Source organism: Puma concolor, chromosome B4 (assembly GCF_028749965.1).
Source record: "Puma concolor isolate L17-30 chromosome B4, mPumCon1.1.hap2, whole genome shotgun sequence".
Taxonomy (NCBI): Eukaryota; Metazoa; Chordata; class Mammalia; order Carnivora; family Felidae; genus Puma; species Puma concolor.
Window position 1 is genome coordinate 119,354,029 of NC_141673.1, and position 72,089 is coordinate 119,426,117.

Genomic DNA, 72,089 nt, shown 5'->3' on the forward strand with positions numbered 1-72,089 from the left:
AAGAAAACCCAAAGAATTCCCCAAGGAGGCTGGGGGCGAGGGAGGCACAGGAGTTTTAGGACCTCCCGGTTTAAATAGGGTCTAGTTCCAACACAATTAGGGTCCCACCCTGTCATAAGTAGAGCAGGCACTGAAAGGACTGGGCGCTCCTGAAAAGGGAAAGAGGCCAGGTCCCAAACCCAGCCTCCCCTCCATTTTACGACTCCCTCAGAACTCGAAAGACTTTCAGAAACCACTGGGTGAAGAGGAAGGGCTGGCCCTGTTACCTCCTCCCACAGAAAAAGCTCCCGTACCACCTGCACATATTAATTTACGAATTTCAGGTTCACTTGGCAATCTAAATTGTCGGTTCCCTCCTCCCCTCACACGCTGAGGCAACAGCTGAAGGCCCTCACTGCTCACTTGTATGCCAGACTTTGAGAGACCTATGCAGCGTGACCCTGTTTCTACGTTATTCCTTCCTGCTCTGCTGTTCTGAGCTCATCAGGAGCCAGACCCTTTCAGGGGCTATTGTACACAGATAATGCTAGCTCATCTTCATTTTCGGCTTCAATTTTCATTGCCTTAATAATAAGAGTGTTTTCTTCCTCTCTATCCTTCCCCACCATGCCCTGCACAGTCACTTCCAACAAATTAGGTGAAGGATGGAAGATACAGACAAGAACTATGAGGGAATACAGCTATATGAAAGGAAAAAGAACTCCATGGACTAAAAAGTCAATGCTTTGTAGCTACACACAATTTTCTTCTCTCACCATCCATCCACAGAGAAGGAAAAGAGGGCAACACGAAAGCTTCGTAATTTCACTAAAAGGTTATTTATTCTATAATGTGTCAAACCCGGGGGAGCAAAAAGAATGTGTTGGCCAAGCCATTTCCCGTTGACTGCAATTCCCCCCTCTGTTATTCTAGTGCTAAAGATGAGTTTATACGACAACCTTTTCCTCCTAACCACAGTACTGAAATTGGAAAACCCCCGTAAGATCCAATTCGATTTTCTGACATTGAATTCTCTAGCGATGAGACCTGATGCTTGTCTTTGTGATGATGCAAAAAAGGAAAAAAAATCAACAAAACTCTCAACCCAGACTTTGTTTCTGTTTCCTTGAGGGAGCAGATTTTGCTGCTGTGAGCTAGGTGTTTCTGGGGAGTAAATTCTTGAGATGAATGTGAGTCAGAAGCAGGAGGTGAGGCAAAAGCTATTAATTCCGAGTGATAGGAAATTAGGATTCATGCTGAGATTGGTCTATCTCCATAACATTTTTCACTAGTGTTAAAATCAAGCGAAGTAATAAATCTTTTTGTGGGAATTTTGCTCAGTGAATAATGTTGAATTGAGAGCTTTAAATGATAAGCATAGGTAATATCCAGTCATTATTTAGCTCTGCTCCCTCTACCAACAGTTAAAATATGTTCCAAGAGCAAAAGCTAAGATTTAAAACAGACTATAACCTGGGCACCTCGATGGCTCAGTCAGTTAAGCATCTGACTTCAGCTCAGGTCATGATCTCACGGTTAGTGATTTGAGCCCCATGTCGGGCTCTGCACTAACAGCTCAGAGCCTGGAGTTGGCTTCGGATTCTGCGTCTCCCCCCGCCCTCTCTCTCTCTGCCCCTCCCCTGCTTGTGCGCGCACTCTCTCTCTCTCAAATAAATAAACTTAAAAAAAAAAACACAGACTATAATAAAGCCACTAGGATATCATGGAATATCTTTCCAAATTGTAGAATTGATACTTCCTTTCTGTTGGATTTAGTTTTTTCTCCCCATTGGTGATGGAGTATGAGAAACAGAATAGAGGGCCATGAGGTAGGATTTGTCCTTCATCCTTTCCTATGAGGGCTGGAAGTCAGACATCTGGAAGCCAGAAATAATTATGGGTCTGGCCATGGGTCTTGTCTGGGGAACAGAGCAGGATTTTAGGGTCAGAAACCTAGGTGGACATTTCTCATTCATTCATTCATTCATTCATTCATTCATTCAACAATGACAGTCTGAGTGGCTCCTGTATAGCAGGTGCCTTTCCAGACAGTCGGGCATGTCAGTGGCATAGAGAAAGACCCTTGTCATTGGGGAGTATACGTTCTAGTGGTGGGACACAAGCGGTGCACAATAATCACAGTAACTGAGTAAGTGCTAGAGTGTGTTGGAAGCTGAGAAATGCTAATGGGAAAAACTAAAAGGAGACAAGCAGGATCAGAAGTGCGTGGATACATGTGGGGTGTGGGTTTCATGTTTTAAATAGGGGAGTCAGGGGAGCTCTCGTTAGGAAGGTGGCACTTGAATAAAAGACTAGGAGAGCTTGAAGATCTGAGTCAGGTGGGTGAGGTCATGTGGCTGAGGCCAAGTAAGGGTGCACCTACCTCCTGTTATCCCCAATAGCATTGCATTATGTAAGTAAAATCACCCTCAGGTATTCCAAGGCGGTTTGGGCATTTTTATAAAGCATCATGATCGTTACTATCATCATAGCTATTTATTCATCATCTAATGTCATTCTCACTGCAGTCCTGAAAACAAGATGCTATTTTCACCTCTTTTTTTGTATATGAGGAAACCAAACTATAAAATCGGAGAAACTGGAGTGCCTGGGTGCCTCAGTCAGTTGAGTATCTGACTCTTGGTTTCAGCTCAGGTCATGATCTCATGGTTTAGCGAGTTTGAGTCCCACATCGGGCTGTGAGCTGGCAGCTCGTAGCCTGCTCAGATTCTCTCTCTCTCTTTCTGCCTGGCCCCCATTCATGCTGTCTCTGTGTCTCTCAAAATAAATGGATAAACTTAAAAAAAAAAAACCAAGAAAGAAAATCTGAGAAATTTTCCCATTCCAATAACTAGTGCATTGCAGTACTTGGCTTTGAGCCCCACCTTCAGCCCCTGCCCCCGCCCCCCTCCTCCCACCCACCCTGCCCTACTCCATTCCACTGCAAATAAAGGCCAATTCCACAGCTAACACAGCCAATGCTTAACAAACAGAATATGCGCCATGGCCGTTTTTGCTCAATATTTTCTTAAGACAAAATACTCTCAGAATTAACACGTCTATTATTTGCTTTGAAAATGGGTGCAGTCGCCCTGTTCTCCTCTTGGCTCTAAATGACAGAGATGACAGAGAATGTGCTATGACGTCAAGATAAAATGAAATACTCTGCAAACAACACTAGGTAAATTTCATCTTCTCCCTTGCAAACTGCTGTCTACCTCCTCGTTTTGAATTAATTTTATCATTGCCCTCAAACTATGGCAGCCAAAATCCTCTTAGTACTCGGATGAGGAAAAGTCCATTCTCGAAAAGCCTGATTACCCAGATGGAACAGAGAAATCTGTTACCGGCCTCCAAATATCAACAGTGCATAATTAGCAGCTGCTAAAATAATAGAAGTCAATTGAACAAAAATATGGTACGCTCTGCATTCATTTATTAAATACCTTCTGTTTCCAAACACTGCTTTCCACAGTGACTGAAGAGCCTTTGAGGGGCATTTCATCAAGTATCCCTGGGTACCAGACACAAAGAATTGCCAGAGTTTTTTGACAAACTTTTAAAATGAGCTGTTACTACATCTAACGAGCGGGTGTAGACACGACTATTTTAACAAAAAAATATATTTGTCAGATGCAACCTCTAAGTAGGCTGTCATCATCAAAGACGTCAGCAGCCCGTCTCCCTGGGAGACAGCAAAACCCCACATTTATCTAAATTATCTCAGTAATATGACAGAGTGATTGCTCACTAATGGTCAATAACAGTTTTCTTTGTCATTTTCCTAGTCATTACCTCCTCAGAATGAACTCCAGAATACACTGCTTGCAGTCCATGACTAGAATGCTAATTTCCCCCTCGCATTTGTGGCTGCTTTTCTTAAATGCGTGTACTTGGCTATCACATTTATCACACTTTTCATTTTGTGAAAAAGCATACCTGCCTTAGAAAGCCTGATGAACGCAGGGATACCTTACATGCAAACAAAAAGTGCCGTTCCCATTTCCCCCCATTGTGAATTCTGCCTTTCATCTGATAAAGCGTGTAGTGACTGCATGCTCAGAATGGCAGGCAGAGGTTTTTGTGGGTGTGTGGGCTCCATTTCTGTAGCTTTATCAAGTCCTGTCTCAGATTTTCATGTTTCAGGCCATCCTTCTTTGAAGATAACGATGACACAATAAAACCGACTGCACTCGAGAGCCGATTCCGTGAATATTATGCTGCAACAGCGTGAGTGCAGCAACCCAGTCCTTTCTGAGGAGGGGGGTGACCAGCTATTTGTTATATGTGTCTTTCTATGCAGTCAAAGCTAGATCAGACCTCAAAAAATTAAAAGCCAGAGACAAAGGGAGAATGGTGAGAAAGCAGAACATTTTTTCTTCCATATAGAGCTGAGGATTTTTTTTTAATGAAAATTTAAAAATGTAGAACTTGCTCTATCAGGAAAAGGAGGTCATGGTAGTTCAAATGGCCACTGCACTGGGCAACGCAGAAACAGGAGCCAAAACGATTAGCCAGGACCGCAGAAAGGTAGCTAGTGGCCACAACAGGCATGACAGGCTGTGTCTTTCATGTTCCCTCCTGCGCCCATGGCCCCCACTCCATGCAGAACGGCCACCTCGTTAAAATGAAATGAAGTGAATGAGAGCACTATAGAAATAAATATCTAGGAATATTACCACAGTGCATTTACATGCATAGGGAGTGCTGAGCAATTCAATAGTCTCCTTTGCAACCCAGGGCAATCTCTGCCACTGCTTCTCTAGTTGTTTTGACTACTTTTTGTTGACAGAAAAAGCAGCCATACGATCATTATTTTCGACTCAAAACAATTTGTCCATTCTACTTAAAAATACATATATGCTTTTCAGAACAAGCATGCCAATTGGAGCTTGGGAAACTACGGTCACTAAACTTACAGGAGGTCTGTGCCACCTTCAAAGTAGGCTCGCTGCCTGTCATTCATTGTCATCTCTCCCTATCCTCCCTATCCTACCTGGTCCACGTGGCCAGTCACTCCCAAGAGCATGCATATTTCCACCTGTCAATTAAAACTGGCAGCCTATGTGCCCCATGGGCATCTCAAAGGTATCTTATCCAGAGCAATGAACTCAACATTTTCGTTCTCAGACTGGTGTTATAGTCCATTAAGTTTCACAAATCAGAAAACTAGCAGAGTTGATCCTTGAACAACACGGTTTGGATGTGCACGGGGTTACTTTACATGGATTTTTTTTTTTATAGGAAGGTACTATAAATGTATTTTCTCTTCCTTATGATTTTCTTAGTAACATTTTCTTCTCTGTAGCTTCCTTTATTATAACTTTACAGCATAACACACACACACACACACACACACACACACACACACACACCCCTACTAGATATGTTACTAGACTCCTTATGTTATTAGAAGGGTCCCAGTCAGCAGTAGGCTAGTAGTAAGGTTCATGGGGAGTCAAAAGCTATACAAGATTTTCAATTGCATGGGGGTTGGGAGCTCAGAGACCCTAACCCTTGCATTGTCAAGGGTCAGCCATGTTCTAGAATCCATCTTCTCCTTCACATCCAAGGCAAACGCAGCTAATTCTGTTTTGCTCTCTAGAATACATTTCCACCTCTATGCCCAAAACCACTGCAGGCCGGCTACATTCTTTGCACAAACTATTCCAAGAAACTCTTAAGTCTCTTCATTTCTGGTTTCTTCAATTTCAGACCATTTTTCCACACTGCTTTTACTTTTTAAAAAAATTTAAAAACTAAAAATTAGGGGTGCCTGGGTGGCTCAGTCAGTTAAATGTCTTACTTGATTTTGGCTCAGGTCGTGGTCTCATGGTTCCTGAGATTGAGCCCCGAGCTGGGCTTTGAGCCTGCTTGGGATTTTCTCTCTCCCCCTCTCTCTCTGTCCCTCCCTGGCTCTCTCTCTCTCTCTCTCTCTCTCTCTCTCTCTCAAAATAAATAAATAAATAAATAAACATTTATTTATTTATTTTATTTATTTATTTTTTTTAAATTTTTTTTTTCAACATTTATTTATTTTTGGGACAGAGAGAGACAGAGCATGAACGGGGGAGGGGCAGAGAGAGAGGGAGACACAGAATCGGAAACAGGCTCCAGGCTCTGAGCCATCAGCCCAGAGCCTGACGTGGGGCTCGAACTCCGGGACCGCGAGATAGTGACCTGGCTGAAGTCGGACGCCTAACCGACTGCGCCACCCAGGCGCCCCAATAAACATTTATTTAAAAAAAAACACTAAAAATTACCTTGTCATTCTCCTGATTTAAAATACATCATACCTGCCCCCAGGAAATTCTCCAAATTTCTTACCAAAGAATTTGATTATGACCCCAATGCAGTGTCGTCACTCAGTCTCCAAACCCCAACCCCCAAAACCTTATGCCTTCCTCACAGTGTAAAGATGCCATCACATTTTGCTTCTTCTGTGCTTTTGTCAAAATTGTTCTTCCCCCTCTCCTCCACACGCATCATTTAGAAACAACTTTAAGTCCCATCTTTTTTGTTTAAATTCCATTCCATCCCTTAAGTAAGTTCACCCGACTTACCATTTTACCCACTTGCTTTCCTAGCTCAATTTTCATGCCCAGTATAGCACTTAACACACTAAATACTGATTGTTGGCTTCTGAGTGTGGTTCTCTTTCTGGTCTGTCAGCCCCTCAAGGGCAGAAACTATGTCCAGTCATCTCTGTGTCTCAGTTCCTGGCATATCACACACCCTTAATGAATCCATGTTGAATTGAATGGCTATAGATGGTCACATTTGATACTCTAACTTGATCCTGTATATTTATTTTTTTATTTTTATTTTTAATATTTATTTATTTATTTTGAGAGAGAGAGAGAGAGAGAGAGAGAAGGGGGAGGGGTAGAAAGAGAGAATCTCAAGCAGGCTCTGCGCTGTCAGCATGGACCCCAACTTGGGGATCGATTTCAAGAACTGTGAGATCATAACCTGAGCCGAAATCAAGAGCTGGCTGCTTAACCAGCTAAGCCACCCAAGTGCCCCTATTTTTATTTTTTAACAGTGCATAATCTTTTAAAAAACACTTCTTTTCCCATATGATAGCATTTCAACTCTGAAGACATTTTTCATCTTTATGATAACATATCTTTTGTGTAGCAATCAGATGTTGGCCGGTTCACTTTCTGGCAGCAGAAATCCCAAGTGAACATTGTCTTCTGAATAGCAGAAATATGGATAAGAAAAGGAACGTAGCTCTGTGGTTTGCGGGGCTATCCAGCTGACCTGTGGCCTGAGACTCGTGTCTTGGTGGGGAGCACAGGGAAAGCAAGCTAGTCCACAGGCACTGTTCAAACTTCATCTTGTCTTTTCAAAGCATTTTTTCCTACCCAATATTTTCTCCTGAACCTAGAATCCCTCAGTGTTAGTTTGAGTGTGATGTGCAATTTGGGGTGATGTGCTAAGGGTCATTCATATTGTTCCTTTCCTGATTAAGAAGAACTCTTGGTCGTGTCAGCATCCGTGAACCTTGCTCTTCTCAGAGGTTCTACCTCACTTGAAAGGAGGGGCCAGAATATTGTGCATGAAATTACACTGAATCAATAAACTCAAGGTCACAACAAAAAGACCCCTTGTGGACCACAAATCTCAGAGATAACAAAACAGTCTTAACCTCCTCAGTGGCCTTGCCAGCATGGCTGTATTATCACCCAGGACAAGGACTAATGTTCACAGTGTTGACAATGAGTCATCAGTGAAAGGTTAAATTAGGCTCCATCCATCTATTTAAAAATCCAGATGAATATGGAAAGTTTTTAGGAGGAATTTCCCCCAAATGGTATAATTTTAAGAGTCTTATCCTTAAAGGAATGAACTACCATTGCCTGATAACTTGCTTTTTGTCAATTAGCTCATTTCTCTTCCTACCTATGCAAAATCAACCGAAGTATTTATGGTACCATTAGACCAGCTCCATGCCAGTCACATACCTGAAATTCATTTTTAAGTGTTTTGAAAAACATTTTATTTACCCTTGTGAGAGATAAGTGGTGGACATTGACTATCGTATATACTCAAAAACAAACTCTGAAAAAATGCAAAACATCTAAAATAATTACATAGTGTGGCTTTCTATTTTGCCTTATTATAAACATGTACCGTATAGTTCTTTGCCTTCCTCCCAGACTAGATGGTAAGTTATTTGAAACAAGACTATATCTAACATATCTTGTGTCCTGTGCAGCACATAAAGGAAATGCCTAACACTGTTAGTGTTCTCAACATTAGTGGTGACAAGGACCATGAGAATGGAACTGTAGCCTGGTCATCACAATACAGATCCTAAGTTTGAGACCAAATAGGTCTATCGCTATCTGGAGCACCCAGTGGCACAAATGGGTGAGTCTTCATAAAATACAGAAAGAGGAAGTGAATGATGGTTAAGACATGGCCAAATACAGAAGAATCCAAGTTAGCATTTAATAGAATATCCACAAATTCAGTCCAATATAAATTTTATTCTACACCTCTAAATATCTTGAAATACCACCAACTAAAGAAAGTTTTCATTTTGTCAAAAGAGTGTGTCTAGGGAGGTTTGACTGACACTGTGCAGGCATGAGACTAGGCTATCAAGGAGTGTTTATTTAACGAGAAGAAAGTAAATCCAAATGGCATGATATTTGAAGAACTATCTCGCAAAAGAAAGAGGGAAACATGTCTCTCTTTGTGATTTAAGTGCAAGTAAAGTCAGTAAGTGAACTGCGTTACAGGGAGGAAAGAAACGCATGTGTGTATGCGTGTGTGTGTGAGAGAGAGACAGAGAGACAGAGAGAGACAGAAGAAGAAAGAGACTGAGGAGACAGGAAAATAAAAAGAGATAAAAGAGATTGAGGAAGATAGTCTTATTTTCAGATTTTCAATACGGGAAGTACTTTCTCCAATTAGTAAGAGACCACACTAGATGACAGTTAAGGTCCTTCCAACTCCAGATTCCCTGCATTCCATGTCTGGATGCTTACCTTACTCAGAAGGGAGCGGATGATTGGCAGAAATAATGACTCAGCTCCAAATGGAATCTTAACAGCAATTTTTGGTTGTCATGGCAATTCAACCTCCAGCTTCTTAAAAAATCCAATGGAAGCGCACAGACAATAAGTCTCCTTGAATGCCCTTCAATCCGACAGCAGCAATATTCTATGCTACACCACAGACTCATGTCTGCTATTTTCCTTCAGAAGTCACTGCAGAGTATGTTGGTTGACTGTCACGCATTCACACAAACTCACTGAAATACAAATGACGCAAGCTGGGTCTTGCAAACAGACCAGATTCACACGACCTCCTTTGTTGTGTGTCTTTGTTTCGAGATTCCACTGCACCGACATTACATTAAAAAACGAAATGAGATGTACCTAACGCAGTATGTGAAGGTAAATTTATAGTCTTCAATGGCATTTGCTTGAAAAACAATAGAAGAAAATTCGGAAATAGGTTAACCATACAGTCAACTCATGAACTCGGGTTAAGGACATAGTAAACCATAAATTATAAAGAGAACAATAAAGAAAAAAGCAGAAATCCGATAGTAAAAATGAGAACAGAGACAAATAACCAAACCAAACTGATCTCCCACGACTTGTTCTAAGTGAGGTGAAAGATTGTCTGTGAGGAGACCTTATTTCTCTAATCCATCTGGCAAGTGCATTATAATATAGTCAATAGGAGTGTTGTGGGTGGGGTGGGAAATCAACTGCTAGTGAACAGGCAACTGATTTGTAAAAAGTGCTGTTAAATGGCAAATGAACTTTTCAATGATGAGAATATGCTTGTTAATGTCGTTAACAGAAAGATGACACACAGCCCAGACACTGGCCTCTGCAAGTCCGTCTGTGTCTGCCTTTCGTGGGTCAGACCCCTTTTCTAGCTCAGCACAGTTGTCGCTTATGCAAATGTAGAGCGATTGTTCCTCTTTTGTTGTCCCTGCCGGCTGCCAGGTGGCCCAGGTGCCTTAACAGCCACCTTTATTTCCAGAACTGACAAAGAGGAGTGGGTAATTCTCCCACTGGCAGATTGGGGTCAGTGGGACCTGTTGACTAGAAGCTCGCTGGTGACTCTGCACAGCTCTAAGCAACATTTCAGGGAACTGGAGCCCTCTTCTCATTTGGCAGATGTTTCGGCAAATTATTTTTCTGCTGCATATCTGGAGAAAAGTGGCCATAGCGGTTAGTGACTACTGGTATGTTGGGTTTCCTGTAGGGGAGGAACAAATCAAATGCAATTAGAAAATTTTTTTGAAGAGTATGGATCATAGCATGACATAACTATTTCTATCTCTGGCACAATCTATAGATCACATAGGATTCTAATAAATGGCATAATATTACAGTAAAATATATAAGACATTTACTCTTGATAAATATTATCAAGACCAAATATTATGACCAGTTTTTTTGTTTCAAATATGCTTTTTGCTATGAAGCATATTCCAAGATGGAATCTTTATCTTTAAAAATGTTTTTAATGTTTATTTATTTCTGAGACAGAGAGAGACAGAGCATGAGTGGGGAAGGGGCAGAGACAGAGGGAGACACAGAATCAGAAGCAGGCTCCAGGCTCTGAGCTGTCAGCAAAGAGCCCGATGCAGGAGTCAAACTCACAGACCGTGAGATCATGACCTGAGCCGAAGTCAGTCGCTCAACTGACTGAGCCACCCAGGCGCCCCATGAATCTTTATCTTTAGAGGTCACCCTTCATCATAAAGAAAAATTTGAATTTTGAAAAGCTGAATTTAGGGTATTTTATGAATTAATTATTAAGACTAAATCTAGAATGTTATTAGATATAGCATATAACTAAAGACTGAGAAAACCAAGATCCCTTAATCAAATGTAGTCGTGCATTAAATGAGAATTTTGCACCGAAGAGACCCAAACCAAGCTAATTAATAGGTGATAGGTATTAGTATTGACAGTATATCCTTACAGTTTCAAACTATGGATTTTAAATGTTAGACAACACTAACCTATTTTGATATTTTCAGATCTCTCAAGGAGAAACCAACAGTAATAATAACCAATAGGCATAAAAGTCTTTTCCATAGGGGTCTAGAAATCTAACAATCCTCTCAAAAATGGAGGGTTCAAGTTGACAGAGTTCAAGACATACTACCCCAAAATATTTCACCTTGACATATTGAATATTTCAAGCTGAAGAATGTGAGAAATAGTTTTTCTTAGTTTTCCTCAAAGAAGGACTTTCTGATTTTTCCCCAAAGGAGGTCATAAAGCACTCAAGTGACAGGTGCTCTCTCTATATTCAGAGGAAAGATGCATCATTTTCTCTGAAACAGAGAGGAATCTGAACAACAGGCTTTGCTAAGTTTACCATACTTACCTCATACTTTTGTCCTGTAGTATCTTTCCACAACTTTCTACCCTTCACCAAACTCAGCATAAAAAACACTCAGGTTTAGTGGTTTCTTTGGGTCCTATGTCACATAAGACTTATGTTAAATACGTGTGTATTCTCTTCCTTTGCTAATCTTTCATTACAGGGGTCCCAGTCAGGAATTTGAAAGGTGGGCGGAAAACATATTTTTACTTCCCTAAAATGCTTTCTGCTTCCTGTTCTCCTGAAAAAAAATCTATTTATTTTCCCCATTTTCCTACTGCGTTTGAACTTCTTCAGTTATTTTCTCTGGAGGAAAGCATTCTTCTATTTTTCAGGCTCTCTACAAACAAAACACAACACAACAAAACAAAACAAAACAGATTTTCAGAATCACCAAAAGAATTCACATAGAAACTTCCCATAATTATATATGTAACTGATGCTCATGAGATTGTATTTACTCCCAGTGGCCGAAAAACATTTGCTTCAGTGGGTTGGTTAGTCACCCCAATGAGATCATCAATTCTGTGGTTAATAGCAGATCCATGAGACAACTTGTGTTCTTTTTTTTAATTTTTTTTTTTTTGAGAAAGAGAATGCAAGCAGAGGATGTGCAGAGAGAGAGAGGGGGACAGAGGATCCAAAGTGCGCTCCACACTGTCAGCACAGAACCCGACGTGGGGCTCAAACTTGTGAACCACGAGACCGTTATCTGAGCCGATGTATGCTTAACCAACTGAGCTATCCAGGCGCCCCAGAGACAATGTGTGTTTTATTTCACTTAGAACACAGCTAAGTGGATTTCTTTTTGTCCACTCTTGTCACTCTCCACTTTCTCCAGGTGTATCAGGGTTTCTGTTAAAGTTTTTATTAAGTTTATTTATTTTGAGAGAGAAAGCACAAGCAGGGGAGGAGCAGAGGGAGGGAGAGACAGAATTCCAAGCAGGCTCTGCACCATCAGCACAGAGCCCGATGCAGGGCTCGAACTCATGAACTGTTAGGTCATGACCTGGGCTGAGATCAAGAGTCAGAGCTTAACCCACTGTGCCACCCAGGTGCCCTCAGGGGTTCTGTTAAGATGATGAGCCTAGAGCAAGGTAGTTTATCACCCTCTTATAGCCAGAAACCAAGTTGCCCTCCCAGAAGGTTTTTTTCTATCCTTCCAGAAATTTTACATGCATACCCAGTTAGCATATGTGTATAAATATTCCTAATCTTTTTTCGTAGAAAATAAGAAAATAACCACAAAGGTTTCCCCACTGCTCTGGACCTTACTTTTCTTATTTAATAATAAGACTTGGAGTACTTTCCACACGAGTGCTTGTAGAGTTGCTTCATTCTTTCTAGGAATAAAGAAACAATTTTGTAAATTGTGGACAAGTTTTGCATATTCTTTTCGGGTGATGATGCTGTTAAGGTTTTCTGTCTCATATGTGGTCAATATCAATAATTTATAGTTTCCGAAAGAAATTCATGCATTACATCCAGTTTTTCAAATTTATTTACATAGTATTTACAATGTAGTCCTATGTTTTTCTTAATTTCTCCTGTATCTGTAGTTATCTTTTTGTTTTCATTTAATTTGTATGAACTTTGTCACTTTTTTCTTTGCTAGGTAGCTACCATTTATCTATTTAATGATTGTTTCCAATGGAATGGAACAATGAATACATTTTTTCATAGTGCTTAATTTTTGTTGTAATCACCATTTCTTCCTTCCTTCTGCTTTCCTTAAACACACCTTTAAAAATTTTTCTCAAACACTTTGAACCGGAAACAATGGCTGATGTGTATTCATTCCCCCCACTCCCAGGCTTTATTGAGGCATAACTGACAATTAAAATTGATACATTTAAGGTGTACAAGCAGGTGATTTCATATATGATTACCACAGTCAAGTTAGTTAACATATCCATAACCTCACATAGTTACTGTGTGTGTGTGTGTGTGTGTGTGTGTGTGTGTGTGTGTGTGTGTGTTGAGAACATTTAAGATCTGCTCTCTGAGCAAATTTTGAGTAAACAATACAGAATTATTAGGTATAGTCACCATGCTATACTTCAGATCCCCAGAACTTATTCATTTTATAACTGAAAGTTTGTACCCTTTGACCAACATCTCCCTGTTTCCCCCACTTCCCAGATCCTGGCAACCACCATCCTCTCTCTGTTTCTCTGAGTTCAATTTTTTTAGATTCTACATATATGTGAGATATACAGTATTTGACTTATTTTGCTTAGGAGAAAGCCCTGAAGATTCATCCATGTTGTCCCAAATGGCAAGATTTTCTTATTTTTTATGGCTGGTATTTGTTTGCATATATATACACCACAGTTTCATTATCTGTTCATCTGTCAGTGGATACTTAGATTATTTCCATATCTTGGCTACTGTGAATGATGCTGTGATGAACAAGGCGGGGCAAGTATCTGCTTGATATACTGATTTGGTGTCCATAGGCCTAGAAGTGGAACGACTGGATCGTATGGTAGTTTCAGTTTTAATTTTTCGAGGAATGTCCATACTGTTTTCCATAATGGCTGCACCAACTTACACCCCCCTCGAGAGTGCACAAGTGTTCCCCTCTCTCCACACCCTCTCCAACACCTGTCATCTCTTGTTTTTCTGGTAATAGCCATCCTAATAGATCTTAGGTGGTATTTTCCTTTTTTTTTTGGCATGTAAGTATTTAATACTACATATATTCCAAGTATTTAAGATTATATATTTTCTTTTGATATACATTCATATGTATTTTTCTAGAAATCCTGCAACTTCAATGTTCATTTCTGCAGTGTCCCAAGAGTTAAGAAACATTTTACTCCAGGTGGGAGTGGATTTGATATGGTGGTCATTGTTGTTTTTACTACTTTCTATGCTATTTTGCAGTGCGCTGCATTGCAGTGCGCTGAATGTTGTCTATATTATTTCTATGTTTTATAAATTATTTATGATTTGTGGACCATATGTGATCATTTTTGACATCATTTCATGGACAAATAGAAAGAAAGTATTTTTTGTCTTTTCAGAGTATAGAGTTGGATGTATACCAATTAGATACAACTTCTTCTATCTTCTATATTATTGTATCAATTAAATTATCAACATTAATTTTCAGGTTATTTTTACGAGTATTTTCAGTATTTTCAGTCTCACTTTTTCCATGGAATTGCTTCAAGAGAAGTGAAGTTCATACTACTATTGTTTTTCTATCTTTCTCTAGATATTTTGTATTTTGGCTTATGAATATTTATGCCACGATATTTGCTGCTTAATCACAAATATTAAGTGTTGCTGCTGATGGAACCATTTGTCATTATATAGAACATTTTGATTCATTTAATGCCTGTTTACCCTGATTCAACCCTGTTTCTTTCTTTTTTTTTTTTTAATGTTTATTTAGTTTTGAGACAGAGAGAGAGAGAGAGAGAGAGAGAGAGACAGAGACAGAGCACGAGCAGGGGAGAGGCAGAAAGAGAGGGAGACACAGATTCTGAAACAGGCTCCAGGCTCTGAGCTGTCAGCACAGAGCCCAACATGGGGCTTGAACTCACAAGAGTGAGATTGTGACCTGAGCTGAAGCCTGACCCTCAACTGACTGAACCACCCAGGTGCCCCAACCCTGTTTCTTTTGATTGCAACATTTGCTTTCTTTTTATTTGAATTTCTCTGGTACATCTTTGACAAACTTTAGTTTCAAGCATTCTGAATCCATTTTTAATTTTTTAAACGTTTTTATTTATTTTTGAGAGAGAAAGAGAGAGAGAGAGAGAGAGAGAGAGAGAGAGAGAGAATGCGTAGGGAAGGAATAGAGAGAAAGAGGGAGACACAGAATCTGAAGCAGGCTCCAGGCTCTGAGCTGTCAGCACAGAGCCCAACATGGAGCTCGAACTCATGAACCATGAGATCATGACCTGAGCTGAAGTCAGATGCTTAATCAACTGAGCCACCCAGGCGCCCCTGAATTCATTTTTAAAATGATGTGTTTTTATATGTATCATTTTATTAACTGTTTATTTGTTATTCAAACTTAGAATCCTTTTATTTTCTTTTACTGGGAAGTTTATTTGTTTTTTTTGATATAGTAAATATCTACAGGCTCATTCCTAATATCTGAGAGGAGGAGTGCAAGAGTATAAATATAGGTCTTATAGGCCACAGGTCATGAACGTCATTGTTTTCATCTTCTAAGGAGCAAACCAGAGTGACTTTTTGTTGTTTCTGACTTGTGATTTTCATAGAAATAATTCTTTTTCATTCTCATTGTTTTGATCAGTAATTAAATATTCATTTAATAAAGAAGATAAAGTCGCAGAGATTTAATTTGTTCAAATTCTGGATCCAACAAGATCACCTGCTCTTTTTTATTTTTTTTCTTTGTTTTGTTTCTTTTCTTTTTAAAGAAATTCATTCATTCATTCATTCATTCATTAATTCACTTATTTAAATTCCAGCATAGTTAACATGCAGTGTTATATTAGTTTTAGGTGTACAATATAGTGATTCAACAATTCTATACATTACTCAGTGCTTCTCAAGATAAGTGTACTCTTGGGCACCTGGGTGGCTCAGTCGGTTAAGCATCTGACTTCGGCTCAGGTCATGATCTCTTTGTTCGTGGTTGAGCCCCACATTAGGCTCTGTGCTGACAGCTCAGAGCCTGGAGCCTGCTTCAGGTTCTGTGTCTTCCTCTCTCACTGTCCCTCTCCCACTCACACTCTGTCTCTCTTTCTCAAAAATAAAAATAAAACTATTTAAAAAAATTAAAAGGGGAGCCTGTGTGGCTCAGTTGGTTGAGTGTCCAACTTCAGCTTAAGTCATGATCTCGCAGTCCGTGGGTTCAAGCCCCATGTCAGACTGTGCTGACAGCTCAGAGCCTGGAGCCTGCTTCAGATTCTGTGTCTCCCTCTCTCTCTCTGCCTCTCCCCTGCTCATGCTCTGTCTCTGTCTCTCTCTCTCTCTCAAAAAAAAAAAAAAAACATAAATTTTTTTTAAATAATAAAAAAATTTAAAAAATTTTAAAAACCAGTGAGTGTACTCTTAATCCCCTACATCTATTTAACCCATCCTCCATCCACCTCTCCTCTGGTAACTATCAGTTTGTTCGCTACAGTTAAGAGTCTGTTTTTTTATTTGTCTCTTTATTTTTTCTTTGTTGTGTTTTGCTTCTTAAATTCTACATATGAGTGAAATCATATGGTATTTATCTTCCTCTGATTGATTTACTTTACTTAGCATTATACTCTGTAGCTCCATCCATGTTGTTGTAAATGGAAAGATTTTATTCTTTTTTATAGTTGAGCAATATTCCATTATATATATATATATATATATATATATATATATATATATATACACACCACATCTTCCTTATCTATTCATCTCTCAATGGGCACTCGGGCTGCTTCCATAATTTGGCTATTGTAGATAATGCTGCATATATCCTTCCAAATTAGTGTTTTTGTATTCTTTGGGTAAATACCCAAGAGTGGGATTACTGGATCATATGGTGATTCTATTTTTAATTTTTTGAGGAACCTCCATGATCTTTTCCACAGTAGCTGTTTGCATTCCCACCAACAGTGCAGGAGGGTTCCTTTTCTCCACATTCTCACCAACACTTGTTGTTCGTTGTGTTTTTGATTTTAGCTATTCTGACAGGTATCAGGTGATGTCTCACTTATTTTTCATTGTTTTAATCAATAATTGTATCTTCATGGTATACATAATTTATAACATCCTTTTTGAGAGTTTTATGTGGGTTATGCTTAAAAGCATTTTGTTCATCTTCACTGTTTAGAGTTTTCAAAAGTTGAAAAGGAATTTCTTTCTGAAAATTTTGTTTTCTTTTCTTTTCAGCTTTCTTTACTGACCTATACTGTTGTGTTTTCTAATTATATGAAGAATTGTATCCTTTCGGGATGCCTGGATGGCTCAGTCAGTTACACATCTAACTCTTGATTTCGGCTCAGGTCATGATTTCACGGTTTGTGAGATTGAGGCCCATGTTGGGCCCTGCACTGACAGTGTGGAGCCTGCTTGGGATTTTCTCTCTCTCTCTCTCTCTCTGCCCCTCCTCTGTGCTCTTTGTCTCTCAAAATAAATAAATAAATAAATACATAAACTTAAAAAAAATAAAAACAAGAATTTTACCCTTTGTAAGATATTAAAGGGCCACCTGGGTGGCTCAGCTGGTTAAGCATCTGACTCCTGGTTTCGGCTGGGGTCGTGACCTTACAGTTTGTGGGTTCTGACCCCGCATCAGGCTCTGCTCTGGCATTGCAGAGCCTGCTTGGAGTTCTCTCTCCTCTCTCTCTGCCCCTCCCCTTGCTCTTGCTCATGTGTGCACTTTGTCTCTGTCTCAGAATAAACTTAAAATTCAAAAAAAAAGCTATTAAAAAGTAAAATTCAACTGTTTTCAAAGTGTATACAGTTTTAGTATATTTTTGTCAAAAACACAAAATTGAGGTAAACATTGCAAATTGAAAAAGTACCTTACTATCTTTTAGAAAACACATTATCTATTGTCAACTTTTTCCTAGCATTGGACATTGCTAAGGATAAACATAAGCCCAGCTTGTGTGTGTGTGTGTGTGTGTGTGTGTGTGTGTGTGTGTGGATGCATATGTATGTGTGTGTGTGTCTGTTTATCCTATGAATTCTAAGGATTCATCCCAATAATTTTTCTGGGATCTGTCTTATTGTATATATCTCTGGATTGGTTTCATATGGAATGCAATAAGCTGTTTATTATAGACTCAAATCTAATTTTACTTATGAGAAGTTTTCTTAAATTCTATTTTAAAGTGTTTTATCTAACAGTCCTTACAGATATTTGCAAATATTATAGTTTCCATTCTGGGTACATAGGAGCATTGAACTAATTCCCCATTTGGAATTAATTTTGGCTCTCTGACCTGTTAGTGGCCAAAGGAATGTTTGTAGAAGTGGCATTTGGTATTTCTGCTGGAAATTTTTAGAGCCGTTGTATGATATGCCTTTTTTATTTCTGATTATAGAGATTTCAGACATTCCAGGTAACAGTGAATCCTTCAGCTTGGACTCCTTACTAGGGATGACATGGAATAAGGCTCAGTCAACCCAAAAAAGACACATAGCCTGAGTGAGAGATTAAAATTTACTGTTTTAGGGGTGCCTGGGTGGCTCAGTTGGTTAAGCATCTGACTCTTGATTTCGACTCAGGCCATGATCTTACTGTTTGCGAGACTGAGCCCTGTGTCAGGCTCTGAGCTGACAGCATGGAGCCTGCTTGGGATTCTGTCTCTCCCTCTCTCTCTCTTCCCCTCCCCTGGTCTCTCTCTCAAAATAAATAAACTTAAAGAAATTATTGTTTTAAGCCACCAAGATTTGAGAGCATGTTGTCATTGCAGAATTATTCAGTCCATCTTGATTAATAGTTTTGCTTTGTTCTGCTGTCTTTTGTTTTATTTTATTGTTTCTTTGACTTAAGTTTTCTTCTCTTTTCTGACATTTTTCTGGTCAATGTTTTTCATCTTCTATTTCTTTTTCATTTTTTTCTTCAAATCTCATTTTCATAAATAACATCTTATGGATGATTCCTTCAGATTAGTGTGCAACTTTGAATAAGGTTGAGTTTTTCCTGGACAAGACCCTTGCTTTGTTAGGACCATTTTCTAGTCATGCAATTGGGTGTTTTGACCTTTCCTTCTGCCAGGTCAACCAAGATCAGCAAATGCAATCCTACTTGCTGTAGAGTCTCTTATACCCTCTGCATTGCAGATAGATTGCTTATAAAATGTAATTATAGCAAATACTTAAACAGCATGTACTTTGTGCTAGGCATTGTTCTACATGCTTCACCAACATGAATTCATTTAATTGTCATGGAATCCCTATGGAGTAGGTACTACATGGAACCCCATTTTATAGATTGTTAATTAGAGAGATCAGAACATGGTGATTTGTCCTCACGATCAAATGGCTGCATGGTTGGTAAGTGGCAGAGCCAGGATTCAAACCCAGACAAGCAGGCTCCAGAGTCCCCTTTTTTCATTAATATAGCACAGGAGGAGCCGAGATGGCAGAACAGCATGGAAGTTTTCTGTGTGTCTCGCATCCATGAAATACAGCCAGACCAACACTAAACCATCCTGCACACCTAGAAAACTGATTGGAGGATTAACACAACAATCTGCACAACGTGAACCACAGAACTCAGCAGGTATGTGGCATGGAGAGGTGAACGTGGGGAGCGAGAAGCTGTGAAAAGGGAGGTGCTTTTGCGGGCAGAGAGAGGACAGAGACAGGGGGGTGGGGGCGGGGAATACTGGAAAAGCACTCCTCCTCAAAAGCAGCTGGAGAGAAAGTGGAAAATTGGAAACAGCCTCAGGGACTAAACTAAAAATGGAGAAAGGAGAAAGGTGAAAGGAGAGGGTTTAAATTCCATTAAGGCTGTAAACAAGGGGAGCGCAAAGGCTGCAACTCCACAGCTCAATACCTGGCAGTGCTCTGGTGGGAGGGGCGAATTCCCAGGAACAGAGTGGGGTCCAGGAGGTTCGTGGGCCACACGGGGAAAAGCGGTTCCATTGTTGGAGGGACATTTGGTAGAGACTGTTGAAGCCACCTGGCCCCAGCAGACTCCAGAAAACGGCCATATTTGCTAGTGCTGGAACAAGGTCATTAAGGGTGACTCCTGGTGCCAGATGTGTGTTGTGATTTTCCATAATCCCTGAAAAGCTGCTGTTACATTATCTTGCGAAATTTTTCTGGGGTGGGCTGGCACCTGGCTGCAGTCTCGGGGCACCAGCAGCAGCAGGATCCAGCAAGTGTTCCTGGGCGCAGTCGATATTCAGCCATTGTTCATTTGGCCATTGCTCGGTGAGACCCTCCAGCAGAGGGGCAGGACGGGTCAAAGCCACAGTCCTTTGGAAGTAAGGGGCGAGGAAAACAGCTGCATCTGAGATAGGACTTGGGAGAGACGTGCTGCCTGGGGCCTGGTCATGGACAGTGAAGAAGCGGGGAGTGGACGAAAGCTGAAGACAGAGGACGGGTGAGTGATTGTTGATGGGGGAGAACAGAGTTCCGATGCTGGAGACTGGGTAGCTGGGTGGCACCATTTTCACCGCTCCCATGCATGCACAAACAGTATCTGTGAGCGCCACAACAATCCACCCCAGTAGGCTGGCAGCGCCATCTAGTGGAGAACGGAGTCGTTGCACTGAGCTCTACCCAGGTGGGCCAACCTTGCTCTTCAAGAACATAAGTCTCACTGCCTGCTTAGTTTATGGACTATAAAGCACTTTACAGTCTGGCTTCTATGGGAAAACGAAGTAATTTCAGTTCTATTTCAATCTGTTAGCAGGTCCATCTATTCAGTTTTCTTTCTTTTTTTTCTTTTTCACTTCTTTTTTTTTCTTGAATACAGAAAGAGAACAATTTCATTTTTATTTCCAATTTTTGTTAAAAATATTTTTCTTTAATTTTTTACTATATTTTTTACTTTTGTGTAAATTTTTTCAAATTCTATTTTACTTCTATCATTTTATTTTAGTCTACTTCAGTGTGTTCAATTTTTCAAATTTTCAAATGATTTCCTTTTTCTTTTTCTTTTCTCTTTTTCATTTCTTTTCTTTTTCTTGAATGCAGAAAGAGAAAAACTTCATTTTTACTTTCAATTCCTATTAAAAATATTTTTCTTTATTTTTTATTATACTTTTTGCTTTTATGTAAATTTTTTCAAATTCTATTTTACTTCCATCATTTTATTTTAGTCTACTTCAGTGTATTCATTTTTTCAAATTCTCAAAAGATTTCCTTTTTTTTTCTTCCCCCCCCCCTTTTTTTCTCTAATTTGTCAAACCACTTTCAACGTTTTTTTATTTATTTTTGGGACAGAGAGAGACAGAGCATGAACGGGGGAGGGGCAGAGAGAGAGGGAGACACAGAATCGGAAACAGGCTCCAGGCTCCGAGCCATCAGCCCAGAGCCCGACGCGGGGCTTGAACTCACGGACCGCGAGATCGTGACCTGGCTGAAGTCGGACGCTTAACCGACTGCGCCACCCAGGCGCCCCTGTCAAACCACTTTCAACACCCAGACCAAAACACACCTAGGATCTAGCATCATTTACTTGTTTTTGTGTGTGTATGTGTGTGTGTCTTAAATTTTTTAATTTTAATATTTTTTAATTTTAATTTTTTTAAATTTTAACTTTTATACCTCATTAGTTCCTTTTCTCCCTTCAAAATGACAAAACAAAGGAATTCACCCCAAAAGAAAGAGCACGAAGAAACGACAGCCAGGGATTTAACCAACACAGATACAAGCAAGATGTCTGAACCAGAATTTAGAATCACAATAATAAGAATACTAGCTGGAGTCAAAAATAGATTAGAATTCCTTTCTGTAGAGATAAAAGAAGTTAAAACTAGTCACAATGAAATGAAAAATACTATAACTGAGCTGCAATCATAGATGGATGCTGCGACGGCAAGGATGGATGAAGCAAAACAGAATCAACGATATAGAGGACAAACTTATAGAGAATAATGAAGCAGAAAAAAAGAGGGAGATGAAGGCAAAAGAGCACAATTTAAGAATTAGAGAAATCAGTGACTCATTAAAAGGGAACAACATCAGAATCATAGGGGTACCCAGAAGAGGAAGAGAGAGAAATAGGGGTAGAAGGGTTATGTGAGCAAATCGGAGTGGAAAACTTTCCTAACCTGGGGAAAGACACAGGTATCATCAATACAGCACATTTTCCCTCTCAGATATGGTGGCCACAAAGACTCTCTCCTTGACTTAATCTAGCCAGGCTCCTCTGAGCCCTCTCCTCAACTAGAGGAGAGGGCTATAAAACTGGAACAAACACTAGTTTGTAGTTTATAATAGCTCAAGGCTGTATCCCTAGGATGACCCTAGCCATCCTTAAAGTGCCTGCCTGAGAAAACTCAGGGTTGCCAAATGAATTGTTCCAGCCAACACATGAGGAGACAGCCCTGCCACCCAGGATCTGTGGGAGGGTAGGAGCATAACTTGGATAAACACCAGTCAGCAAACCCAGGTAGGTTCCAATAGACCAAACCCTCCCTTCCCGCTTGTCGTAATTTTTCACTTCTCTGACTCTACTGAGCTCCTGCTCGCCCCCTCCTGCCACCCCATTCTCTCTGAAAAATGCCGAGTCACTCTGTACAAATCAAAGTTGAGTTCAGGTCATGCTTGGCTCTTGTCTTTATTACAGTAGTTATTACCAATTAAAATCTGTCCTTCCTGTTTTAACTAGTGCCCCCTTTGCTTATCATTAACAACAGTCTGTATGATTCTTCATTCAGTTTCAATTCCCTTGCTTCTCCTTGGTGTGAAACGAAATCCAGATAAGCCCCCAGCACTAGCATCTATTCCCATTGCTTCCAACAATGGGCGGAGGTCTTGTTTCACCAGCTGTGCCAACATTTTGGAGTTCCTGCACCCTCTGCTCGAGAGACACAGCTGTAGACATTTTTGCCCCATGTTTCCTCAAACCCAAGTTTGACTTTGCCTCATAAAGACCATCTTTCTACATTATGGTTTTGGACTATAACTGTCTCCTAGATGAAATTTGTGTTTTTACTTTAAATTCTCTGTGATTTTTAGAATGATGTTAAAAAGGCAGAAAGGCAACACCATTTCCAGTCTGCCATTTTAAAGTTAAATTTTGGATTCATTTTTAAGATTAAATTCACTAAGAATACAGATCAAATCTAAGACTTAATAACCTTAGATTTATCAAAATCACAATGTTGGCCAGTAGTACCGAAGCTTTTATACATTCATAGGGCTAACATCTCCACCATAGGCAGATGGGGTGGTCCCAAACACAATGGCCTGAATGATTTAAATTTGTTCCATGGAAAATATTATTAAGGTCTGCAGTGGGAGAATCTTTTTCCACTAGCACTACTTGCAGGCTATTACTCTTCCAGTTGTAAGGAGTTTAAAATGACCCATAGCAGAAAATGGATTGAGCTGGAGAAAAAGCAGCCAGTAGCTCCATACATCTCTCCCTGGTGTTAACCTTTCAAGGGAGGAAGACAGAAGTATTCAGAACATCCTGGAAAGAAGTAAGACTCCCTTACTAATCAAGTCCTGGGATCAGTCAAGGGATAAGAGCAGTGGTCTCAGGTGAATATATTTTACTATAAAGGCTGTATGGGACACACAAATAAGGTACAATATTGAGAAAAACCAAGTGGAGTCCAAATTTTGATGCTCAGAGGATGCCCTAGGAAAAACCACAACTATTATCTAATTCAGTCACACCAGGCTTAGTTGCTGCTCTCAATGTGCCAGATTCCACATGTAAAATTTTTCTGCTTAGATTCTCACCAGTTCATTTCTTCACCCATTTATTCACTCATTTATTCATCAGTTTTGGGGATAAGTGTGGTGGATTACCACCGATGAATAGAGCAGAGGAGAATCTTCATCCAAATCAACTTCTTTTTTTTTTTTTTTTTTTAAATTTTTTTTTTTCAACGTTTATTTATTTTTGGGACAGAGAGAGACAGAGCATGAACGGGCGAGGGGCAGAGAGAGAGGGAGACACAGAATCGGAAACAGGCTCCAGGCTCTGAGCCATCAGCCCAGAGCCCGACGCGGGGCTCGAACTCACGGACCGCGAGATCGTGACCTGGCTGAAGTCGGACGCTTACCCGACTGCGCCACCCAGGCGCCCCAATCCAAATCAACTTCTAATGAGTAAGGACTTCCAGACTTGAAAATAACCTTAATTCTCCAAACCAGCCTCTAAGGAACAATACAGTATGCCCATGTTTTAACAGAACATTATAAAATCAATAATCATTCTGGTTTGTTTAAATATTAAGAGTAGGGATGATGACCTGTATCCCATTTCCCCAACCAACACCTAGCGTTATCATGTATGCAGCAGACCCCCAATGAATATTTGTTAAAAGAAAAAAAGTATGTGTTATATATATATGTCATAGGTATATCACAGTATATCATGTCACATATCTACCATGTTAATCGAATAAGGAATTACTAGGTAGGAGGTATTGCTACGATAAATCATAGTTGTACTAGCAAGAAAGCAAATAGTATATCTAAATGGCTAAGAGAGGTAATCATTTATCCATAGAGGTGACAGGGTGACATTATCCATTTATTAGCAAATTAGTTATTTGTCACACTCAAGGAAACCAAATATTTTCTTATTTTCCCAAAGATTGGACAATAAACTTCCTTCCATAAATGCTTTGGATCTGTAAAAATACTCATTAGTTTGAAGTGACAGAATTCTCTGGAAACCAATTCAAATAGCCTTTCCTGTCAGCAAGGTGACACAACACATTTACTTGCTCAAATGCCCTAGATACCAATGTCAACTAGCAATGGCTTTGCTAAAGCCACTGGCACAAACTTCTTAATTAAAAGAGTCCATCTAAAACAAAATTGATGAACATACTGCTTTTTATATTCAGCTTTATTCAAAATTTTGGCTTTTAACTTTAAAATATGCTAGTCTATTGAAAGTTCTTCATTGCAAAAAAAAACAAACAAACAGAAAAGGGTGGAATGAAATACAATAAGAAGAAGAAGGATTATTGAAACAATATAAGGAAGTCTCAAGGAAATGAAATAAAATTGAGTTTCATGAGAACTATACTAGTATCTGGGAAGTCAGGAACCAAATTCCTTCTCTCTCTCTCTCTCTCTCTCTCTCTCTCTCTCCCTCTCACTCCCTTCACTCCTCCTGTGCTCCTTCTTCATCTCTGTGTGTGGGGTTCTCTGGCCACATGATCTCTCCTCTCCCCATTCCCTATGCCTCTACTACAATTTCATCTTTGCATGTTGACTTCCCCAGCTTTCTCTTACTGTGATTCCCTTTTACTGTAAGTAGTTGTGGCTTGCCATGGCAACCTTTAATTTCTGACTGTGGCTTCTGGTCTCTTCGTCCAAACTGTTGATAATCACAGATAATCAGATGGTCTGCACTACTTGGCTCTTTGGAGGTCAGGCACCCATCCCTGGTCCAACTGGTTTAAACTATACAACATAAAATATGAACCCTCTTGCCTGGGCTGGGGCTGGAGGGTGGTGACGGAGCAGGTGGCAGGAGGTGATAGGCACTTTGAGCTCTGCCACCACATGCAGCAGTGGTCAGAGAGATCTTAGAGGTCAGAGGTCTTAGAGGTCAAGCCCCCTTCTCCTACCAAAGTCCATGTGTCTCAGGAAATGGAAAGTGTGTATTGAGTTCAGACTTCCTCTTACCCTTGCCCCACCATTGATTTACTCATTTTCATTAAGTACTTACTGAAGATCTGCTATTAGGCAGACACTGTGCAGTGGGGGAAAAACAAAATTTTTATCTTCTTCATTGCTCAGGAGAAGTGTTTAGATTCTGACATCATCTGTTCATGTCAAATGGAAGACACTGAAGAAATGATTACATTTCAAAAAGGCCTTCCTTCAACCTAAGTATTTGTCACTAGACATAATCTAAGTTGGGGAAGAAAGACACTTGGAATCTAAGGGAATCTGGCCTTGACCCCAGGCTGACCCTTCACGGGTGAAATATATAAATTTAGGCGAGCCAGCTCAACATGCTCCCTCAGTTTTCTCATCTCAAATTGGGACACATGGTATCTGCTGTTCATACCTCTCACAGATGGTTCTTATAAGAGGGTAAAAACTTAGATTTTCTATATGTGAAGTGATAAGACTTATAATTACTTTACAAAAGGTTTCCAAGCAAAGTTTTGGATGTGAGGGAAAATCTGACCATGGCCTGATCCATCCCACCCCTGCCATATTGCTTGCATTTATTTATTTACTTATTTATTTATTTATTTAATATATTTTTTACTCAAGTATAGCTGACACACAATGTTACATTAGTTTCGGGTGTACAACATAGTGATTCAACAACAGTATGTGTTAAGTTGTGCTCACCCCAAGTGTAGGCATCTGTTACCACAGAACGCTATTACAATACCACTGACTATATCCCTTAGGCTGTGCCTTTCATCCCCATGACCTACTCATTCCGCAACCGGAAGTCTGAACCTCTCATTTCCCTGCACCCATTTTGGACATTCCACCCCCCAACCCCTCTGGCAACCATTACTTTGTTCTCTCTATATATGGGTTTGTTTCTGCTTTTAATTTGTTTGTTTACTCATTTGTTTTGTTTTTTAGATTCCACATATGAGTGAAATCAGGGTATTTGTCTTTCTCTAGCTGACTTATTTCATTTATCATTATACCCTCTAGGTCTATCCATGTTGTTTCAAATGGCAAGATTTTGTTCTTTTTCATGCCTGAGTAATATTCCATTATATATATATACCACATCTTCCTTATCCATTCATGTACGGGAGGACACTTGGGTTGATTTCATATCTTGGCTATTGCAAGTAATGCAGCAATAAACATAGGGGTGCATATATCTTTTTAAATTAGTGTTTTCCATTACATTGCTTTTAAAACGTGATTGGACATCAGGGTCTGTTTGGTTTTTTTTTTTTTTTTTTTTTAGTCATGTCATTTTAAGGGTTCTAATGTCCAATATGGTGAAGTATTTCTATATACACTTGATTTTTTTGAAAATCCCTAAAGAAGAAAAAAAAGCACAGGTATTTCTTAAATAGATATAAAATTATCCCAATTTTTCAGTTTCTCCAGAAGTGTGCAGATGAATACAAGCAGAATTGCCTGGGAAAAAAACCTTACAATAATCTCTAGTATCTGTCCAGTCCTTCTGTATAGCTACACTCAGACTTTCAAAATCACATAATCACACAGCTCATGCTATGAGAAAAATCCATTATTGTCCAGTCCAGACAAAAGAAAATGAATTTCAACTGAGGCCAAAGATATTCAGGTGAGACCTATGACAGACTCTCTAAAGGTACTTACTAATATCTAATTCTAGAATTCTTTGGAAACTTCATACTGAGGAGCAGAAGCTGTTCCATGAATTAAGACAGATCGGTTTGTTTTATCTCCTTGTTCTGGTTCTGTCTGTTCTAGAACATTCTCCTTCAACCTCTCTGCCTCTTTTACTCTTGGCTTTCACTGCCTTGGGACAGATGCCTCATCCTGTTAGGGCCAGTCCCCTCCTGTGCCCTCTGATAGCATCATTTTAGAAACTGTAATCATTCTTTGTTAACTGACAGTTGCCCTAGGGCTCTGGCCCCTGGGGAAATGTTCCTTCCATGCGGACACATTCTAGAGCTTAATGTAATGTCCCTATATACTTAAAGCAGTGCCCGTGCATAGCTAGAGCAGTGCCTTGTATGGAAAATGCTTCCCAAGACCTGACTTGAATTTAGAGGAGAAAGAAGGAGGACATGCCAGCCTGGGGGATCGTGCATAGAATATGTTTTATGATTCTCTTCCCTCTGAAAAAGGAAAAGTAAATGCACACCTACTGTGTTTAAGCTTAGATGTTGGGTGTTGGTTTAAAGGACATGATAGATTTGGGGCGCCTGGGTGGCTCAGTCAGTTAAGCATCCGACTTCAGTTCAAGTCATTCATGATCTTGAGGTTCATGAGTTTGAGCCCCAAGTCTGGTTCTGTGCGGACAGCTCAGAGCCTGGAGCCTGCTTCAGATTCTGGGTCTCCCTCTCTCTCTACCACTCCCCTGCTTGTGTTCTGTCTCTTTCTGTCTCAAAAATAAATAAACATTAAAAATTTTTTAAAATAATAAAAAAATAAAGTACACAGTGAATCAGAGACAGCTGGTCAGAAAAAAAAAATTGTTTTAATCTGATGGAAGTTGAGTCTGCTGATTAAGGCAGACTCTAGAGGCAAACTTCTCGAACCTGAATCTTACTAATTTGCTTACTAGCTTTGTGAACTTGGGCACATTCTTGACCTCTGTGTCTCAGCGTCTTCATTTATAAAGTGGAGAAATAATTGCACTCGTCATATCTTCCATTCTGACCAAGGAGTCTTTCTAAATCACAGATCTGCTCCTGTCTCTTCCTTTAAAACAGAAAGAATAAGGCAAAGAACAAGGCAAACTGGGCCTTCTTGAGCTTCCCTTGGCTCCCTTCCAGCCCCGTTTCCTGCCCTTGTGTGTGGATGCCCAATTATCCATTCAGTGTGTATATATGGCATGCCAGCTATGGGACCTGTACTGTTGGGCATTTAGCAGAACCAGCAGGTGGCATGCAGCCATGCCATGTGGTAGGCCCAGTTTGGATTATATAGATGCATAGCATCCTAACTGGTGTAAAAGAGAGACAGAAGTCAAAAAAGAAAGATTCAGTATGTCACACAAAGTGCGGTAGGACAATGAAGTGGGTAAAGAAAGAGAGGCCAGCGAGGTAGCAGGCGTTTGTCCTTTTACAGTGGATGGTCAGTGAAGCTTGCCTGATAAGGTTAAGTAGGAGCAGAGACCTGAATCAGACAGGTGGGGACGTGGGGATCCTACAGAGCCTTCAGGGCAGAGGGAAGAGCAGAGGTTTGCAAGAGAAGTTAGGAGGATGCTTGCTGGGTTTGAAGATCAGGAAGGTTGGGGGGTGGGGAGGCTGGGCTGTGGGGAGCCATGAGAAGAACAGGGGTGATGAGGTCAGTGATGCAAGAAAGGGCCAGATAATTTAGGGCTTCGAGACCATCACGAGGACATTGGATTTTGTTTTGAATGAGATGCAAACCATAGGCAGGTTTTTAAGTGAGGAGCGTCATGATCGGATCCTGGTTTCAGGTAATTCGTGTTGCTGCTGTTGCTGAGAATAGCCCTGAAGGGGGCGGGGACAGAAGCAGAGAGACCAGAGGTGGGTGCCACTGTCTATCCCAGAGATGTTCTTCCGTGGCTCCCGGGCTCCAAGCTTCTCCGTGGTAGGCTCTGTGTCTTTTTGCTGTATTTTCCCCATCTCCTAGCACACAGCTCTGCAGAGAGAAGGTATCCAATAAACATTTGTTAAATAAATAAATGCTTCTATGCCATTGCAAATGTGTTTCTCCAATCCAGCATGCTCTTTCTGCCCCAGTGGGCAGTTCAGCCTTCAAAGCAGCTCAGACAGACATTGTTCTCTTCAGCAACCTAGTTAGACCTTTAAATCGGAGTCTCCGGGGAGACCTGGGGAATTAGTCTGTTCTAAAAGCTTGGCAGGTGATCCTAATGCGTAGCCAGGGTTACACAAGGAATCAAAAGGAGGGAACAGAGAGAACAGTTCTCAGAACGTGTCTGTCTCAGAGCACAGAGAGTTGCAGCATAGATGCACTCAGAGCACTTCCTAGCAGCATAGATGCTGTTCATTATCAGCTCCGACTCCTTTTCCTTGGAGTGGTCAGGGTAACACTTACCTAGCCGGCTTGTTTCAGTCAACTTTGCAAACAGCTGCTTCCTGTTTGCCAAAATGAGAGAATTGGTTAATGTCAGGTGAGTGGTAAAAAGGCCAAGTCCATCGCCACAACTCTTGCTGGGATAAGGTGGTAATTAATTGGGAATAAAAATGTGGGCTGGAGAAAATGGTTTTTGTGAAGCAATGGAAGTGAAACAGGTGAATATATTCCTCCCTTATTTCCATTACCTTAAATCTCTGAGGCCTCTGCCTGGGTCTGGAATGCCACCCATAGAACTTGAATCTTTATCAGTGTTTCGCAAAGCAAGGCTTGAGGACTGCCTGCATTAGTGTCCCCAGGTACTTCATAAAATGGGGTCCTGCGCCTCATCCCAGATAAATGAATAATCACTGGGGTGGCATTTGAGAGTCTGCATTTTAATTAGATATTACTTATTTATGTGGCCTCGGGGTGTTTTTCAAAGAGACAGCCCCTGTTGATAAATTGCCCTGGGTTCTCTGTTGGTTTGTTTTCACAATGCAGGAGGCATCAAAAGATGGTCTATGTTTCTTAAGTCCCAAGAAAAGTGCATGGAAAGAGCAAACCAGATTCTGCAGAATGTGGCACGACAGACAGCAGACTCGTGGCCAACAATATCTGAAATGAGGCTACTTCTGCTCCCCTAATTTGTCATTTTAGTAGTCAATAGCCTTTTGTTCCAGCAGGTAGAGGGGCGCTCCAAAGGGCTACAGAAAAGGAAAGGTTTTTAAAGGTAGAGAGGGAGCGGAAAAAAGGAAATTATTAGCAAAGAATCCATCGTTTTAGGCGAGGTCGCCCTCCTAAAGAGAACCAAAGGGGTCCACCAGTACCCTAGTGCTGACCGGGAAGTTCCCATGTAGACTGGTGAGAGATAACCTGTCTGGGCGGGAGCGGGTGAAACCACAGTCTGGTTAGGTATTAAATCTTGGTTTACTGAGTTGGGGCTTTAACCTAAGTTATGGCATTCTGGGCCTGTGTTTCTTTCATTTATGTATTTATTACAGTGTATTTATTTATTTTGAGAGAACGAGAGAAAGCACAAGCCGGGGAGGGAGAGGAGAGAGCAAGAATCCCAAGCAGGCTCTGCACCGACAGCACAGAGCCAGCCTGTGAGGGGCTCGAACCCACCAATGTGAGATCGTGACCTGAGCTGAAGTCGGATGCTCAACCGGCTGAGCCATCCAGGTGCACCAGGTGGTTTTCTCTCTAACAGGGTGCACTGCCCACCACTTCCTAGCAGAAATCCCAGGACGAAAGGAACCAGCCTTGTCTTTTAGAAAATGAAAAGAGTATTTCTTGTCATACAAACCACATGTGAATCCACATGGTTCAGGTTTATGAAATTAAAAAAAAATTTTAATGTTATTTATTTATTTGGGACACAGAGAGAGAGAGAAACAGAGTGTGAGTGGTGGAGGGGCAGAGAGAGAGGGAGATACAGAATCTGAAGCAGGCTCCTGGCTCTGAGCTGTCACCACAGAACCAGACTTGGGGCTCGAACTCATGAACCTCGAGATCATGAATGACTTGAGCTGAAGTCGCATGCTTAACCAGCTGAGCCCCCAGGTGCCCCAGGTTTATGATATTTTAGAATCAAATCTACAGATTGGATGTTAGCGCTCATTAACAATGGCTTCCTTGTAATGAGTTGAAGCCTGGGATAAAGAACAGCCCATGATCTGCCACTGGTCACCTGAGGCCACCTCCAAAGGTTGGAATGACAGCTCCACCAGCCATGAGATACGTGGCACAGAGTCCTAGGCCAGTTGTACAGGCAAGTATCACATTTTAAATGTTTCAGATTCTATGCTTTGAGTAGGCACTTACTGAATACCTGCTGCCGTGGCTGGTGTAGCAGTTGGCCACGAGACAGAGCTACCTTCCCAGCCAGCCAGCTGCTGTCTGTTTTTCACGGACTGTTTGTTGGGATCTGTTGTGTGATAGACACAGCCTCACAATATGTGGTGCCAAGATTTGATCTGAAACCAAATGGAAAATAACCAAATAGGTGGTAAATATCCAGGTGTTTCTGGAGTTACAGTACTGTCACCCTTGTTATCACCAGAGAGAAGGAAACTTGAGGTGAAACCGTAAATTGTTCATAAAAAGGTCAGAGGCTAGAACAGAGAGAAGGAGGAGTGGCTGGTTAAAAACAATCCAATGTGGGTAATTGAAACAGACCTTAAAAATTGCACACAGAAATTTGACAGAGCATGAGGGGATATACTAGTGTAACTTTTATGGGTAAAGTTGTTTAATTAGTATAAATCTTCCTTTAAGATGAAATGCATCAAAGGGTAAACAGATGGCTGTCAAGTGAGTACGTTCAATAAATTGGCCTACACCTTAATGTTAGCCATGCTAGCATAATGCCTGCTTGCTTAATTCATCCAGTGGTGTTTATCCATTATATAATAAAGATTTATTTATTTTTGAGCGGGGGGGGGGACAGAATATCCAAAGTGGGCTCTGAGCTGACGGGAGACAGCCCGATGCGGGGCTCGAACACATGAACCTTGAGATCATGACCTGAGGAGACGTCAGATGCTCAACTGACTGAGCCATCCAGGTGCCCTAAATCCATTATATAATAAATGACAGTGAGAACTGATTCAGAGTTGATTCTGAAAACACCCAATTCTCTGTGACAGCAAATGTAACCATCCTTTATAATGCTGACCTACAAAACCAGCAATGGCTCCGTTCAGGATATAGTATCAGTATTCATACATCCCAGAGCAAGAATTTCCTGTCCTCTTTTAGGTCCTAGCTGGACTAACAATCAAATTTGACGTGAGACAGGTAAATGGGAGAAAATCACCTTTAATTTTCTATCTACGAGGAATCCCTCACAGACATGGAAATTCAAGGATAGTCAGGCAAAATAAAGTATATACGCCATCCTGAATAATAAGACAGTAGGGGTCTGGGACTTCACAATGGAAGCAATGCAATTCACAGGAAGATGAAAAAGAGTAAATGTTTGGTAAACAAGGGTTTGCTGTGGCCTGAGAAACAATAGGACATAAAGGACTTTGATCAACTAGGTTCCTCCCTGTCCACCACCCCTAGTTCATAGTGTATGCAGTTCTCTGTGATATTAACTCCCTGCCTGGAGCAAGTCCTCTATCTAAATTCTTTTAGGCAGCTCTGGGGGAGGTAAAGATCTTTTCCTGAATCTACTGGATTTTGATTGCTTTTTAACTCCAAATACTCTTCAGGCAAGAGAGGCTCATCCAAGGGTGGCTGGTCCTAGATCTCTGGCACAGAAGCCCAAACTATTAAAAAAATAATAATAATAAAAACAACAAAAACAAATTAAAAAATTAAGAACTTAAAAAAAATTAAAACAACAACAAAACAAACATTTCCATCATGAGTCCAAGGATTCACACAAACAGTTAACTGAAATGAAATTGAAAAAATCTTAAAAATCTGACCTCTCTGGCTCGTCTTTCATGAGCCTAGTCACCTGACCTCCGGTTCTTTTCTCTTGCTCTTGCCTAGACATCGCCAGTCAGAACAGCAGGATTTAGGCTGACCTATTCACCCCCAAAAGCCTGACCCCCAAGTATCATCATACTGGGGATCAGGTTTCAAAATATGTATTTTGGGAGGATATAATCGTTCAGTCCAAGCACTATCAACTGCCCATCTGATCTATGGTCTTAGTGTCATACCTTCTCTAAGACAGTGACTTAAGAGGTTTGCTCGAGGAGTTTCCTCACAATTGAAACTTCTTCAGGAACCCAGAAGCTGCCACTCACATAGGGGCTACAACATGTGGCAACCCATAGTTTCTCTGAGATTCTTTTAGTAGATTGTTGGAAATGCAATTGGACCGACATAGAGAATTCACATACTGAAAAAAAAAAAAGATCCATATACACATGATAAAAATTACTCTATGAGTAATGTAGAAATGCAAATTTTCATTTTTCTTTTACCAAGTCGACAGATGTTTTTTCAGTGATAATTTGGAGTCTTGGTGAGCATGCAATAAAATAGGTCCCTCCAGTTACTACTGGAGGGAGAAAAGAAATATTCCTGACCTGGTGATTCCATTGATATTAAATTGTTCTAAGGAAATAATCATAGATGTGTACTATAATTTATGTACAATGTTGTATACTATAGTTTTATTCATGAGTGAAAAATAGAAATAAAGTAAGTATTTAACAATGGAAGGTTAATTAAGCAAATTATGGTAAATTTATGTAATGCATCAACACTATGCCACCATTTCAAAAAGCGCCTTTATTAATACCTAAGGATGTTAGAAAATACTGTGTGTATAATTTTAGATGAAAAGATTAGGTCACAAAACTGTACATGGCATGAATCTTATTTTGTTTTTTAAAAATACACATACACAACATGCATAGGAAAAACTAGCAAACTGGGCGTAAATATTTCCTGGAAATAATGGTGGCTATTTGTGATTAATAGGATTATAGGTAATTTTGGCATTTCTGATTACTTATAAATACTTTTTCAAAGTTTCCACAAAGATCAGGTATTACTTTTATAATCAGAGACAATAAATATTTTTCTAGTCAGAAAGACAGTAAACATTATTTCCTAAAGGAGCTGAAATAGGGAGCCATCCCCTAGGGGATAACAGAACTATCACTGGAGTTCTTCCCCGAGGGATTCACAGAATGTGGTCACCTACATTAGGGACAGGATGAAAGCAAGAAGAGCCCATCTTTGTAACTTACATTGAATTGGTTGTGAAGTATGCTCTTTGGGTCCTTGGAACAGCAAAGGCCAATGCCATTTAGAGATGGAAATGAGTGAATGTTCATCTCAGGATGGGAATGCTCTATCAAATCTGAGAAATTGAAGTCTGTGGCACCAGGAAACAACAGAGTCCTCTCTTTTGTATGGTCTGCTAGGTGCAGAACCAGCTGATGGGCTTTAAAATAATGTGAATTAAGTAATGAAAAAAATGTTCATTCATCATATACTTATTTATTCTAATTTATCTGACCTGGAATTCATGAAACCTGTCCATAGAAGGCACCATGGAAGGCCTTGGCTTACATCAAAAATTAGTTTGAGAAAGGAAAGAGATAAAAATAAACCTCGAGCACAGCATCAGCTAATCAAAGATCAGGTTGTCCCGCCTTCCCAATTTCATTAAATCCAGAGAATTCTAAGGCTGAATAGGAACAAACTATAAACTATAGCATCATAGAACTGTAAAGACTTCACAGATTGTCTCTCCCAATCAGCATCTTTTACAGATGAAGAAACAGACCCTGCAGAGGTGAAGAGCCTTGCACAAGATCACACACCAATTTAATAGCAATCAACATGAGAATTCGGATCTTCTGACTTTCAGGCTACTCTCATTCTGCTACAACATACTGGTTTTCAGTGAGAAATGTCGCATTTGATCTGTTTCATTTGTGTATGTAGTCATGGAATGTTCCCACCACCATAGCAAGTGAGCCTGGGTGGCAGGTATAGTAAATAACACGTTCTCTAAAAATGCCACCTTTCTGTGCAATGTATTTTTATCCACTCTGATAGGTCATTTTCACATCAAGCATTATATAACACCCTTTAAAGTTAATTCTAAAGACCTCAAAGATCCTCATTTTCCAGCATGACCTATGCCATCAAAGTTCTGATGTACTTTATAGAAGGGTAGTGACTTTTTTTTTAGCTAAAAGCCACAAGCTTTTCGGTATCAAATCTTGTTTAATGGGACTTTTATAGCCTGATGTGAGAGATCACAAATATACTCAGGTACATCCAGGTCTGAATAAATCAACCGGATCTCAAAAAAAAAAAAAAATCTAGAAATATTTATTTATTTAGAAAGAGAGAGTGAGAGAGCACAAGCAAGGGAGGAGCAAAGAGAGAGGGAGAGAGAGAATCCCAAACCGACTCCATGCTCTCAGCATGGAGCCTGATGCAGGGCTCCATTTCATGAACTGAGATCATAACCTGAGTCGAAATCAAGAGTCAGATGCACAACTGACTGAGCCACCCAGGTGCCCCTAGAAATATTTTTAAGGTGGGAGGGCAGTTACAAGAATAAAATGTGTAAAAGGATAGCTAATATTTATTGAGCATATTCACTGTGCTAGCACTTTATAACATCACTACGTTTAACCTTCACAAAAGCCCAGTGAAGTAGGTATAATTAATTATTTTCCAAATTTTACAGATAAGGAAACTGAGGCAGAGGGTGTTTAAGTTAAGTAGACCAAGGCAGATCCAGGATTTTAACCAAGATAGTTTGTTCGCTCTATCATCCATGTTGTTAATAACAATGAGGATAAATATGCCTGACTTATGAAATGAGGGGGAAAAGAAGTAGCTAAGAATTTTAAGAGTAAAGCCCTGAATATAAGCCCTGATCTTTCTTTTTATCTATAAGCCTGAAGGTACGAAAGTCACAGTTAAATGCACCTATAGCAAACAGATTTCTTTTTTTAATATTTTTATTTTTGAGAGAGAGGGAGAGACAGGGATAGAGAGTAACGAAGTATGAGCAGGGGAGGGGCAGTTAGAGAAGGAGACACAGAATCTGAAGTAGGCTCCAGGCTCTGAGCTGTCAGCACAGCCCGACATGGGGCTCAAACTCGTGAACCACTAGATCATGACCTGGGCCAAAGTCGGATGCTCAACTAAGCCATCCAGGCACACCATAACAAACAGATTCCTTCATATTGATTTTGTTAGCTATTTCCTGGACACTGTGAGGCCATATGCCTTAATAAGATTGCTAGTATCGTCAATTCACTACAGGATAGTATATTTAATTTGAGGGCTTATTGAGAAACCACATGGGAAAGACATAAAGGAACACACAGAAGAATCCTCATAGTATTTTTTTTCCTCCAGGGCCTCATAATCCAGTGGAGGAGATGGGCATATATGCCTCTGATGATAGCAGGGACAATAATAATTGCCATTATAATCAATAGTATGCAATGCCTGGAGTGCTGTTTTGGGTGTTTATGTTCTTGTTTCTAATCTTATTCATTTTGAAGATTAAGAGAGAACGGTAATGTCTCCAAGAAAGACACTAGCTATGTTCTTTGGAATTGTGCTGGGCAAGCCTTTGAAATTAAAGAGTAGTAAATCTAAATTTCATCATTTACTATGGCTATGACTAAACCTTAATAAATATAGCACATTAGTTTTTTCCTGAAGATCATAAATAATAGCTATGTTTTTCTCATTCCCTCCCATCCTTCCAGACCTAAGGTCTGAGGCTGGATGCTTGGTTCTTGGACCAGTTTTGAAAGCACGCATAAAGCAGAACTACAGTTGTATTAGTTGCATTATTAACTTAGCTCCATGCTGTTTTGTTCCCTACTTAATTATGATTTATGCATCTCATAACCTCATACGTGGTCAATCGTTAACTTTGCCTTTTTTACCCTTACTCCCTGTTTACCCACTGATTGTAGAAACCTAATGGGGACCGGATGGTAACATTTGTCTTGAAATTATCTGATGTACCTGATTGTATTAGGTCCCAAATGGCACCTCATTTTCTGGAAGAATGCATAACTCCAGATTGTTTCAAGCCCTCCACCTCAGGGTTTCAAGAAACCCTTTACTCTCCTCTCATATATTCACCTTCTTCCCCAAACATATATAAGCTGTCCTTAGGCTCAACAGGGCAAGACAGTTTGGGGAATGACCCCCTGCCTTCTCATTGGGCTACCCTGCTGACAATAAAGCTTCCTTTGCTTCACAATTGGTGTCTCAGACATTGGCTTACTGTACATCGGGTGCACAGACATGTTTGAGTTCAGTAACAGCTTCATCACAATGTTGAGTGTTCCGGCAACAGTTACGTAAATGTGCTTATAATGATGTGTTTATAACTCCTGGAACTCCTCAACTTTTCCCTGGTCCAGGCTGTTAGCACTAGGCAGATATGGATTACCATCTCCTAACCAAAGACCAGATCATAAGAGAAATATACCCTTCTAGAAATTTCAACTTGGAAGGAATCTCATTCATTCAACAGAAATGTCAAATGTTTACCAAGTGCCAGCACTGGGGATATACTGATAAGCAATATAGACAGTTCCCATCAGTGATGTGCTACAGCTGGTCTGTTAAATTTTCAGGAACAAGCTGGTCACCAGCATGTTGGTGGCTGGTGAGTATTTAATCACAGAGATGAGCAAACTCAGAGAGCTGGTTGTTTAACATTTACCGGTATGTTAATGGTTCCTGTGCTTATAAACTTAACTCTAGAGGGAAGGGTATTTATAGTATAACCATAACATAATATAATAACATATAATATAACAACTATAACATAATTGGAAGTGTGATTAGCAGTAGGAAAGTTGAAATACAGGGTGCAGTGAGAGTTATGACAAGGGAGTCTGGCTCATCTCAGGGGTGCTTAGAAGTAAAAATCAGCTACATTCCTTCTTAAAATCAGTTATATTCCTTATTAATATGCTCTCAGCACTGGTCTTGATACCACTTTGAAACCCATTTTAAATCTCTCTTGTGCAATAATGTACTACCTGGTGCTACAGGCAGGGCACAGTCTACAAAGACATTGGAACTCAAAGTGAACCTCCTATACTTGCCCGGTGGTTTGTGTCCGCACAAATCACCTAATTTTACTGAACTCAGTGTTTTCATCTGTAAAACCAGGATACTGATTGTTAATTTCAGAAACGAGAGAGGGGACATCACTGCAGATTCTATGGATATCGAAGAACACTGTGAACAACTCTAAATTCTGTGACCACAAATTTAATAATCTAGATGACATGGACCAATTTCTTGAAAGATATAATTTGCCAAAACTCACACAAGTAGAATTAGGCATCTAAATAGAGCTGTGTCTAGTGAAGAAATTAAGTCAATAACGAATAATCTTCCAAAACAGAAAGCATCAGGTCCAGATGGGTTCACTGGTGAATTCTACCAAACATTTAAGGGGGAAATTATACCAGTTGTCTACACTCTCTCTCAGAAGGAATACACACCAACATGAGACAGATATTACAAGAAATAGAAATGCAAAGACAAATCTCATTAACATAGGTGCAAAACTCCTCAACAAAATGTTAGAAAATCAAATCCAACAATGTATAAAAAAAATTATACACTACGACTGGGTAGGATTTGTCCCTGTTATACAAGACCGGTTCAACATTTAAAAATCGATTTGTGTAATCCATCACATCAACAGGCTGAAAAAGAAAAATCACATGATCATATCAATAGATACAGAAAAAGCAACTGGCAAGATCTCGAAGCCATTCATGATAAAAACTTTCAGTGAATTAGGAATAGAGGAAATTTTTCTCAGTGTGATAAAGAATGTCTGGGGTGTCTGGGTGGCTTAGTCAGTTAAGTATCTGACTCTTGATCTTGGCTCACGTCTTGATCTCAGGGCTGTGAATTCAAGCCCTGCATCAGGCTCCATGCTTAGTGTGAAGCCTACTTAAAAAAAAAGAAAAGAATATCTACAAAACCCCTACAGCTTACATCATATGTAAGAGTGAGAAATGAGAAGCTTTCTCACTAAGGTCAGGAACAAGGCAAGGATGTCCCCCCTCACCACTCCTTTTCAATATCCTACTGGAAGTCCTAGCTAATGCAATAAGAAGGGAAATCAGTCATTGGGAAGGAATAAATAAAACTGTCTTTGCCCACAGATAACATGATTTTCCATGTAGAAAATCCAAAAATCCAAATTTTTGTAGTAGACATAAAATATCTTCGGGAGCTAATAGGCAATTATAGCAAAGTTGCAGGATATAAGGTTAGTGTACAAAAGTCAACTGCTTACCTATATATCAGCAATTAGCAAGTAGAATTTGTAATTAAGAAGCACACTACCATTTACATTAGCACCCCCAAAATAAAATACTTAGGCATAAATCTAACAATATATGTATAAGATCTCTATGAGGAAAACTATAAAACTCTGTTGAGTAAAATAAAAAGGACTAAATAAATGCAGATATGTTTCATGCTCATGGATAAGAAAAGTCAATATTGTCAAAATGTCAGTTCTTCCCAACTTGGTCTATTATATTCAACGCAATTCCACTAAAAATCCCAGCAAGTTATTTTGTGGGTATCGACAAAATCTAGAGTTTATATGGAAAGTCAAAAGACCTAGTATAGCCAACATGATATTGAAGGAAAGGAGCAAAGTTGGAGGATTGATACTACCAAACTTCTAGAATTACTATAAAGCTACTGTAATCAAGACCATGTGGTATTGATGAAAGAACACATAAATAGATCAATGGAACAGAATAGAGAGCTCAGAATAAGGTCAGCTGATCTTTGACTAAGGAAGAAAGACAATACAATGGAACAAAGATAGTCTCTTCAACAAATGCTGCAGAACAACTGGATATCCATCCACATGTGAGAAAATGAATCTAGACACAGACCTTATATCCTTCACAAAAATGAACTCAAAATGGATCACCGACCTAAATATAAATTGCAAACCTATACAATTCACAGAAGGTAACATGGGAAAAAACCTAAATGATCCTGGGTATGGTGATGACTATTTAGATATAACTCAAAAAGCATGATCCATGAAGAAATCATTGATAAGCTGGACTTCATTACAATTGAAAATTTTCTGCTTTGCAAAAGACAATGTTGAGAAAATTAGAAGACAAGTCATGGACTGGGAAAAAATAAAAAAATTTGCAAAAGATACATCTGATAAAGGACTGTTATCCAAAATATACAAGAAATGCTTAAAACTAAATGGTAAGAAAACAAACAACCTGATTTAAAAATGGGCCAAAGACTTTATGGACACCTCACCAAAAAAGATACACAGAATGCAAATAAGCATATGAAAAGCTTCTCTGTATCATGTCATCAGGGAATTGCAAATTAAAACAACAATGAGAAACTACTACAGACCTTTTACAAAGAGCAAAATTCCAGAACACTGAGACATCCAATGCTGGTGAGGATGTGGAGCACTAGGAAATCTCACTCACTGGTGCAAAATTGCACAGCTACATTGGACGACCGTTTGGCAGTTTCTTACAAAACGAAACTTACTCTTACCAAATGATTCACTAATCACTCTCCTTGGTTTTCACCCTGAGGAGTTGAAAACTTATGCCTATACAGACACCTGCACGTGGATATTTATAGCAGCCTTATTCATAATAGCCAAAAGTTGGAAGCAACCAAGATGTCCCTCAGTAGGTGAATGGTTTAATAAAGTGTGAACAGTGGAATCCGGGAAATGAAATCTTGCTCAGTACTATAAAGAAATGAGATATCAAGCCTTGAAAAGACATGGAAGAGCCTTAAGTACATGTTATTAAATGTGTACTCTGAAAAGGTTACATACTGTATGAGTCCTAATATATGCTATTTAGACAAGGCAAAACTATAGAGATATCTTAAAAGATCGGTGGTTGCAGGGATGGCGTCGGGGAAGGGATGTAGGTGGAGCATGGAGAATATATAGAGCAATAAAACGAGTCTATATGATCCTCTAATGATGGATAAATGTCATTATAGATTTGTCCAAACCTATAGAATGTACAACACCAATAGGGAACCCTTACGTAAACTGTGGACTTTGGGTGATGATGATGTGTGCTTAGGTCGATCAATTGTAACAAATGTACCACTCTGATAGGGTCGTTGATAATGGGGGAGGCTATGTATGTGTAGGTGTAGGGGACATATGGGAAATCTCTGTACCTTCTCTTAATTTTGCCGTGACTCTAAAACTGCCCTAAAAACTGAAGTCTTAAAAAACCCACAGGATAATGATGATATTTTGCAGCATTGTTCTGAGGATTAGGTACAGCGGACATATATCAAATGACTACACATTATAAGTGCTCACTAAGTGGTGGCTGGTATTATTTTTATCTTATTTTTATTTGTGCACTGTTTTTTTTTTTTTTAATTTTTTTTCAATGTTTTTTATTTATTTTTGGGACAGAGAGAGACAGAGCATGAACGGGGGAGGGGCAGACAGAGAGGGAGACACAGAATCGGAAACAGGCTCCAGGCTCCGAGCCATCAGCCCAGAGCCTGACGCGGGGCCCGAACTCACGGACCGCGAGATCGTGACCTGGCTGAAGTCCGACGCTTAACCGACTGCGCCACCCAGGCGCCCCTTGTGCACTGTTTTTAAAGTTTATTTATATTTTGAGAGAGAGAAATCATGTGTGCAAGAGGGGGTGGGGCAGAGAGAGAGAGAGGCAGAAAGAGAGGGAGAGAGAAAGGGAGAGAGAGAGAGAATCCCAAGCAGTCTCTGCACTGTCATTGTGGAGCCTGAGTGTGCAGGGCTCAAACTCACGGACCCAGAGATCATGACCTGAGTCAAAATCAACAGTCGGACACTTAACCGACTGAATCATCCCCAGAGCCCCTGTGCACTTGTTTTCATTCAATCTTTCAAATTTCAAATTCCTGGAGGAAAGGCACTATATTTTATTTCCAGCATATGCTAGAAGTTGACACGTGATAAATGAAAATTTCATTGAATTAATTTATTTTTTTAAAACAAATTTTTTTTTAATGTTTATTCATTTTTTAGAGAGAGCAAGAGAGACAGAGCACGAGCAGGGGAGGGGCAGAGAGAGGGAGACGCAGAATCCAAAGCAGGCTCCTGGCTCTGAGCTGTCAGCATAGAGCCCAATGCAGGGCTTTGAACTCATGAACCCTGAGATCATGATCTGAGCCAAAGTTGGACACTCAACGGATTGAACAACCCAGACGCCCCAAATTAATTTATTCTTAATTGAATTAAATTGTCCCTAAATGTCTATTGGCAGAGAAAAAAAATTATTTCAATTCAAATGTAGACTATACACTGCTTTCCTGTGTCAGGATCAAAGATACCATTTGTTTTAAAACTAAAACAAGGCAAAATGTTGACAGGTAAAAACTGTATTTAATTTTCTACTTAAGATAACCCAACTACTAAATCATAACTACTGAATGATACTTCCTCATTATTACCCTGATAATAATAATAATCTGTTGTTTCATTGGATAAATTTTCAGAGGTAGAGTGCTGTGTTCAGCAATGTAACATACATTCCTCCTAGGGTATCTCTCCCTCCCCCCCACCCCCCCACATAATTCTTATTTCCATATTCCAGATATTTTGTCAAAGCCATTTCTAAATAGTGGAGGAAACTGATTTTATAGTCATACAATTTCAGAGCTGCAAGGGATCTTAGCAATCAAGCTTTATTTTGCAGGTAATTGAGATAAAAAAAGAGATAACCGAAGGTCACACAGTGAGGAAGATGTTTGCAATGGAATCCAGAGGATACTCTTTAAGGGAAACTAGAAAATATGAGTTATAGGGGCTCCTGGGTGGCTCAGTCGGTTAAGCGTCGGACTTCAACTCAGGTCACGATCTCGCAGTCCCTGAGTTCGAGCCCCGTGTGGGGCTCTGGGCTGATGGCTCAGAGCCTGGAGCCTGCTTCCGATTCTGTCTCCCTCTCTCTCTGCCCCTCCCCCGTTCATGCTCTGTCTCTCTCTGTCTCAAAAATAAATAAACGTTAAAAAAAAAAAAAGAAAATATGAGTTATAAAAATAGGCCCATGAAACCATTATGGAAAACCAAAGAAAACTGAAAACCTCTCCCTGCTGGTACCGAAACCGTAGAAGCAGTAAAATATGAAAAAGCATATGAAGAAGCAGTATGAAGAGGCAGTAAATAATGAAAACTATGAAATAAATATGAAAAATAGGAAAAATATGAAGGAGCAGTAAAATATGAAAAACTGAAAAACATGACAAATGAAAAATAAGGAGAATGAAGAAACCAGCGGACTAAATGTGAAATTCACTAGCGAAATATAAAAATGGGAGATGAAAAATTTGGAGGGGGGGGGGGATGTTTTCTTTAGGATGCATGTGGATGACCCAATTTGAAGCAATGGCCATTATGCCTTTTTTTTAAGTTGCCTTTTTTTTTTTTTTTTTCTTTCCAAACGTTTCAATTGTAATCCTGCAGTCTCTCTTGTGCTGGAAAACCTCCTCAAATGCTAAACGTGTCATGCGCTCAGATATGCGGACGTCGATAAAGTTCCCTAGCGGAGCATGGTTTTTCCTCTTTCCTTTGCGTAACCAGTTTTGCTTAATCCTTTCAGATCTGAGCCTACCGATTTTATATTTCTAAGCAATTAATTTTTTGGCCCGGGCGCGCGATCCACAGGTGCGGATGACTGACAGCGCGCTGATAGGCTCCATCTGTTGGCGGCTGATAATGGCCTCCTGGGGGCTCGCGGGTGCCGGCTTCACACACGGAAAAAGCAGGCAGCCTAATCTATTCGCAGGCAGGCGGAAAAAGCCCTGCAGCGCGCATTGTTATTCGACAGGAACAATTGGTTACCGTCAGCACTTTTAGAGGCACAGTGGGGAGGTCCGGGAAGGGGGGCAGTGTTCCCACAGTGAGTGACGTTCCTTTAGAGCCCGCAGTGACTCTCCTCTTTGGGAAAAAGAAAACAACAAAACAAAACAAAACAAAACAAAACAAAACCACAAAACAATGGGGCACCTGGGTGGCTCGGTAGGTTGAGCATCCACTTCGGCTCAGGTCCTGATCTCACCGCCCCGCGTCGGGCTGTGTCCTGACAGCTCAGAGCCTGGAGCCTGCTTCGTATTCTAGGTCTCTCTCCCTCTCGGCTCCTCTCCCGCTCACGCTGTCTTTCTCTGTTTCTCAAAAATAAAAATAAACATTAAAAAAATTTTCAAACGAAACAAAACAAAAGGATGACACTGGAGAGATGGGAATTTTGTGATATTTCTAGGAGTAATGACTGTCTATCCTCGGCTTCGTACCTTATAAAAGAAAGATGGGTAAAGGAGGTAGTTTATAATCATTATAATTTAGTTGTGATGTAAATAAATGAATACTGAAATGGTAGGGCTGGCTTCAGAGCTTCTGGAAAGATTTGGTTGAACTCCTGGATTCTTCTTGGATGTAAAGGACAGCATGGGTATTGTATTAAGGGCACCAAAGTGCAGGTGACCCTCCACTTAAGCAGAAAGGCAAGTTAGGCATGCATTTAGTGTGGGTGGAATGGGGATATGACTTTCAATGCTTTAACCCTAAAACAGATATTCTACGTAGGCTACAGACAAGCAGGGCAGAGATTTCCAAATCAGAAATATTTTTTAACATTTTCTTAAATTATTTGTAATTAGCAAATATTTCAGATTTAGGCAAGTAGTTGAAGTGGCCAATTTGCCGGGGGGGGGGGGGGGGGGGGGGCGGGGAATAGCTGAAGCGTTAAAAAAACATGAAAGTTCTGTGCCTTTCTTGTCTCATGACTTTGTTTCCTCAGACACCATTTAGGGATGATTTAGCTTCATCTGGGTGTACGCCCCTCCCCACCCTTGCCGAAAGAAGCAAGGATATTGAAGCAGTCAGGTCTACTTTGATGTTTCGCGTTGGTTTTTTAAAAAGCCATCGCTGATGGGGCGCCTGGGTGGCTCAGTCCAGTAAGCTTCCAACTCTTGATCTTGGCTCAGGTCATGACCAGTGGTGAGTTTGAGCCCTGTGAGAGCCTTCCTGGGAGTCTGTGTCTCTCTCTGCTCCTTCCTCCCTCTCTCCCTCAAATTAAATAAATAAACTTAAAAAAAGAAAAAGCCATCATTGAGATAGCAAGTGGCTATCCCCCTTTAATTTCATCCTTACCGCCACCCCTATCCTGCCATCTTTCCCTCTTCTCCCTTCTCTTTGGAACTCAGTAAATACAAGACCTCTTAAGGAAGATGTGCACATCCAGGACCCTTGAAACCATGCTTTTGGTAACACTTGGTTCCAGGGGACACCTCAGACTCACTAGCGTCACTTAGGCTCATCGACTTGCATCTAACCTCTTCCCTGGGTGCTTTTATCTACTTCGGAAAACAATCTACATGGAGATTTGAGAATTCCTAATGGGTAAGGAATTTAAACGCCTATTTGCTAGTAAGAACATAAAATGCCTTGTTAACCTCTATCACGGCTAATGGCTAGATGAATATATTTCCATAAGTGTTTCTTTTCTACTTTTAGACTCAGGACTAACATCCACCTACTGGAAAGATTCAGAGGTGATGCAAGCAGAATAATTAAGTCTTGTGTCTAAATAGCACCAACACCTCTGGACTTGAAGTGATAAAAACAGATTCAAGATTCAATAGGTCACATTCATCCAGAGAATAGGATAGTGGGGGCAAGCGTTTTGGTTGACACGGTGCTAAATAAGTAGTTTATATTTCCAATGGATTATTTGCATGATAGACATTCATTTTTATGGTCCATAATAATTGACACGACTCCAGGTATCTGGAAATACGACTTCAGAAAAAATCTCTGTGACTCATTTTGATTTTTGATTCCCAGTGTCCAGTTGTGTTCTTGGCAGAAAATATAACCTAGTCATTTCTGAGATGTTTCTTCTATCGAATCCAGAGATTTTTCTGTCAATCCATCTCTACATGTTATTTTGTTCTCTATTCTACATTCCAGTCCATGGTTTGATCCTGCAATTCTCAGACGTGGTCTGGTGAGAGTTCTGCTCCTGTCACACCTGTTCCTAGCGGGTGGAGGGAGGGAGGTATCTGGGTCCAGGAGAGCTTTTTCTGTCAGTGCAGAGAGACCGTCCGTGGTCACATGTCGTCACATTATAGATGGTGATTGTCTTGGCTGAGGCTCTGCCCTAACCTCCCCTCTGAGCCTGTGGGAAACTCAAGGTCATCCGTGGGCGTAACACTGCCCCATGATCCCCTCACCAACATCTCTGTGAGATGCCAACTCCCAGAGTAGGAACTCAAGAGACACTAATTCTCTCACTAGTTTCTTCAACTGGTATACATCACTTTCCCTCCTGTCTCCTGTCCCAACAATTTGAGGGGTTTTTAGCAAGAGAGAAATTTTCTTCTCCATCTCCTTCCCTCCTTTCAGGTTTTCTTGTCTCATGCCTCAAGTGTCTCCTTAGAAAGCTGAAGCGTGTGGGGGCGCCTGGGTGGCTCAGTCAGTTAAGCATCTGACTTCATCTCTGGTCATGATCTCATGGTTTGTGAGTTCAAGCCTGGTGTGTTCCCTGGGTGCATGGTACTGTATGGAAAAAACGCCCCAGAGCAGATGGGAATCTGGGAGAAGTCAGGAAAGGATATAAATAAAGGTTATTTTCTGGTTTTGAATAAATACCTAAACCCAACTTGGTGTTTGAAAACTTCTGGGGACTATGGTTTCCCCACTGAGAGGTTGGGCTGCTGATGGCAATGAACAATTTCCCCTGGAAAGAGGCAGGGGCTCCTTCTCTTGGGCACCGAGTGACCCAACACTGGATTGGAGCCACCAGATCAGACTGAGGGTTAGAGCTCTCCTGTGCTCTTCCCACACTGATGAGGTAGAGGAGACTAGGCATAGAATTTGCATAATGTTTGACAGAATGAATGAATATCTTCATGTAAATTATTTCCCTTTTCTACATTACCTGAAATCCTTTTCCAAAGATCTAGAAGTTTATTTATTTTTGAGACAGAGAGAGAGTGCAAGCAGGGGAGGAGCAGAGACAGGGTGACAGAGGATCCAAAGCTGACTCCAGGCTGACAGCTGTGAGCCCAGAGTGGGGCTCGAACTCATGAACCGTGAGATCATGACCTGAGCCAAAGCCGGATGCTCAACCGACTGAGCCACCCAGACATCCCTCTTTTTCCAAATATCTAAAGTCCCAGAAACACAAAAATGGATTTTCAATAATACCCATTGTCTTACTCAGTTTGTGCTGCTATAACGAATTACCATAGCCTGGGTGGCTTACAAAACGAACATTTATTTCTAGCTGTTCTGGAGACTGGGAAATACCAGGTCAAGATGCTGGTAGGTTTGGTTCTGATGACAATGGCCTTCTGATTTGCAGATGGCTGCCTTCTTGCCATGTGCTCACCTGGCAGAGAGAGAGAACAGGCTGTCCTGTGTCTTCTTAGAAGGGCACTCACCTCCTTCATGAGGGTGCCACCCTCGTGACCTAATCATTTCGCAAACACCTTTGTGCTAAACCTGCAATGCACAAAATAGGCAACGGATGTCAGCCTTCTGTGACAGTCTCAAGTGACCTCAGGGAGAAATAAAAAAAAAAAAAAAAAAAAACAAGAAGAAATGGAAAACCCGTTAAGCTGAGGTAGGCAAGCAATACTTTTGAACAATCAGACATGATAGGAACATAATGTATTGAGGTGACCTAAGGGTCTTTCTTGTGTCTATGTGGAAATTAAACCTTAACTTTTACAACTATAACAAATCATACCTTGGGACATGCAGGTGTTTGGAGAGCTGGTCACAAGCAGGTGTACCCTTTGACCCTTTCGTGTATATAATCGTAGCTAACAAGCTTCGGAGCAGTTCTCCAGAGCAATCTTAAAGACTGTCTCCCAGGCTAGAGTCTGCATAAGACAACCAATAGAGTATTTACTAATGTACCTTCAGGTTGGCTTCTTTCAGTGGACAGGCCCCATCTCCTAATACCATCACATCTGGAGTTAGGATTTTGACATATGTATTTTAAGAGGACACAAACACTCATTGATAAACTTTAACAGCCCTGGACCCGCTTTCCTCATCTGTGAAATGAAATCTGTGCTGAGACTATGCTCTGAAGTGCAATTTTGTTTAGCTGTGAGAAAAATCACAGATTCCAAGCCTAAAGGAAATCAGTGTGATTGCAGTTACTTACAGGTGTGTGTGTGTGTGTGTGTGTGTGTGTGTGCGCGCGCGCGCGCGCGCCGCGCGCGCGCGCGCGCATATGTGTTCACTGCACCCTAGACTGTGAACTTTTTTAAAACACAGATTTGCCTTTCATCCTTATATTCCTAGTACTGGATACATATTAGATGTTCTGTGAATGTTTCTTGAATGAATGAATGAAGAATAAATGCTTATATAATAATTCAGGGAATAAATATAACAGAAATTAGGTTGAGAGCCTGTGGTGTATTCTATTGCACTTTTCCATTTGGTTTTCATGGAAACCCTACTGGCATGAAAATGTATGCTATTTCCTCAGATTCTGGTGAGGGGTACAGATGGGGCCGAGTTTTGGGGCAGAGGTGTTCCTCCGTGAGCTTTCTTTTGTACCTTTTTTCAAATCTGAAAAAAAAAAGAAATGCTTAAATCTACTTTGTTTTATCAAACAGTTAACACATTGGTTTTGACTGGTAAGCTCTTGAACTACCCAGGGGCAAATGTTCTGGGCATCGACTGAGCATCTAAACATGTATTTTGCAGTGATGTAAATATAACTGTAGGAGATTAGGTAAGCTCTTTACTGGGCATAGAGCATTTTAGGAAGCTGCTTGGCTAAATAAACCTCTACTATTAACTCCTGCTACTACCCTTAACTTATCTCTTTTTAGTGTTGCAGGGCAAAAACCTGACTAATGGAGCATTTTATTCCAATGTTTCACTGAACTGATTTAATTGATTCCAATTACTAAGGTAGTATTTAACCAGAGCAGTAGATGCAGCTTTTACCTTCATAAATGTGTACTTAAATGTATCTTCCTTTATGAGGTAGCAAGCACATATGCTCCATTTTGCTGTGTGAGTAAACGGTTAAATGTCTTGCAGGTTTGCTTTGCCACCCAGGGTGAGAAAGAAAACAAATCATTTATCCTCAGAAGCTCCCATGCGGCATGAAGAAGGGTGCGCTGCTTTTAAATAGATTTCTGTAGCAAAGTGCATAGTCATTTGAAAGCCAGTGACGTATTTTGAGAATTATTCATTTCCTATCTGTCAGCTCCTACCTTTGGAGTTTGTATTTTCTTCTGGTTCATAACAGGGAAGGGCAAGCTGACTCACTGCTGCCCCCAAGTGTCATTTGAAGACATGGGCACAGGGACGCCTGGGTGCCTCAGTCGGTTAAGTGTGCGACTTCAGCTCGGGTCATCTCCCCATCTCCCGTGAGTTTGAGCCCCCCATTGGGTTCTGGGCTGACAGCTTGGAGCCCGGAGCCTGCTTCGGATTCTGTGTCTCCCTCGCTGTCTGCCCCTTCCCGGCTTGTGCTCTGTCTCTCTCTCTCTCTCAAAAATAAATAAACATTAAAACAATAATAATAGTAATAATGATAATAATAAAAGTAAAAAGCAAACCAAAGAGCCACTCAGCATAAAAACAAAACACATGATCAGAATCCACGGTCCATCTTGAATTGTCCTTTCTGTTGCTATTGAAAGAGAATACCTTATGAAATGAAATCACCTCAACCAATATCTTTGGAGAACCTTCTCTGTGCAAAGCCCTGTGTTCTGTGTAGAGGATACAAAGAAATAGGGACATGATCTGAGCCTTTAAAGGCTTTTAAACAAGCTAGAGGGAGCTGAGTGGGTTAAAGTTTAAATAAAAATGACTGAAAGCTGTCACCAGAGATAACCTTAAAGAGTCTAATCTGTGTAGCTGATTTTTAAAACTGTAATATATACAATATCATTTTAGGGAGCACTGTGCTAGATCCTTTACATTTGGTATTTCATTCAGTCTGTACAATAACCCTGTCAAAAAGGTAATAGTGTACCTTTTAATCTTTTCTCCTGAATGAAACTGAAGCTTTGACTTGAAAGCAGGGTCACCCAGCAGTGATGTGGCAGGAGCTGGAAGCTGCTTTTGGTGTCCTGACCTGAAAGCCTTTGTTCTCACCTGAGCTGCTTCAGGGCCACCGATGCAAGGGAAGGTAGTTTTTATGCAAGTAGAGGTGGCCCCGTGGGGTTTTCTGAAGACTGGGATTTCAATGGCTCATCTGAGCTCTCGTAAAACTCAGAAAGCTTTAAAACGAAAGAAGTGAGGAGTCAGGGAGGTATTGGCTTTTAAGATGAAGTCAGCAGCACTGGTTGGTTTGGTCAAAGGAGAAAGAAGCTTTCAATTTGTAAGATCTGGATTTATAAGCTTGGGTTTGAATCCCAGCTCAGTCACCCATTTAATCTGTGACTTGGAGAATTCCTTAAACCCAGTTTCTTCTGTGGAGGGAGGATATAATAATGCCCATCCCGACCATGGATCAGACATGTGTGAGAAGTCCGTGGTCCGTGGTGGGGCAGACTACATGTCAGTTCTCTTTTTCCTCATGGAAGATGAGTAGAAGTCTCGAACCCAGTGGTGCAAGACCATCAAGTCCAGACAAAGAAGAGACTACAGAACATGGAATCTCTCTAAGAGGAATTTTTATAACATATCCAGGCTCCTGGGGATGCCACAATTTTATAGATTATGCGATGTATACTTTCAAACACCAACTAGAATGTATTAGTTTCCTTCCACAAATGTCTTTGATCGGATTCCTACACTCCTGGGAACATAGCTGAAGAAAACACAGAAGATGGTTAGAAAAGGATAAAAAGAAAAATTACCAAGGTCTTCCTAGGTCAGATTTATAGCTTATTTATGAGCATCTCTAAGCCATTCATTGCCATATATAAAATTAGGTCATATCTGGGGAAACCCAGATTATCACTTTGTTCTGCTTTGCCCCAAGATTTTTTAAGGTGCTGTTGATTTAACAGGTCCCTGTGGGCGACTGGGCCCTATTCTGCCTCATGGCGAAGTCCTTCTCTTGAAAAACATACTGTCAGTGCCACACAATTTCAGCACTTTTACAATTACTATTGCTGTAAGTGTAATTTCCCTGCTGACCTGAAGCAGTTAATTTGCTTTTCTAAGGACCCAGCTTAGGACTGAGCTGTGACTCGGGCTGTCGCCTGCATGGGGAGATGGAAATGAACGTAAGCAATTTGGTCATCTGCTCTTGGCTTCATGGGGCTCTTTCTGCCTGAGTGAAACTTCCCTTTTGCTGAAAATTGCAGAAACCAATAGGCCCAATATCATTCTAGTGTTACTTGTTTGAATTTATGCCTCCCCTTTGAAAATATATATATTTTTTATTTTGGAAATAACCCAATTAAGAGTTTTTCACGCTCTAGCTAAGAGAGTTGGTATTTATGTCTCTTTATCAGAGGATTTCAATTCATGGGATTCATGCTTTTTCATCAGTAAATAGTCCATTCAAGAGCACTTTTTAGCTTATATGAAATTTCTGAAAGAAGAAGAAGGAAGAGGAAGAGGAGGGGAAGGAGAAGGAGAAGGAGAAGAAAGAAGAGAAGGAGGAGGAGGAGGGGGAGGGAGAGGAGGAGAAATTTCTCTAATGCTATCCTCTCTTCCCAAAGAAGAATGCAATCTTAGTCCTTCCTATTACATTTAGAATTCGTTGTGTAGTCTGTGAAACTCCAATATGAGATTTCTACTCTATTCAACTTACCCTTTTTCTCCCATTTTCTCCCATTTTATGTCCCGTGGTGCTCACTTCTCTTCTTCCTCAGATCAGATTCCATGGCCCATCATTATAACTCTCCTGTGTCTGTTACACGGTCTCTTGCCCCCCTTTCCTTCGTCCTACTCACCTGACAGAACCTCCATGTGGATTCAACCCACTTCTCTGCTTATTCCACTCTTGTATCCAAGGAGCTGAATGCAGTTGGAGAAAAACACAACCATACTGGCTGTATGGTGGTGAACTTAGGGAGCCAAACTTCTCAAGGAACTCTGGGTCCTCTGCCAACCCTGGCCATGTCACCGACATTCCCAGATGACTCTTCACTGCCTCTCTCTTCCAAAACTCTTCTTTCTCACTCTAGTTGGTTCCTGCTTACTGCTTTCCTGAGAAAAAGAACTTCCATTTCTTATCTTTAAATTTCTCAATCTGTCTGTGTCTCTGCCCGTAATCCTGCCTTCCCTTTGGTGACAATGAATAAACTGCCCATAGCTCTGGGCAGCCACTTGTGCACTAAATCCCATGTCTAAGTGTCATTTCCTAAAGACAATGCTTCTCTGACAAAATCTTTTAAAGACTCGCTTCTTTTCACCTCCCTTCAAGCTACTGCTCCATGTCTTGGTTTCTTTTTATACAGAAATTCCCTAGAAGATTTGTCTTTTCTGGCTCTTCATACATCCCCACTTCCCATGCTCTCTCAGATACATTCCGATCGTTTTCACCCCCTTCTTACCAAGACATCATACCTTCCTTAAATACCTAAGTTAATAGATGGTGACTTTGTGGCTTCTAACCACTGTTCTGAATAAAATCACATGGTTGCTTTTTGGATCCATTTTCACTTAATTCAGAACTGCCATGCTGCTGCAAATAGTATCTACCAATGTTTTTGGTTTGAACAGTTACAGGAAGACTCTTTCCAATGTGGTTGAGCAAACCTGTTAGCTCACAGGAAGTGCTGTGGGAGCTTGGGTGACCAGGAGTGGGACAGAGTAGACTCTAAGCGTTAAGAACCAGAATTCAGAGGTAGGTGTGCCACAGACAGAGAGGGGGTCCTGGTCTGACACATAGAATATGAATGGCATATAGCAACAGAAGCAGGAAGAAATCTTGGTAATAATTTTTTTAATGTTTATTTTTGATAGAGACAGAGAGAGAGAGAGAGAGAGAGAGAGAGAGAGAGAGAGAATGCATGAGGCGGGGAGGGGCAGAGAGAGAGACACAGATCCCAAGCAGGCTCCAGTCTCTGAGCTGTCAGCACAGAGCCTGACACAGGGTTCAAACTCATGAGCTGTGAGATCATGACCTGAGCCGAAGTCAGATGCTTAACCTACTGAGCCACCCAGGTGCCCTGAGATCTTGGTAATAATTTGATCTCACTGAGATTCAACATGAACTAGGGCTCCTGACAATTGATGATCAGGAATTACTTAGAAATTTCAGCAAGAAGGCAAGTAAGCATTCTAGCAAGTGGAGCCCCCACTTATTCATTGGCCAGTGGTGTTTCACAGTCCTACTCCAGTCCTGAGGTGGAGCAAGTGCCTGGCAGGGAAGAGTCAGGGCTCCTAGCTCGTGTGGTGGGAGGTGGTGGGTACTTAGCGGGTAACCAAGGTGGAGACTAAGGCACTGTGGTCAAGGCTCAGTTGGGAGTCAAGGGATGAGAGCTGACCTCACAGCAAGAATACATCTGGTATGTCATGCCATTTTTTTCTGAGGCTTCTTAAATCCTACTAACCTGAGCTCAGGATTAGTTCTAGGAATTAAGGCAGAGGACAACTGTATTCCTGCAGGAAGAGAAAGGTGTGACGGATTGAATCAGTATCACTTATCCTTTAACTAACAACAGTAAACATGCCTACTATTTACCTTTAGAAAATATTCGCATCAGTTGAAGTCCTGGGAACAAACTCGAGGTACCTCAGGCTGTTCCCAGGAAGGGAAGACCTAGAGTGGTGTGTGCAGGGTTAAAGGAACACACCGGGGATGTTAGGGACACAGAGACTAACAACAATGTGAGGCCACACCACTGGTAGGGCAGAAGGGACAGGGAGAGAAAGCAATGTTACCGAAGCCCAGTGAGAGCCAGAGGGCCAAAGGGGTCAACACACAGAAGCCAAGAGGGACACAGCAACTTCCCAGGAGTAAGGGAGAAGCTTGACAGAAACAGAGAAAAAAACCCCTTCCTTCTCTCTCCTCTCATCTATGGATTCCTCACAGTGGCCAAACCCAAAAGACTGCCAGAGGACAAGTGAGCCCAGATGAGATGGTCTACAGTGTGAAACCTCCCAAGACATGGAGCATGGCTGAGAAGGGTGGAGAAAAAAATGTGGGGCAAAGGTAATAGCCCACACAGCGCTCTGCTCTTGCTCCCTGGTGCTCCCGGGGCCACAGAAGGGCCCTTAGGATAGCTGGAGGCAGAGACATTACTTATTCAGCTGGACTGTGAGCCCCTCAAAGGCAAGAGGAAACAGGACAGGCATTTGGGGCTAACAGGCCAGGTTCAAATCCTGGCATTACTTGGCACCTCACCTAATCTTCCAGAGTCTTAATTGCCTCCTATGTGAATCGAGCTTGCAAGGTTATTACGAGAATTAGTGCTGGTATATTTATGACCTTCAGCTCGAAGCAGACTATTGCTATATTACAAACTACCCCAGAACCTAATGGCTTAAAACAACAGGCATTTCTGGGTGGACCTGGAGGGTATTATGCGAAGTGAAATAAGTCAGAGAGACAAAGACAAACACCATATGATTTCACTTATATGTGGTATCTAAATAAACCAAACTGATGAACAAACAACAGCAAACAGACTCTTAAATATGGAGAATAAACGGGTGGTTGCCAGAGGGGAGGTCGGTAGGCCAGAGGGTGAAAGAGAAAAAGGGAATTATGGAGTGCAGACTTGCCTTTAGAAAATAAGTCACAGAGATGAAAAGCACGGCATAGGAAATACAGTCAATAATATTGTGATAGCGTTGTATGATGATAGCTGGTGGTGGGCACTGAGAAACGCACAGAATTGTTGAATCAATATGTTGTACGCTTGTAACCAATGTAATATTGCATGTTAATCATACTTGAGTTTAGAGAAACCCAGACATTTCCTCATCTTTCCCGATTCTGTGGTTGGCGGGGCTCAGCTGGGCAGTTCTTCTGCCCGTCTTCCTTGAGGTGTTTCATGCCGCTGCAATGGCAGGTGGGGCCCAAACCTCCATGATGATTCCCTCGCATACCTGGTGCTTGTGCAGGGGCGACTGGAAATGTGGCTCAGCTGGCTCTCTGGATCGGCTGGGCCCCTCTCTTTCCATGGTCTCTGGGCCTCTTCTTTTCCATGTGGTGTTCCCAGGAGAGCAGGAATCTCTTTCACGGAGGGTGAGGGCTACCCAAAATGCAAAAATAAAAACTGTTAGGCCTTGTCAGGCATTAGGCCTGGGACAGGTGGAGCATCACAGGGCCATCCCATGTTCAGTGTGGGAGGGGGATCCAAAAGGGCATGGACACCACGAGGGCTGCCTTGCTGGGGCCACGGTTGGGGACTACCTACCACATGGGCAGTCAGTTAATACTAATCATCTTTGAGAAACTCTGATATTCCACCAATGTATGTTTTGATTTACCATGGGTATCCCCAGTGCCTGACACAGTTCTCAAAAAAAATTGAAAGAATGAGTCATCACTAGAAGCTCTGGAGCATAGTGGAGGAGATTGTGGCCCGGCCACTGGAGCCAATGTGAGCCAGCCAAATCCTGGCTTTTGTCACTCACTAGCTGCATGATCTTCGGCAAACTGTGGATTTTTTTTTTGTGCTCCAGTGTCCTCATCTGTAAAATGGGGATATTAATAGGATCCACCTAAAATAATTTTGTGAGGGTTCAATGAGGTGATAGATGCAATGTGCTTAGGGCGGTGTCAGGCATCCGCAAAGCATTCAGCAAATGTTTCATTGTTATGATGACCCTCCAACACCCATGCCAAGGGCTCCACGAATCTTTACTGATGAATAACTTGTGGCGACCAAGGAAGAATGGACTGAAACCTGAAAAGGGCATCTCATTCCCCTGGCCTTCTCTTTTTCCTTCTTCAGACTCAAGTTCAAAGAATGACAGAAATGGGACCCCTTCTTTGAGTCATGTGTTTTTTCCCAATCACAGAATGCCAGGTCAGGAAGTTGTGATAGTGCAGAAGGGCCGACCTGCTCTGGCATTTAGTCCCTGGGAGGAAAATGAACATAAAAGAGGGAGAAACAATTATTTGCAAAGGAGGCCCCTGTGAGAGGTATGTTCAGGCAACCCACCTCTCACCTTACCCGTGAAATGTGCACCTGAGCTCATATATAAATTGACTGATTGACTGGAATTCAGACACTTCATTCTACAAATGTATTTTTATTTATAGTCCAGGTGAGAGAAGGAGCGCTTCCTTCATCCACAAGGATAGTGGTTGAGCTTATGTCAAAGAACAAAGATGGAAGTGAAAAGAGAGAATGAGAGAGAGGGAGTGGGGTGGGAAGGAGAACCTCATGTATTTTTGAGCACGGGACCAACCTGAATTAAAAAAAAAAAATTGGCACTTGACCTCAATTTTTCCTGTGTCCGTTTCTGAGCTCTTCTCCATGCTGTCTCCAGCACCTTATTGTAGCTCCTACTTTTTCTTCCACAGGGACTTAGACTCCAAAATTATTTTCTACACTCCCTCTTATCAAAATGATCTTTCCCTGAGCACATTTGGGAATTAGACATTAGAAGTCGTGCATATCGATTCAACTAATTAACTTTACAGTAATAGCTCTTCAACAGCCCATAAAGAGTCCCATTTTTTCCCCCAGTGTGTTTCTAAATTGGTGGAATATCAGAGTTTCTGAAAGTAAAATGATACGCAAAGTTTTGTAGATTTACTTTGCATATGCAACTTTTGCCTCTTTGGGTGTCATTCTCACCTTCACTTCTGAAATCTGTGAGGTTCTCCCTCATCTTCTCAAAGTGGCAGCAATATTAGGTGGTGGCAGAGGGATACGAGGTGGGAGGGGGGACACAGCTTTTTGTTCCCTTCTCTGAAGGAATGAGTTGTTTCTTTCTTAAAAAAATGTTCATTTTTGAGAGACAGAGAGTGCAAGCAAGTGGGGGAGGAGCAGAGGGGAGAGGGGGACAGAGGATCCAAACTGGGCTCTGCACTGACAGCAGCAAGCCCTGTGTGGAGCTTGAACTCATAAACGGCAAGATCACGACCTGAACCGAGGTCAGATGCTCAACCGACTGAGTCACCCAGGTGTCCCTGGGATGAGTTGTTTCTAAGTCAGATGCTGCCTAAATCCCTCAGACTCTGAAAACCTCCACGGACTGACACAACTTTCCAACCCAAAATGCTAAGTGTTTAGGCTCCTTTTCAAATTCTTTCTATAGCTTCGTTAGATAACAACTGTCAGAATGAGTGAAGGGGACACAGGGAAGAAGTAGCTTACTTGGTGATTAATTGGGACTGGTCCATATTTAATCACAGCTCTCAAACTCAGGCTGTATAATTTGAGCGTCACTAATAGTCTTCATGATTTGTCAGCCACTTCTACAGGCTATCTTTGAACTAAGAGCCTAGCTTATCTTTAGAATTAAAGCAGGCAGCGTTAGCCTCAGGTCTTCAATTTGGTGTGAGTCATTCAGTGGCTAAATCAAACAATGTGTCAGGAAGCAAATTGGTTTCCCTGGACCTCAGTCACTGATAATAATAATGAGCCAGACAATTCCACTTTAACTTCTTTGGGATAATTCCCCAGTACCTTGACGTGTGAATTTCCATAAATATATTCGGGGCCTAAAAGTACACAAATCACTTTGGGTATTACTATAGAAAGATGTGCTTGACATTTAATACTCTTCCTGGAAGTAGATATGTGGGCAAAAGGTAATAATTCCGGTGGCCTCCCTCAAATCATATATTTTCAGTGACTCTGCTACCAATTGTCACTAGAAGAACACATCATACTTATCCATGATCTTCAGCGTCTCCCTAATCGCATTTTTATCATGAAGATCTGCCTTAAACTCTTCATCTGTGAATAAGGTTACCCAGTTAAAAAGAAGTTGTATTTGCTTAAATATTGACAGGCAGGCAAATCATCAACCTCTGAGAGTTATTAGAGAAATATAAATAGCATTTATACATTCAGACAGTTCAAATCAAATTTAGATAGGAAGAATGTATTTGTAGTTCTGAAACAGGGTTACAGCACCATAATATCTTTCAAGAAATTCAAATGCTAATGTTCATAAAATATAAATCCAGTATGATCTGAAGTAGCAGAAATGATTTGAAATTAAATCACTCCTCATAATTCAATATCATGCTCATCCATATAAATAAGAACGTTTGAATTTTCATTACTTCTCTGTCAATCCGACTTTAACATCATTATCTTAATTCTGTGCTGGGATCATCTGAAAAACAGAAAAACTTTGCTGAATGCAATTCTGTAAAACACTGAAATATCATTTCATTGTGCATTGAGGGGTGAGGAGGAAAGAAATAGACATTCGTGCCTAAGATGATGCCTGGCCTATTGGACAAACTTTGGATAATTATTGTGATGATAAAAAATTAAATCAGTTACATACTATTTTCAACAGTGCGAAAGGCATTAAAATTTAAATAGAGAAGAGAAAGAATTTAAGTTGTTGCTAAGGAGAAATGTGGGAAAGAAAATATCACCTGGAATTTAGCTTGAAGATTAAACACTGGTAAATAACTCAAAAAATTAGTGGAAGTCACAGGGATACTCAAACTAAACAAACTGGTGGCTTTGTGTAGACACATAGACATGTGGTCAAAAGACCTCACCTTTGAAAATTTTCTTCTTGCCTTTGACATCCTCTCAGCAGAACAATGAAATCCCTACTGTGTGTACTTAATTTAAGCATCTATATGAATATGAAGTTCCCACTCTAGAAATTTATGGAAATCACCCTGGGAGACAATAAAGGGAATATTGCATAGGACCTCATTTTTACAGATTTGTTTTTCCTGAAAATGAGGTTCGTATAAGGGAAGGGAAGCAAAAATAATATAAAAACGGGGAGGGGGACAAAACATAAGAGACTCTTAAATATGGAGAACAAATAGAGGGTTGCCGGAGGGGTTGTGGGAGGGGGGATGGGCTAAATGGGTAAGGGGCTTAAGGAATCTACTCCTGAAATCATTGTTGCACTATATGCTAACTAACTTGGGTGTAAATTAAAAAACAAAACAAAACAAAACAACAAAAAACCCAGCCACATCTTAAACTCACCAAGTTGTGCACATTTAATATGTATAGCTTTTTGTATGTCAATCATTTGTCAATAAAGTGGTTTAAAAAAATGAGGTTTGTGATCCATCATCATTGTCCAAGTGTTTTTTTATTTTCCAGAAACTTTTGAGATGATTCCCTCTTATAACTCTCCAAACAAATTTTTTTACAATAAAATTTTCGTTTTAAGGGTGCCTGGGGGGCCAATCCAACTCTTGGTTTTGGCTCAAGTCATGATCTCACAGATGGTGAGGTCGAGTTCCATGTTAGGCTCTGTGATAACAGTACGAAGCTTGCTTGGATTCTCCCCCTCATTTTGCCCGTTCCGCCCCACCCCCCTTACCCACTCTCTCAAAATAAATAAGTAAGCTTAAAAATATCATTTTAGGACAGCTTTAGATTTACAGGAAAACTATAAAGATATTACAGAGTTCCCATGTACCTCACATTCACCTTCCCCTATTTTAAGACGTCAGAATTATTGAACCAATATTAGTGCATTATTATTACCTAAATTCCATAATTGATTCAGATTTCCATATTGTCTACCTGGTGTCCTTTTCCTGTTCTAGGATCCCATCCTGGAGAACATGTTACATTTAGTCATCTCGTTTCCTTAGATTCTTCTGGAACATGATGGTGTTTCAGACTCTCCTTGCTCTTGACGATTTTGACAGTTTTGAGTACTTAATGGTTGGGTGTTTGTAGACTGTCCTTCAGTTCAAGTTTGTCTGATGCTATTCTCATGATTAAATGGGTTGTGGGTTTTCAGGAGGAAGGCTATGAGATAAAGTGCCATTCTATCAACGTGACTTGTCTCTGATGCTAACCTTGATCACTTGTAGAATTTGTCAGGATTCTTTAATTCAAAGATGCTCTTGTCCCTTGTTACCATTTATAAGAGAGTCATTGTGTGCAGCCACATGTAAGGGGTAGCTATCCTCCGCCCCCTTGAGAAAGGAGTGTCGACATAAATTATTCAGACTTCTCCTATATGAGAAATTTATCTATTCTCCCCCATTTATTTATTCATTCAATTATTTACATCAGTATGGACTCAAGGATATTTGTTTCTACTCTGGGTTATAACTCAATACTACATTATGTATTTTGTTCAAATTGTTTAGGTTTTGCCCATTGGGAGCTCTTTAGGTTGATTCCCGTGTCCCTTTTATACAACCGCCATTATTGTATTCCCTCCCCTTTAAAAAACTGTTTTTAATGTTTATTTATTTTTAAGATAGAGAGACAGAATGTGAACAGGGGAAGGGCAGAGAGAGAGGGAGACACAGAATCCCAAACAGGCTCCAGGCTCTGAGCTGTCAGCACAGAGCCTGACGTGGGGCTCGAACCCACAAACTGTGAGACCATGACATGAGTCGAAGTCAGATGCTTCACTGACTGAGCCCCTCAGGCACCCTAATCCCTTCCCTTTTTTTAAACACAACTTCACCTGTTGCTCCTCACTCATCTTTCACATTTCCTCCCCCAGCTCTAGAATCAGGTGTCTTTGTACCTTTTATTGGAGAATGGTGTTAGACACCAAAATCTGGGTGCTAGTTTGCTTGTTGTTATTAGGTTGCTTCTAAGTCCTCTCAGCTAATGCAAAGATATATCTGTACATATACTAATGTGTTGACACGTCTTTAAAATATTTCTGTATGTGTAGCTATACGAAGCTGAACATGAGTTCATATAAAATTTCACCAACTCTAATTATTGGGCACTCTAACCTCCCACCCACTCTCTATTTTCTTAATTGCTCAATTCCAGTATACAGATATGGTGGCTTCAGAATTGTTGACTTGTATGCCAATGGGAAGCCACTTTGTTAACTAGAGTACAACGCTTATCTACACTTTGTGTTGTTTGTTTTGTTTTCTTTGTTTGCCTTTAGAGTTGCAGACTCCAATCATTTCCAAAGTTTCTTAGGTCAGTTTCTTTTGCCCTACTACCTGCACTTTCACACATTTTTAATAGAGTTGGAATTTTGGTCACATTCTGCATTCCATCCTAGGACACCCTTGAATTCTAAATGATTTTCATTTTAATTCGCAAACACTAAGATTCTTTCTTGTTGCAATAAAGTTGTACAGGCTTTTAAAAAAGCATAATGTGATTTGTGTACCATTACAGTATCATGCAGAATGTTTTCACCACCCTTAATATATCCCTGTGCTTTACTTATTGAACCTTCCTTCCCTCCCCTGAGCCCCTGGCAACCACTGATCTCACTGCTTCTATAGTTTTGCATTTCCAGAATATCACAAATGGAATAATATAGTATATAGCCTTTCAGACTGGATTTTTTTCACCTGTAAATATACATTTAAAAGATTCATCTGTGTCCTGTGTGGCTTGCTAGTTCATTTTTTTTTTTTACAGCTGAATAAGATTTCCCTATATAGATGAATTACAATTTGCTTACGCATTTGATGATTGAAGGTATCTTAGTTGCTTGGTTGGGGAAATTATGAATACAACTGTTATAAACAGTACAAGATTTTACGTAGTCATAAGTTTTTATAGACTTGGGTAAAAAGCTAGTAGTCTGATTGCTGGATCCTATGGCAAGATGATGTTCATCTTTATAAGAAACTGCCAAACTGTATTCCAAAATGGCTGTACTGTTTTGCATTCCTAAAAGTAGTAAGTGAGAGTTTCTGTTACTTTGTATCATTACCAACAGTTGGTATTGTTCATTTTTGGATTGCAGCCTTTGTAATAGTGTATGGTGGTATCTCACTATTCTTTTAATTTGCATTTTTTATGCAAAATTATGTGAAGCATATCTTCACACGCTTATTTGTCATCTGATACGTTTTTGGCCAGGTGTCTGTTTATATGTCTTGGCCATTTTTGAAAACAAAGCTTTATTGGTATCTAATTCACATATCACAAAATTCATGCTTTTAAAGCATATAAGTCAGTAGTTTTTAATGTATTCACAGAATGGTGCAACTATCACCATTCTGTAATCCCAAAACATTCTCACTGTGCCCCAAAGAAACCCTATACATATTAGCAGTCATCCCCATTCCCCCCTGATCCCAGCACCTGGCAACTACCAGTATACTTCATGTGTCTAAAGATTTGCCAAGTCTGAACATTCCATATGAATGGAATTTTACAATGTGGGGTTTTTCAAGTTTGCTTTCTTTCACTTAGAATGATGTTTTTAAGTTTTACAAATGTTGTAGCATGTATGAGTACTTCCTTCCTTTTTATGGCCAAGTAATATTTTTAATATACTACTTTATAGGGGCGCCTGGGTGGCGCAGTCGGTTGAGCGTCCGACTTCAGCCAGGTCACGATCTCGCGGTCCGTGAGCTCGAGCCCCGTGTCAGGCTCTGGGCTGATGGCTCAGAGAGTGGAGCCTGTTTCAGATTCTGTGTCTCTCTCTCTCTCTGACCCTCCCCCGTTCATGCTCTGTCTCTCTCTGTCTCAAAAATAAATAAACGTTAAAAAAAAAAAAGTTTTAAAAAAATATACTACTTTATAGATATGTAATATTTGATTTATCCACTCATCAATTTTTGGACGTTTTGGCTATTCTGGCTATTTAGTTATGAATAATGCTACCCAGGCTTTTGGTGTCAGATCTAAGAATGTATTGTTAATTCTGAGGTCATGAAGGTTTCCCCCCATCTTTTCTTCCCAGAGTTGTGACCTTCGGTGTCCAACTTCATTCTTTTGCATGCGGATGTCTAGTTGTTCTAGCAATTGTTGAAGACAATACTCTTTCCCTGTTAAACTGTTGCAACTCAAGTGACTGTGAATATTTAGGTTTATTTTTAGAGTCTCAATTCTGTTCCAATGTATATGTTTATCCTTGGGCCAGTATCAAACTTTTTTGACTACTGTAGCTTTGTGGTAGGTTTTCAATTTTTGAAATTGGAAGTCTGAGTCATCCAGCTTTGTTTTGCTTTCTCAATGTTGGTGTGACTATTTGGAGCCCCTTGTAATTCTATATGATTTGAGGACTGGCTTTTCTATTTCTGGAAAAAAATAAAGCTGTTGGGATTTTGATAGGGACTGTATCAAAATCAATATTAAGATAGCAATCTTAACATTCTTTCAATCTCTGAATATGTAATGTCATTCCATGTATTTAGGTCTTCTTTAATTTTTTTTCAGCAATGTTTGTAGTTTTCAGTGTATGAATCACTTAAATTTACTCTACATATTTTATTCTTTGATGCTATTTTGAACAGAATTGTTTTCTTAACTTTAAAAAGTTCAACTTATCAATTTTTCTTTCATGGATTGTCCTTTTGGTGATGTCTCTAAAACCCAAGGTCAAACCCAACCAAACCCAACCAAACCCAAGGTCACATAGACTTTCTCCTATTTTCTTCTGGAAGTTTTATAGTTTTCTATTTTACACAGAAGTCTGTGATCTGTTTTTAGTTAATTTTTTTGTAAGTTCTGTGTCTAGGTTCTTTTTTTTTCATACAGATGTCCACCGCAAAAAAAAAAAAAAAAAAATCATCCCTTTGTAGAAAAGACCATCATTTTGTCATTGAATTGCATATGGGTGCCCGATTCTTCCAGGGTCATCTTTTGAAAAGATTATCCTCTGTACAGTAAATTACCCCTGCATCTTTGTCAACAATCACTTGGCTGTATTTTCATAATTGTTGCTGGGAAAATGGATATCCACATGCAAAAGAACTTTATCTTACATCATGTACAAAAATTTACTAGGATCAAAGAACTAAATATAAGAGCTGAAGCTATAAAACTCTTAGAAGAAAACGTAAGAGAAAAGCTTCATGAATTAGATTTGGCAATGATTTCTTGATAATGACGTCAAAAGCACAAGGCAACAAAAGAAAAAATAGGTAAATAGGGCTTCATCAAAATTAAAACTTTTTGTGCATCAGAGGACACCATTAAAAGGGTAACGAAGCAATAGAATAAGAGATTTGCAAATCACATATCTGAGAAAGAATTAATATCAAGAATATAGAAAAAACTGCCAACAACTTAATAACAACAAAAAACAAATGGCCCAATTAAAAAATGGGCGAAGGACTTAAACATTCCCTCAAAGAAGGTATACAAATGGCCAATGTTCACATGAAAAGATGTGCAACACCACCAACCATTAGGGAAATGCAAATCAAAACCAAATGAAAAACAATGACATACCACTTCACACTTACTAGGATGGCTGTTTTACATATATATATATATATATATATATATATATATATATATATATATGAAAAAGATATAAAAATAATGTGTTCATGAAAATGTGGATAAATTGGAACCCTTGTATGTTGCTGGTGGGAATGTAAAATGGTGCAACCACTGTGGAAGACAGTTTGACCATTTCTCAAGAAGTTAAACATGTAAGTGGATCATATGCTCTATTCACTCCTAGGTATATACCCCAAAGATGTGCAAGCAGGAAATCAAATAGATTTTGTACACCGATGTTTATGGTAATATCCTTTACAATGGCCAAAAGGTGGAAACACCCTAAATATTCATCAACTGGTGAACAGATAAACAAAATGGTGTATAAACATACAATGGAATATTATTCAGCCTTGAAAAGAAATGAAGTTCTGACGCACGCTACAATATGGATGAACCTTGAAAACATTATGCTAATTGAAATAAGCCAGACACAAAATGACACATATTGTATGATTCTACTTATACAAGGTACCTAGAATAGGCAATTCATAGAGACTGGAGAGTAGACTAGAGGTTCCCATGGCTGGTAGGGAGAGAGTAATTGTTGCTTTATGGGTACAGAGTTTCAGTTTAGGGTGATGAAAACATTCCGGAAATGGATAGTGGTAACAGTTATACGACACTGTGAATATACCAAACACCACTGAATTGTGTGCTTCAACGTGATTAAAATGTCTCTGTTATGAATACTTCATCACAATAAAAAAAATCTATTGAGTATATTTGCGTGTGTTTATTTCTGGAATACCTATGCTGTTCTATTGATCTATGTATCTATTCCTTCCTAAAAATCACATTGTCTTGACTACTGTAGCTTTAAAGTAAATCTTGAAATCAGGAAGTGTGAGTATTTTAATTTTGTTCTTCCTCAGTGTCATGCTCCACATTCTTTTTAGTCCTAAATTCCATTTTGTGCCGAGAAAATTACAGAAATAGAACATTTTGCAACCTGCAAGTCCGTAACCACCCTGCAAATGAAAAGTACATACTGCGCGATTCTATTTTCATAAAGTTCTACACTAGGTCAAACCAGTGTATGGTAGAAAAAAGACCACAACAGTGATTGCCTTTGATGGTAAGGGCAGGGATTGGCTGGAGACTGTGTAGTAGAAGTTAAAAGTCTACACCAGCATCCTTCATTGCCCCCAAATTCTATGACCTGACTGAGAAAGAGAAGCCATAGAGACAACGGAAGCAACACTGAGAAAAATAGCATGAAAACTAGAAGTATGTGGTTTCATAAAAGTCAAAACAAGAAACTGTCTTAAAAGGAGGTGCCTCATCATGTCAAAAGCTTCCCATATGTTGAGCAAGTTCGAGACTGAGCTCTCTCCATTAGATTGCACAATAGGAAAGTTGTTAGAAGCCTTGTGAGAACAGTTCAGTGTCCTCAGGGTTTGGGAACAAAACAGGATGTCTTATGCAAATTTAAACCTATGATTTCTGAAAATCTGACAAGAAGGCCTTAAGCAATGAAAGTAATTATCGGAAATAATACAGTGTGACGGCCTAGAATATTATTTTTGATTTCTGAACTGGTCCCTTATGTGATAAAAATAACCTAAGCTTGCCCCCCTTTTCTATTCAAATATTTCTACATCTTACAAGAAATCTCTCATCATAATAGAGAATGTTAATTAAGAAACCTTATGTATAATCACAGTTTAGGACAAAGTATGGTGTCGCATCCTTAAAATATTTTAAGTTTACCTTTTTCCTTATTCTGGAAGTGTCAACATAAGGCCAATTCCAGGACCAGGCTATGGTTTCTTCATTTGCTAAAAGTCCCTCTGTGGGAAATAATACTCATTCCTCCCCACCCCCCCCCCCCCCCCCCCCACGTAAAGAATGGTATTCTAGGTTGAAAGGCCCTTTGAATTTTAAAACAATTGCGTACCATCTGGAAGCAGAATAGCAAGGTCCTTACTGTTTTCTTTATTCTTTTTTAAAAATGTTTATTTATTTTTGAGAGAGAGACAGAAACAGAACTTGAGTGGAGGAGGAGCAGAGAGAGAGAGGGAGACACAGAACCCAAAGCAGACTCCAGGCTCTGAGCTGTCAGCCCAGAGCCCTATGCCGAGCTCAAACTCGCGAACTGTGAGATCATGACCTGAGCCAAAGCCAGACGATTAACTGACTGAGCCACCCAGGAGCCCCTTGGTCCTTATTAGTTTCAACTGTGACAGCCTCAAACAAAGTGGAGCAAGGCAGTGATGTTCTCTCTGCTCCTGCTTCTCCCAACATCCTCTAAGGCAAGTACTGTTTCTCCACAGCAGTGGTTTAATTTTAGGAAAACTTATATTTTTATATCAAGGCCCACAACCCCAAATGCATCTCTCTCTAGGTGATAATCCTGAGTTTATGTACCAGCCTCCAAGAACTTTGCAAATGCTTACTGATATCTCCTCCTCTCATCCCCACAGCCCAAGGAAACTTGCTATGAGTCATTTGAAATGCCTGCATACCTGCTCTCACTCTGTACTTCGCCCTGGAAAGGAGGCTTTTTTTTCTTTTAATGTGTATTTAGTTTTGAGAGAGAGAGAGAGGGGTGGGGGAGGGGCAGAGAGAGAGAGGGAGACCCAGAATCCCAAGCAGGCTCCAGGTTCCTAGCTGTCAGCACAGAACCCGACGGGGGACTCAAACTCGTGAATCAGGAGGTCATGACCTGAGCCGAAGTCAGACGCTTAACAGACTGAGTCAACCAGGTGTCCCAGACATTTTTTTAACATAGGAAAAGACCTTGGTCCTCAGTCCAAAGAGATTTTAAGACAAAGGCCTTAAGATAAAAAGGCAACTATGTGTCATCTCATCTGCTACTTGCTAATCCTGATTCTCTTTTAACTTGATGTCTGCTTATGTTAATAATAGTAGTAATCATTAGTATTTTTAAAATTAATTTTGTATATTTTTTAAATTTACATCCAAATTAGTTAGCATATAGCGCAACAATGATTTCAGGAGTAGATTCCTTAGTGGCCCTTACCCACTTAGCCCATCCCCCCTCCCACACCCCCTCCAGTAACCCTCTGTTTGTTCTCCATATTTATGAGTCTCTTATGCTTTGTCCCCTGCCTGTTTTTATATTATTTTTGTTTCCCTTCCCTTACTTTGGCTATTGTTGATAGCTATAAACATGGGGGTGCATGTGTCCCTTCAAAACAGCACACCTGTATCCCTTCAGTAAATACCTAGTAGAGCAGTTGCTGGGTTGTAGGGTAGTTCAATTTTTAATTTTTTGAGGAAACTCCATACTGTTTTCCAGAGTGGCTGCACCAGCTTGCATTGCCACCAACAATGCAAAAGAGATCCTCTTTCTCCGCATCCTCGCCAACATCTGTTGTTGCCTGAGTTGTTACTGTTAGCCATTCTGACAGGTGTAAGGTGGTATCTCAGTGTGGTTTTGATTTGTATTTCCCTGGTGATGAGTGATGTGGAGCATTTTTTTATGTGTCGGTTGCATCTGTATGTCGTCCTTGGAGAAGTGTCTATTCATGTCTTTTGCCCATTTCTTCACTGGATTATTTTGCTTTTTGGGTGTTGAGTTGGTAAGTTCTTTGTAGATTTTGGATACTAACCCTTTATCTGATATGTCATTTGCAAATATCTTCTCCCATGCTGTTGGTTGCCTTTTAGTTGTGCTGATTGTTTCCTTTGCTGTGAAGAAGGTTTTTAGTTTGATGAGGTCTCAGTAGTTCATTTTTGCTTTTGCTTCCCTTGCCTCTGGCAATGTGTTGAGTAAGAAATTGCTGCGGGCAAGATCAAACAGGTTTTTGCCTGCTTTCTCCTCAAGGATTTTGATGGCTTCCTGTCTTACATTGAGGTCTTTCATCCCTTTTGAGTTTGTTTTTGTGTATGGTGTAAGAAAGTGGTCCAGGTTCATTCTTCTGCATGTCGCTGTCCAGTTTTCCCAGCAGCACTTGCTCAAGAGACTGTCTTTATTCCATTGGATACTCTTTCCTGCTTTGTCAAAGATTAGTTGGCCATATGTTTGTGGGTCCATGTCTGGGTTCTCTATTCTGTTCCATTGATCTGAGTGTCTGTTCTTGTGCCAGTACCATACTGTCTTGATGATCACAGCTTTGAAGTATAGCTTGAAGTCCGGGATTGTGATGCCTCCTGCTTTGGTTTTCTTTTTCAAGATTGCTTTGGCTATTTGGGGCCTTTTCTGGTTCCATACAAATTTTCAGATTATTTGTTCTAGCTCTGTGGAGAATGCTGCTGTTATTTTGATAGGAATTGCATTGAATATGTAGATTGTTTTGGGTAGTATCGACATTTTAACAATATTTGTTTTTCCTATCCAGGAGCATGGAATCTTTTTCCATTTGTGTCTTCTTCAATTTCTTTCATAAGCTTTCTATAGTTTTCAGTGTATAGATTTTTCACCTCTTTGGTTAGATTTATTCCTAGGTATTTTATGGATTTTTGTGCAACTGTAAATGGGCTCGATTCTGTGATTTCTCTTTCTGCCACTTCATTGTTGGTGTATAGGAATGCAACCAATTTCTGTGTGTTGATTTTATATCCTGCAACTTTGCTGACTTCATAAATCAATTCTAGAAGTTTTTTGGTTGAATCTTTTGGGTTTTCCATATAGAGTATCATGTCATTTTTGAAGAGTGAGTGTTTGACCTCCTCCTGGCCGATTTGGATGCCATTTATTTCTTTGTGTTGTCTGACTGCAGAGGCTAAAACTTCCAATACTATGTTGCATAACAGTGGTGAAAGTGGACATCCCTGTCTTGTTCCTGACCTGGTTACGGGTCTGTTCAAATTTTCTTTGTCTTCCTGTTTCAGTTTTGGTAGTGTATATGTTTCTAGGAATTTGTCCATTTCTTCCAGATTACCCATTTTATTGGCATATAATTGCTCATAATATTCTCTTATTATTGTGTTTATTTCGGCTGTGTTGGTTGTGATCTCTCTCCTCTTTCATTCTTGATTTTATTTATTTGGGTCCTTTCCTTTTTCTTTTTGACCAAACTGGCTAGTGGTTTATCAATTTTGTTAATTCTTTCAAAGAACCAGCTTCTGGTTTCATTCATCTGTTCTGCTGTGTTTTTGGTTTCAATAGCATTAACTTCTGCTCTAATCTTTATTATTTTGTGTCTTCTGCTGGTTTTGGGTTTTATTTGCTGTTCTTTTTCCAGCTCCTTAAGGTGTAAGGTTAGGTTGTGTATCTGAGATCTTTCTTCCTTCTTTAGGAAGGCCTGGATTGCTATATATTTTCCTCTTAAAACCACCTTTGCTGCATCCCAGAGGTTTGGGGTTGTGGTGTTATCACTTTCACTGACTTCCATATACTGTTTAATTTCCTCTTTAACTGCTTGGTTAGCCCATTCATTATTTAGTAGGATGTTCTTCAGTCTCCAAGTATTTGTTACCTTTCCCAATTTTATCTTGTGGTTGATTTCGAGTTTCATAGCGTTGTGGTCTGAAAATATGCATGGTATGATCTCGATCTTTTTGTACTTACTTAAGGCTGATTTGTGTCCCAGTATATGGTCTATTCTGGAGAATGTTCCATGTGCACCAGAGAAGAATGTATATTCTGCTGCTTTAGGATGAAATGTTCTGAACTATCTGTTAAGTCCATCTTGTCCAGTGTGTCATTCAAAGCCATTGTTTCCTTGTTGATTTTTTGATTAGATGATCTGTCCATTGATGTGAGTGGGGTGTTGAAGTCTCCTACTATTATGGTATTACCATCAATGAGTTTCTTTATGTTTGTGGTTAATTGATTTATACATTTGAGTGCTTCACATTTGGAGCCTAAATGTTTACAATTGTTAAGTTCTTGGTGGATAGATCCCTTGATTATGATATAATGCCCTTCTGCATCTCTTGATACAGTCTTTATTTTAAAGTCTAGATTGTCTGATATAAGTATGGCTACTCTGGCTTTCTTTGTTGACCATTAGCATGATAGATGGTTCTCCATCCCCTTATTTTCAATCTGAAGGTGCCTTTAGGTCTTAAGGGGGTCTCTTGTAAACAGGATATAGATAGATCTTGTTTTCTTATCCGTTCTGTTACTGTATGCCTTTTGATTGGAGCATTGAGTCCATTGATGTTTAGAGTGAGTACTGAAAGGTATGGATTTATTGCCATTATGATGCTTGTAGAGTTGGAGTTTCTGATGGTGTTCTCTGGTCCTTTCTAATCTTTGTTGCTTTTGGTGTTTGTATATATATATATATATATATATATATATATATATATATATTTTTTTTTTTTTTTTTTTTTTTTTTTTTTTTTTTTCTTTTCTCCCCTCAGAGAGTTCCCCTTAAAATTTCTTGTAGGGCTAGTTTAGTGCTCACAAACTCCTTTAATTTTTGTTTGCCTGGGAAACTTTTTATCTCTCCTTCTATTTTGAATGACGCATTGCTGGATAAAGAATTCTTGGCTGCATAGTTTTCTGATTCAGCACATTCAATAATATATCCTGCCACTCCTTTCTGGCCTGCCAGGTTTCTGTGGATAGGTCTGCTGCAAACCTGATCTGTCTCCCCTTGTAGGTTAAGGACTTTTTTCCCTTGCTGCTTTCATGATCTCTCCTTGCCTGAGTATTTTGTGAATTTGACTATGATATGCCTTGTTGATGGTCGGTTTTTGTTGAATCTAATGGGAGTCCTCTGTGCTTCCTGGATTTTGATGTCTGTGTCTTTCCCCAGGTTAGGAAATTTTCCTTTATGATTTGCTCACATAACCTTTTTACCCCTATTTCTCTCTCTTCCTCTTCTGGGACCCCTATGATTCTGATGTTGTTACTCTTTAATGAGTCACTGATTTCTCTAATTCTTAAGTTGTGCTCTTTTGCCTTCATCTCCCTCTTTTTTTCTGCTTCATTATTCTCTATAAGTTTGTCCTCTATATCGCGGGTTCTCTGTTCTGCCTCATCCATCCTTGCTGCCGCAGCATCCATTCGTGATTGTAGCTCAGTTTTAGCATTTTTTATTTCATCCTGACTAGTTTTTATTTCTTTTATCTCCACAGATAGGGATTCTAATCTATTTTCGACTCCAGCTAGCATTCTTATTATCGTGATTCTAAATTGTGGTACAGAAATTTTGCTTATATCTGAATTGGTTAAGTCCCTGGCTGTCGTTTCGTCCTGCTCTTTCTTTCTTTTTTTTTTTTAAATGTGTATTTATTTATTTATTTATTTATTTTGAGAGAGAGATTGACAGAGTGTGAGCAGGGGAGGGGCAGAGAGAGAGAGGAAGACAGGCTCTGAAGCAGGCTCCAGGGTCTGAGCTGTCAGCACAGAGCCCGACACAGGGCTTGAACCCACGACCCATGAGATCATGACTTGAGCCAAAGTCAGACGCTCAACAAACTGAGCCACCTAGGTGCCCCATCTTCTTGCTCTTTCTTTTGGGGTGGATTCTTTTTTTCATCATTTTGAAAGGAGAAAAGGAATTAAGGAGGTAGAAAAAATTAAAATTAAAAAATTAAAATTAAAAAAATTAAAATTAAAAAATTAAAAACACACAAAATTGAATACATGATGCTAGATCCTAGGTGTGTTTTGGTCTGGGCATTGAAAGTGGCTTGATAGATTAGAGGAAAAAAAGGGGAAATAAGAAAATAACAAGGAAATCATTTGAAAATTTGAAAAAATGAATACACTGAAGTAGACTAAA

General features: G+C 40.2%; 1 long non-coding RNA gene across 1 annotated transcript; it reads left to right on the forward strand.

The window, feature by feature from the left end:
* The first annotated feature begins 10,043 nt into the window (after positions 1–10,043).
* LOC147579460 (uncharacterized) lies at positions 10,044–35,169 on the forward strand. Its single transcript, XR_015253174.1, has 4 exons — positions 10,044–10,184; positions 14,116–14,179; positions 19,396–19,555; positions 34,908–35,169. It is a non-coding gene; the product is annotated as an uncharacterized LOC147579460 (long non-coding RNA).
* The last annotated feature ends 36,920 nt before the right edge of the window (positions 35,170–72,089 follow it).